The following is a 70,598-nucleotide window of genomic DNA, read 5'->3' as shown; positions in this document are numbered from 1 at the left end:
AGAAGGGATTCATCCAAGGGTGCTGAGGGAGCTGGAGGGAGAGCTCAGCAGAAACCCTCCACCATTTACCATCAGTCCTGGCTCACTAGGGAGGACCCGATGAGTGGAGGTGCTCATGTGATGCCCATCCACAAGAAGGGCCAGAAGGAGGATTGAAACAGGAGCCAGGCCTAGAAGAGTTAACTGAGATATCTTGGCCTGCTGAGAAACCCAATACCTGTTTTGCTGGAAGAACATTTTCGGAGCACTGGTTAATCTCATGTTCTGCTCTGGTCACTGGACCAAAGGCCTTATTATAGAAAGAATAGGAGTAGTACACACACAGTAATAAATTAGGTAACCCAGATGTTTGAATAAGATCTAGAAGGCCCAGAGCCAGGATTTTGCAAGCTTGAAGAATTCAGGTCACCTGACTGAAGAGGTCAAATTGAGGAAGACGTCCATGGCGACCACCAGAGGGATGAAGGCTTGAGGAGAAGCCCCCCACAGTAGAAGACTGGGCATGTCTGGAAAGACTCTGCCCAGAGACCAGCCTGCTTATTAATATGTATAATAAATGAGGTAACCCTGTATCTAAAGCGTATAAAATGGCTTAGTTTTGCACTTTGAAGTTGAGCAACTTTGTACAGCGTGAGTTGGCTTGCTCCCAAGGTTGAATAAACAAATACCTTGCTGCTTAAAGATAAAAGAATGTCTCTGAGCAGTCTTTGGGGCCGATTGTTCGGATTCACTGGTCACGTGCAAACAGGTGAGTGGTCAGTGCCCATCCCTGGCCATGCCCGGCAAGGGATCCCCACAGTCTGTCCCGTTTGCTTCATCCCTCCATTGCCAAGAACTTTTTAGGACAAGGGAACTCTGTGCTCTGGGTTTGGAGGGAGGTCCAGTGCCACTTTCTGGAGTGGGATTGACAAATGATGGGGTCTTGTGTTCTCTGGGGGGCCAGACTCTGGTGAGACTGGTGTGTGTGCACATGAGACTGGTGTGGGTGTGGGTGGGTGTAACCACCAGTGAACATCAAACCGGAGCACCCACTGCCTAGATGAGACCTGGGAACCATCTCCTGGAGGGATCCACATGGGCTGGGTGTCCCTGTAGCTCTGCATCTCCCCCTGAGGTGGCAGAGCACACCAACTGCCCATCCCTGTGTCCCTTTCTCCACTGGCTGTGCTTTGGTTTGGCCCAGAAACCTGCCGAGGTCCCTTCCAGGATGAGTCCCAGTGCACTGCCCTGCACCGTGGGCCTCCCCCTCCTGATCCAGCATCTGTGGGGCAGCAGAGCTGGGTCAGTGCAGGGACAGGGCTGGCTCTGACAGGGGCCATGAAGCCACTGCCAGGAGGTGACAGCAAGGACAGTTTGCAAAGAACAAATTTAGATAGGGTGCCTTTGTTGGAATCAAGGGGGTCATTGTGACACCAGAGAAAGTCAGGGAATCAATGAGCTGTTGTGACACTTCAGGGTCTCCTGGAACCAAAGGAACCCTGGGACAGTTTGGAACCTCATGGACTCAAGGGCCTATTGAGACCCTGCGAAGCTCATGGAAGCAGAGGAATTCTGGGAGAGTGTGGAACTTCCTGGAATCAAAGGGCCATTGTGACACTGGAGGGCCTCATGGATCTGAAGGAAAGCTGGGAGACTGCAGAATCTCCTGGAATCAAGTGGCCTTTTTGCACTGAGGGGCCAGAACTGGACACAGCACTCCAGGTGGGGCCTCAGCAGTGCCCAGCACAGAGGGGCAATCAGTTCTCTGCTCCTGCTGGCCACACTCTTCTCCACAAAGGCCACGATGCCCTTGGCCTTCTTGCCCCCCTGGGCACACTCTGGCTCATATCCAGCCGCTGTCAAGCAGCACCCCCAAGTCCCTTCCTGCTGAGCAGCTCTCCAGCCCCTCTGCCCCCAGCCTGGAGCGTTCCAGGGGGTTGTTGGGACCCAAGGGCAGGGCCTGACACTTGGCCTTATTGATCCAGCCTGTCCAGATCCCTCTGCAGAGCCTTCCTGCCCTCCAGCACATCCACAATCACACCCAACTTCATGGTATCAACCAATGTACTGAGGGGGCACTTGATCCCCTCATCCAGATCAGCAAGAAGGATGTTAAACAGGAGCAGCCCCAGCCCTGAGCCCTTGGGAACCCCACTAGTGACCGGCCCCAGCTGGATTTAGTTCCATCCCCCACCACTCTCTGAGCCATCAACCACTTTGTCACCCAGCAAACAGTTCCCTGGGCAAGCCATGAGCAGCCAGTTTGTGCAGGAGGTGCTGGGGGAGATGGGCTCAAAGGCTTTCCTGAAGTCAGAAGAGACACATCCCCAGCCTTTCCCTCAGCTTCTGAGGGGGTCATTTTGTCAGAGGAGGAGACCAGGTTGGTCAGGCAGGACCTGCCTTTCCCAACCCCACACTGGCTGGGCCTGATCCCCTGGATGTCCTGCCCGTGCCGTGGGATGGTGCACTCGGGTGCATCCCTTCTGGGCCCAGGGCCTTGTGGGGGTGTCACTGGCAGGGCAGGTCACTGAGCATTTCCTGCTGGATTACAGGGGCTTCACTCAGCTCCCCATCACCAGCTTCCAGCCCTGGGCTCTGGGGATCCTGAGGACAAGTGGTTTTAGAAGTACAGACTGAGGCAAAGGAGGCAACAAGTCCCTCAGTCTTTTCCTCCTCCCCTGACACTGGGCTGCCCTCTCCACCCAGCAAGGGATGGAGACTCTCCTGAGCTCTCCTTTTGCTGCCCATGGATTCAGAGACACATTTTTTTGCTGTCTTTAAGTGCAATGGCCAAATTCTGTTCTGGTTTGCCCTTTTCCCTTTGAATTTTCTCCCTACATAACCTCACCACATCCTCGTAGTCCCCCCAAGTTTCCTGCCCCTCCTTCCAGGGGTGATAAACTCTCTTTTTTCCCTGAGTTCCAGCCGAAGTTCTCTGTTTAATCAAGTTGTGCCTTTTGCCCCCTGGTTTGTCTTAGGGCACATGGGCACAGTTCCTGGAGCTTTGAGATTTCCTTCTTAAAGCACCTCCAGCCTTCTTGGACTCCTTTGCCCTTCAGGATTGACTCCCAAGGGACTCCAGCAATCATTCTCCCAAACAGGCCAAAGTCTGCCTGCCGTCAGTCCAAGGTGTCAGTTCTGCTGCCCCCTCCTTCCTCCACCCAGAAAGGAAAACTCCAGCATTTTGGGGTCTCTGTGCCCGACGGCTCCGACCACCACCTCCCCCACCAGTCCCGGAATCATGGAATGGTTTGGCTTGGAAGGGACCTTAAAGAGCATCTCAGTGCGGCTGTGAAGCCGGGGGTGCAGCCAGGGGTGCCCAGGGCTGTGGGGCAGAGCAGGGTCCTGCAGCCCAGGGCGCTGTGCTGGGCAGGGACTCTGCTGCCTGCCAGGGGCAGCTCTCAGCCGGCCCGGGAGCTGCTGCCAGGGCTGGGGGAGAAGGGCTGTGGGCAAGGAGAAATCCCTTGGAGGTGAGGGCAGCATCCTTTGGATGCCGTGCTCTTGCAGGGCCAGACCTGCTCACAGCTCCAGATCCCCACAAGGTATTTTACAGGGAGGATTTGACCAAGCACACAAAGTCAGGGGCTTTGGGGAGGCACTGGGACATAGAAATGGTTCTCTCAGTTTAGGAAGAAGCACTTAAATGCAAAGCCTTTTCCTCTCAGAGATGAAGAATTCAAGGACTCTCAGAATCAGACAGGATCCTGGGCAGTGCTGAGCTGTGGGGGGAAGTCAGAGCCCCACGAAGCCCCTGAAGCTTGAGGGCTTTGAAGGATTACAGAGTGTTAGACCGTTTTCCATGAGAACAGTAAGGCTAACTAGATAGTTCCCATGGTCACAGCCTTGAGATATAAAGAGTACAAGGTCAAAGCAGTCTGGCTGAAGGCAGCTGCTGGATGCCTAAGTGTTTCTGCAAGAATATGTTTATATTCTGTGTGTGAAAGTAGAAGCGAGCGAGCTCAGTAAAGGCTGTGCTCTGTGGATCCCCTGGGAGCAGGGACAGCACAAAGCCTTTCCCACGTGCCTCCCTCACCTGGCTGTGGTCTCCCTGTTTGTCAGCACTGCCATATTTTCCAACTTGAACCCCCCTCCATCTCCTCCCCATCCCTGGATCTGGCCCTGTCAGTTCTGTACTCAGTGGTTCCTCCAGCACTGAACCCCCTCATCTACAGCCTGAGAAACCAGGAGCTCAAGGATGCTCAGAGAGAAATGATGACTGGATGCTTTCCAGGAGCAATCAAGTGCCTGTTTTCTGGGCTGTAGCATTCAGAATGGGTCTCACTAATGGCCCAGCCTTTCTGCTCAGGTTTTTTGTGGAGCTCATGGAGTTGTTCTCACAATAAGTTTCTGTGCAATTAAATATTATTATGCACCACCCTTCTAATTTAGTGTTCACCTTTTGACCCAGAGATGTATAAATGATGAATTGTACTCTCGGAGTATTTACCCATATAAAGGACCCTGCAGTGCCTTCTTTGTCCAAGATCCTTCTTCTTAGCTGTTCCCAAAGGACAGCACACTGCAGGACAGGATGTATTTGCAAAGGGGAAGGGGACAATAATCCCAGCCCAGCAGCACTGCCAGGGAGCAGCAGTGCTTGGTCTTCCCAGAGCTGCTCTCTTGCCCCTTCCACACTGTCCTCCTGAGCCCCTTTCTCCCTGTAAGGCCTGAGTGCTCTCTGAGCACAGTCCTGGGGGGTGGAAGCCCTTGGAGCACAGGCAGGGACAGGCCCTGGGAACTTGTGAAGCAGAGCTGGGCTCCCTTCCAGCATCTCCAGGATGCTGTGGGATCTTCTGAGGGCAGGGCATGGACTGGGGCACTTCTTCTGTCACCTTGCTCCAGGGCTGGAACTCTCCTGCAGTGTCACCATGACACTCCTGCTCTCTGCTTTCCAGGTTCCATTTTCAGATCCAGTCTTCCCCTCCTGTTCACAGGGACATCCTGTGAGTGCTTCAGAGCTGCCATCCTGGGGCAGCTCCTGCCCAGCGTGGGCAGGCACAAGGTCTCTCCAGCTGCTCCTCTCCCCTCCCCAGTGCCACTGTTTTCTGCAGCCTCCTCATCCTTGCCCAGCACAGCCCTCCTGGCACAGTTGGACACAGCCCTTGTTCTACCCCCTCCTCAGGCACCTGCCCAACCCCCTCAGCTCCAGCCTGATGGCCACAAACCTTCAGGGCAGGGAGGCACCAGGGAAATGCTGAGGAAACCTTTCAGCTGCACTCCAATCCAATTGGAGGGGTTGGCCTGGAGGAAGAAATCCCTTCTCATTGTCCAGAACCACCAGGACAACCTGTGTGGTGTCCTGGGCACTCCTCTGGAAGTGTGGGCTATGGAAAAGGTTTTGGTGTCAGGGATATTGAGAAGGCTGGGCAGTGTCACTGGGAGACCTCTCCCAAACCCTTGGAAAGGCCAGAGCCATCCCAGAGCTTCCTGGGGCCTTGGCAAAGGCAGACATGGAAGCAGTCTGCAAACAGGGCAGCAAGGAGGGTTGGCAGAGTTCCAGACTGCTCAGGCTCAGCAGGGAAGGGGAGAGGGCAAGTCCTCCTGCAGCCATTGCCAGGCATGGGAAGGACAAGGCAGGGATTGCAGAACCCCTGTGGGAGGGAATAGAAGGGGATGTTGTGTGCCCAGACTTCAGCAAGGCCTTTGACATGGTCTGCTGTGGTCTCTTAGAGCCAGACTGGACTGCAGAAGTGGAAGATGTGGTGGGTGGGAAGTTGGCTGAATGAAGAGTGTCCAAAAAAATCCATGGTACAAAGTCCTCTTGGCAGCAACTTCCTGATGAAATCCCTCAGTGACCAGCCCTTGAACACCACTGTAGAACATCTTTATTATCTTTCTGTACAATGGGACCAAATGTATTTTCAAGTCCTTTGTGGATGATGCCAAATTTCAGGGAGCCCTTGAGCAACCTGTCCTGGTTTAAAGACACATATTGGGCAGGGAAATCCAATCAAATGAACTCACTCCCCTTTTATTCCCCACTAATACAGGGAGACAAAAATACAAGGAGGTATAAGGAAAAAATAGCAATTTACTGACAAGAAATATAGCAGCAAAACCAACAATACCAACAGAACAGTTCAAAGCAAGAGCCGAGAGAGAAATTGCCTCCTCTCTCCCCCCTGCCCCAACTCCCTTTTGTAAAGACAAAACCAGGGATCAGCAGGTGCCTCCCTTCCCCCTCTTCTCCCTGAATGAACAAAGAACAAAAAACAAAACCAGGGGAAAGAGGGGGCAAAGCAAAATGTGGGAAACTCTCTGGCCTGAGATGAGTTGTGCTGCCCAAGAACACGCTGACTCCAGAGGTGTCCCAGCGGGGCAGAGCCGGCGACTCCGGTCCGTGGGGCAGGGGGGAGGCAGCGGCTCTGCTTGATCCCATGGAGTTCTGGGGAGGCACAGGGGGGGCCAGGAGACTCTTCAGTGTCACTGTGGCCCCTTGGTTCCAAGAGGTTCCACAGTGTGACAATGGTCCCTTCACTCTACAAGGTTACGTCCTCTCACAGGGTCCCCTTGGCTCCAGGAGGCCCCTCAGTGTCACCAAGCCCCCTTGATTTAATGAGCCTGCACTGTGTCCAAATGGCCCCGTGGGACCACAAGGTTTCACAGTGTGCGGGTTTCCACGAGGTTCTGCAGTGTCCAAGGGTCCCTTTGGCTCCATAATGCCTGGTCACAATGGCCTCTGGATTCCATGGGATTCCTCAGGGTCACCATGGCCTCTGGATTCCATGGGATTCCTCAGTGTCACCATGGCCTCTGGATTCCATGGGATTCCTCAGGGTCACCATGGCCTCTGGATTCCATGGGATTCCTCAGGGTCACCATGGCCTCTGGATTCCATGGGATTCCTCAGGGTCACAATGGCCTCTGGATTCCATGGGATTCCTCAGGGTCACCATGGCCTCTGGATTCCATGGGATTCCTCAGGGTCACAGTGGCCTCTGGATTCCATGGGATTCCTCAGGGTCACAATGGCCTCTGGATTCCATGGGATTCCTCAGTGTCACAATGGCCTCTGGATTCCATGGGATTCCTCAGTGTCACAATGGCCTCTGGATTCCATGGGATTCCTCAGGGTCACAATGGTCCCTTCGTCCCACAAGATTCCACAGAGTCCTGGTGCTCCTTTGCATCCCTAAGGCCCTGTAGTGTCACAATGGCACCTTGATCCCATGAGATTCCAATTTGTCCATGGGTTCCTTTGGCTCCAGAGGGCCCTGTAGTGCCAAAATGGCCCCTGCATTCCATGAGTTTCCACAGTGTCCTCTGGTGCATAGGGCCTTCAGTGGCACAATGCCTCCTTGATTTGCACAGTGTCCCAGGGTTCCTTTGTTTCCATGGGGCCCTGCAGTGCCACAATGGCCCCTTGATTCCATGTGTGTCATCACAAAGCTGATCCCACCCAGATGAAAGTTTGGGGGAGATTGGGAGGAACTGGGACAAAAAGGATTGGATATTTCGGGAAGGAAAGAGGGGCTTGGCCAACAGATAGGAAAGATTTTGATGAGGTAAAAACAGGTTTAGGTAATTCTGAGGGTGCTGAAAAACTGACTGTGAAAACAGTCCTGATGGACTTTTACTCTCTTTGTAACCTCAAGCCACACCACTACCCAAAGTGCTGCCCCTCCCATTGAAAGGAATCCACTGCTCTAATCCCAACCTCAACTGGACCTTGAAGGCAAACCCAAAAGCCAGAACTCCAAATTCTTATTTGTCCTCTAATGCCCACCCTAATCCCAAACCTGTATTACCAGTATAAAAAGCCAAGCTTTAATCCTAACCCAGCCCAAAAAGCTCTTCTCCTAATCATGAACCAGACACCACCAGGAGAACAACAAAGCTCCCAAAGTTGTGCCTCATCCCCAGCCTGAGCTCTAAACCCCAAGCCCTGACCATTCAGCACCCCCACAGCCCTTGGGAGCAGGGCAAGGACCTGCAGGGCCCAGAGCAGGCCCAGGGGGTTGGCAGAGGAATGGGAGGTGACCTGGATCTGCTCAGCTCTGCAGTGACCCCCAGGAGAAGGGCCTGGGCTCTGGCAGGGATGTCCTGTGGCACAGGGGCTCAGGATCCAAGTTCAGAAGGCCAAGTGCACATGGCAAGAGCCAGAGCTGGTGCAGAGCCATCAGGGAGGGTCTAGAAATGCTGCTGGGAGGGGGTGGGAAAGCAGGAGGGGTGTGTGCAGCCTGCAAGGCCAGAGCAGCAGCAGGGCCAGGGCAGGACAGCCTGCAGGAGAGATGGCCAAGGGCTCTGGCAGGGTTGCAAGGCCCAAAGGCACCCAGGCCTTTGTCCCCTTGCCTCTGGCAGCTGCCTCTGCCACTCAGGCCACCACAAGCAACTTTCCTGGCAGGTTCTGCACTTGGGTTCTGCCTCGCCCCTCCCTCAGCAGCCTGGCAGGGGTTGCCCAGTTTTGGGCCTTTGTTGTTCCTCCCCCTCCCATCCCAGTGCCCCCCAAACAGCCCTGAGCCAGCCGGGAGGGACAGGATCTGCTGGGCCAGGGCCTGGGGCTCAGCCCTTGGCCTTTGTGCTCCACAAAACCAAGGCAGGCTTTGCTCAGCATTGCAGGGGCCTGCCCAGAGCCTTTGTCTGCCTGCACTCCTGGCCTCCAAGGAGCTGCTCCAAGGAGTCCCTGGGGAGGCTTTGGCAGTGCCTGCCCTCAGTGGGGCCCAGCAATGCTTCAAGGCACTTGCAGTTTGGCTTCTGACTTCTTCAGCAGCTGCTTCAATCTTCTCTCAGCACTTGAGGAGAATGCATGCAGCTCCAAACACATTGTGGGACTCATTAAAACACAGAAAAACAAATTCTTTCCCTTCCTTTAATTGTCTTCAAGTCTTCAAGACATCAACAACTAATTGGAGTTGTTTTGTTGTTTAGCTAAGGAGGAAGATTTTAAAGTTGATGTCAGGAAAAATATATATTTTTTGATGAAAGGGAATGATTTCCACAGAGCCTTGGGATGCCAGAGGGTCAGGGCCCAAAGGATTTGGATCCAAAGATAAGGGGGCAAAAGACATTAGTAGCATTTAATTATTGATCAGTTTAACAATTATCAAGTGATTCAACAGCATTTGCGAATATTTTAGCAGTGACTGAATTAGAGATTCCCAAGAACAACATTCACCCCACAGTCAATTCGCACCCACACCCAGGCAGAGCTGTGTGGACACATCAAGAGCTGGGTGTGGAAAGGTGCCTCTCCCAAATTCTCCTTGTTGTCAGGGAAACACTCCCCCAAATCCCTTTGTGCTTCCCACCAGACAAGGGTCCCAGCTGGAGGAGGGTTTGGTGAGGGGGATCAGAATTGTCCTGGGCATCAGCGCCGCTCTTTGGAGTGTTGCAAACTGGAGGGTTCCCGAGCTGGGAGAGGCTGCCAGAGGTGTCCCACTGAGAGGGAGGTGCTGGGGAGCTGCCAGGGCCTCCCTCAGCCCTGCTGGGTGGGGGCTCACGAGGGGACTGGCTTTAGTCATCTGGTCCAGTCCAGGGGCTCTTCATTGCTCAGCTGGTTTGGCCAAGGCTTGTCAGGAGCTCCTGAGATCACTGACCAGGCCTGAGGACAATGGGGGAGGATGCACCACCACAGGGGCTTCTAAGAAAGATGGGCACAAACTTTGTGTAGGGACATTTCTGAGCACTCTCCAAGGGTTTTGCAGATGAAAACATTGTGCTCCTAGTCTGAGATAGTCCCAGGGATTCATTTTACCAAGGCCTGGAGTGGCAGAACATGGGGCAATGGATTTCAACTGACCTAGGGGAGCTTTATACTGGATAAAATGAAGAAATATTTACCAGTGGGGTTGGCAAGAACTGCAACAGGTTCCAAGAGAAGTGGATGTGCTCTGAGCCTCATGATGGGCAGCCAGAAAGGGGATTTGGGGACTGGGCACGACTTGTCCTGGGATGTCTCGGAAGGAACTAAAGCAAGGGGAGGATCCCAGTGGTCACTGGAGGAATAAGCATGAGAAAACAGAGAGCAAAGAGGCTGAAAAAGCTGGTCCTGTTAAACAGGAGGCTGGTCAAGACACGTCCTTGGCTGTGCCCTGCAAGTGATCCCCACAGCCTGTCCCGTTTTCTTACGAACTCCATGGCCAAGAAGTTTCTGTGGGGAGGGACCTCTCTGCTCCTGGCACAGACTGTGGCCCCAGTTCCAGCCTCTGCAGCGGGAGCCACAACTAGTCAGGTCTTGTGTTCTTTGGGGGCCAGACTCTGCCCAGACTGGGGTGTGTGTGTGTGTGTGTTGGAAGCACAAAAGAGTGAAGGAAATGCAAAGCTAAACACACAGTGTAGCCTGACTTTGTCCCTAAGTGGGGGCTGAGAATTGGACCCAACATGTGCAGGGACAGAGGGAGGGGTTTGTCCCCCTGGCCCTGCCCAGAAGGGACACCTTTCAGGAAGGGTTGTGGCCTTGGCTGTGCTGAGGGTTGCCCCGGGCAATGCAGCTTGGGATTGCAGTGGCACTGTCAGGGCTCTGCAGAGCTCCTGGCAGTTCCTGCATTTGTCCCCAGCAATGCCAGAGAACTGCAGGGGTTGCAGTCAAGCCATTGTGCTCTTTGGGACCCCGACTGGCTCTGCTGAATGGGGCAGGCCTGGAGTTCCCAGACTGTTCCTGCATCCAGGGTCGGGCCTGCAGTGACGTTTGTGCAGCATTCAATTGGCGCAGTGGCAGGATGGCCATGGATCCATTCCTGCACAAACACAATGGTGCTCCGTCCCAGGCAGGGGTAGAATGGGCCCAAGAATTTTGGAAGGATAAGAAGCAGGGAGTTTTGGCCCTGTGGAACCCCATGGAACCAAAGGAACCCTGGGACATGGCAGAACCTCATGGAATCAAGGGGACATTGTGACCCTGCAGCACCTCACGGAACCAAAGGGAGTCTGGGACGTGGCAGGGCCTGATGGAAATGAAGGAACCTCCTGGGAACAAAGGGACCCTGGGCACTGCCAAAAGTCAGGGAGACAAGGGAACCCCAGGACACTGGGGAATCTCCTGGAATCCAGGGGCCATTGGAATCCACTGGGGCCTCCTGGAACCAAAGGGAACATGGGACACTGCGGAACCTCATGGAATCAAAAGGACCCCGGGACTCTGTGGAACGTCAGGGAAACAAGGGGCCAGTGTGACATCCCAGAACCTTTTGGAACCAAAGGGAACCAATGGGACTTTGTGGAATCTCATGGAATCAAGGGGCCATTGTGACACTGGGGAAAATGATGGAATCAGTGGGCCATTGTGGGCACTGCAGTGCACTGCAGGGCCTTCTGGAGCCAAAGAACACTGGGAAACAGTGCAGCCTCATGGAATCAGGGAGCCATTGCCCCACTGCTGAGCCTCAAGGAATAAGGGATCCAATCTTTGCCTCAGATTTTGTCAACAAATTAAATTTAAGGAATTACAGAAGTGGGATTGAACCACTTTTGTCCCACAGGTTTTAATGATTGGCCAAATGAGAATATTGATATAAAATGAATCATTTATTCTTACAAAAGATTGGACAAAAATCTTAATCAGAATTATTTACTAGACAGTATAAAGGCTAAAACTACTGCTAGTACAGTATAAGATAGGATAGTGCACTATATTGAAGCAATTATTGAAACAATTCTATTAAAGCTGGCCAAAAGAAATAATTATTACGTAGAGATCTGATGGAACTCACCCAGACCAACGGTCACTGGGAGATTTCTTTTGCTCAGCCTTGAGGAGTGTCCTTGGAGGGCGTCCCCAGCCAAGGCAGGAATCTCCACACATCTACCCCAAGAAGGGCTGTGTTGGAAGAACCTGCCTGGATGAAAGGGGACTGGACTTCTCTAGTATAAAGGGACTGACTGCTCCTCACAAATGGACAGGCCAGTTCCCAGCTTCTCTGTCCCACCCAACTTCCCAAAGCAGGATGTGTGTTTGCAGTTGGGTGAACCAGGCTGGTTTGAGCATCATCCAACACCAAACCCATTCCCATGGTGGCACCAGTAACTCTCAGATCTCACAGACAGCTTGCAGGAGAGCTGGCACTGTTGGCATTGTCTGATGGCATTTTAGGCCTTATCAGGGCAGGCCCTCCTGCCACCCGGGTCGAGAGGTTGGCTGTGCAAGTCCATCCTGGAGATGCACAGGGAGCCAAGAGTTGGGCTCCTGAGTGACATCCAGCAATGGACAGGGGGATGGGACTGAGCAGATGAAAGTGTCTCGGGTAGAGCTGGACTGGCAACACAAGGGGGAATTATTCCTGGCTCGCTGGGCCCAGGACACCTCAGGGCCTCAGGGAAGAGCTGCAACAGGGCAGGCACAGTTCAGACTGAATACCCTCTTTGCACTGGAAGGCATTTTTTGTTGCACAGGCATTTAAAAGCATTTCCCAGGACAGGATTTCGGGACAGGGGCACAGGCAGGTGTGGGGAATCCCGGCTGGGCCGGGACCCCTGGTATAGAACGAAAACCTGACTGAGAATAAAGGCCTTAGTGCTGACAGCAGGCACCCTGAGAAGAGGAGAAAAACATCCAGAGAACAAGGCCACTGTTCCTGTGAGAACAAGGATACTGTCTCATGGGAACGAGGACTTGTTTTGAACAGAGTGACTGAGAAAAATATAAACATCAAAGGGAAACAGGGACAGGTGCCCAGAAATGTTGTGAGAAAGTAGAACTGAGAAAGTGCAACTCAAATCCACCTATTGGCTGTAGGAATTGTAGTTTGTGTGTTTAAATGGACCTATCTGTGTGGTATACGTGTGCCTGAAGAGCTGTATTTAAGAGGCTGTAAACTGCAGCTCGTGGCTGCTGCTGCTGCTCCGTAGTCCGTCCCAACCAGGACAGGGAGGTCCCAGCCTCACAGGGGTGCCAAAAGGGCTCGGGGGCGGCAGAGCTGGTCCCCAGGTGTGCTCCGCTCTCCGGCTCCTCGTCTCCCTGCACGAGACACTCATTTATCGGCCGAGGAGGATGAGGAAGGGAAGGAAAGCAGCAGGTGGATGCAAAGGGCCGAGCGAGCAGGCGGGTGAGGAGAAAGGCTCCTTTGGGAGAGCGAGACAATTGGGGCAAATTTGGAATTAAAAGCGGAGGGCCAAAAAGCCGCGAGCGGTAATTTGGGACTGCAAGGTCTGCCGTCATCGGGAGCGGGACCGGGCGAGGATGCGGGAAAGGCGGGGAGCGGGACGGGAATAGGCTCGGGGCTGCCGCGGAGGATCCCGCAGGTGCGGGAGGAGCAGCACCTGGGCTGCGGGAGCGCGAACGGGGCAGGGGGAGGGCACCGAGCGCTGCCCCGGGGCCCGGCGGGGCTCCGGCGGGGCATCGAAGGGGCAGCGAAGGGGCAGCGAAGGGGCAGCGAAGGGGCAGCGAAGGGGCACCGAAGGGTTAAGCGCGGCCGCGCCGCCGCCGCTCCGCCGCCCGCCCCCCGCGCACGGCGGGGCCGGGAGTGGGGTCTGCGCGGAGCCCGCCCGGCCCCCGCCGCTGCCGCTCAATGCTGCGGGAACACCGGGAGCACCGCGGGGCTGCGGGAGCCGCGCCGGGCAGGGCAGGGCAGGGCAGGGCAGGGCAGGGCAGGGCAGGGCAGGGCAGGGCAGGGCATGTCCCCCCCGCCCGCACAGGTGAGCGCGGCTCGGCACCGGGAGCAGGCAGGGGGGGTTGGAAAGGGGAAAGAAAATAGGACTAACTAAGGAAATTAGGAAAGGCTGCGGTTCGGGGGAAGGAGAGCGCGGCCGCGCTGCGGGAGCCGGCGGGGATGCGGGGCCGGGCGGACGCGGTGCCTGCCCCGCCGGGCTCCCCGCAGTGCCCCCGCGGCTCCTGGCCGGGCGGAGCTCTGTGCGGGGCTGGGCGCGGGGTCCGCAGAGTCGGCCCGGCCGGGGGTCGCTGCGTTGCCCCCGGGCACGGGGAGCGGGAGCGGCGGGACCGGGAGCATCCTTCGCTCCCTCCATCCCTCCCTCCCTGCACGCGCAGGGATGCTCCCGCCAGGCCCGCACAGACGCGCGCAGAACTTTTTGCTGGCTAACGCGGCTGGAGCTGAAGCTCCTTTCGCCTTCCCCAGGCTGATGCTGCTCCCGTGTCGTGAGCAACAAACTGCAGCGTGTTGTTTTATCGATCCCAGACAGGAATGACTCGCTCTCTAAACTACAACTTAAAGGATGCTGCTTGCATAACAAGTGGGAATAGCTGGGATCTTACATACTAATTATCCGTCACCTTTTAGGCTCAGCAAAAGAGGGTTTGTGGGTTTTTTGCAAGGAGGGTTCGATAAAGCCGCCTGATGTCTTGTAGCCACGTCTTCATTTCCACTGGCTGGATTAATGTGGGCAAAGGATTAAGAGCCAGCATGTTGATGAGGCACCCGGAGGTGCAGGGAAGCAGGGGAACGTTCGGCTGGGGAGAGAAGTCAGTTTTTGTGTTTGTGCTGGCAGATCCTCCCGTTTCCGTGGCTCAGTTCAGGACCTGCATCCCAGCCGATAAATCCCTGAGGTGAGAGCAGGGACTGGTGTAAGGCTCCGGTTCTAACGCTCGTGCTGCTCCCGAGCTCCTTCCCGACACGGTGTCCAGCACGGTGGGCAGAGCTGCCCTCCCACCCGCCGTGGGGCCGGAGGTGCTGTGACCCATCCCAGTGGCATGGTGGCTGGGGGAGCCCCTTCCCCAGTCCCTCTGGCTCCCTGCAGCAGCTCCAGCCCGGCTGTGCAGGTGATGCTCCGGCCGCACCGTGGCCGGTACCGATCGTGGGCAGCGGGGGGGGGGTCTGCACTTGGGGCCAGCCAGGTGGTCCCTCCAGAAGCCTTTTCTGCTGCTTCCCTGGCCGGGACACTGGTTTTTATTCTTTTCTGGACCCGAGGAGCTGCATTTTTACCCCGCCTTTGTAAGTCCCTGAAAACTGCTGAAATGGCTCTGGAATAATCCTTCAAAGTCACCTCCCCTCTTTAATCTAATACCAAAAGGGCTTACTTTACATGGCTAATCCCTCTTTTACTTGCTGTACAGCCTCATTTAGAGGTGTGCCCACTGCTAATTTTCCCCAAGCAGGCTGCTCTAGACAAGGGCTTCCACTGGCGTGCAGCAACCTCTCCCTCCTGTGCTGAACTCTGGGCAGAGCTGAATCCCTCTGACAAGATTTTACTTCATTTCAGGACGGGTCAAGTGAAGGAACCCTTCTCAGGAAGCCACAGCAGACACTGTTTAGTGTGTATTTGTAAATCCCACTTCTTGGGAGGCTCCCAGGGTCTCCTGGCCCAGGTGCCCATAGCCTGGAGGCAGCACTTGTGTGGTGAGGGCTGCAGGGAGCCAGGGGGTGCCCGCAGGGAGCTGGAGTTGAATGATCCCGGCTAAACTCTGGGGAGCTGGAAGTTCTGCCATCCATCCCTTCTGCAGTGAGCTGAGCTCTCTGTAGCCCATCCAGCGCTCCCAGAATTTTCAGCCTGTGCTGTTGTGCAGGTGACAGGACGTGTGTTGGGAATGTGACTGACAGCGGGAGAGCAGCTCACCTTTGCCAGCAGCCTGGTGGCAAAGGGGATGGGATGATGCAACCTTCAACCCCTGACTTTCCATGGGGTAACAGTGGTGTCTGGAGCTCCTCAGCCTCTCACCTGAGCTCACCAGGGGTGTCCGAGGAGGGCAAGTGTGTCTTCGGTGTGGTGGGAGGAGGCGAGTGGTGACGTGTCCTGTTCCCTGAGCCACAGGACACCTTTGGCTGTGGTGTGGCACAAGCCCTCTGGGGTGGGTGGTCTGTGAGACCGCAGCCACCCTTCCCTGGGGTGACCTGAGTTGTATTTCCAGCGTTAATCCCTCCAGGGTTTGATTCCTGCTGATTTTCAGCCCTTGGCTGAGGAGCGTTGTTGGAGAGGGAGGAACAGCAGCACTGGCAGACACCAAACAGCTGGTGAGAGAGCCCTCCTTGGTTCTCAAACTTGCACCTCCTCATGCAGGAAAGTGTTTCTTGTTGCTATCCAAGTCTTTTTTTATTCGGATTCCCATTTCTTTGATTTCAAATTCACTCCCGTGTTACCCCATCAGGGACATCCAGAAAGCAGGGCTGAGCTCATGAAAAATTTCTACCCCAGATGCAAAACTTCAGAATAATTTTGTAGATATTCTGGTGCCACGTGATTTATTTCCCTTGGGTTAAGGAGTTGGCTTGGTCTGACAGTTCTGTGTAGTTAACGGAATTTAAAACACTCTTTAAAAATCAGAGGTGAAGCCAAGGCAGAGTGAAGGAAGGCTATTAACCATCAGGTAACTCAATTGCCTTTTTATTTGCCCTCGTGGTCTTTGTGAGTTCTGTTTGCTGGGCCATGCTGGAGATGGCTGATCCCCATCAGGGGCAGGGGTGGGCACAGCCCTGGTACTGTGCAGGCCCTGCCAGGGAAGATGCTACTCCTTGGAAATCCTCTGCTGGGTTTGAAAGTCCCTAAATCCTGCCAGGTCTCTTTTTAGGTGTGTTAGATTAGAGCGAGTGTGGGGTTTCTTCCCCCTGTGGCCTGCAATGCCCCCCTGACCCCCCTGTGGCAGCAGTTGGCAGCCTCCCTTTGCTGCTGCTGCTGCCCTGGTGTTCAGCGCCGCGGTTCCCCAGAGGACGAGCCTCCCTTTGCAGAGGATTTGGCGCGGGGGGAGGCGGAGCGGCGGCGAAGAGCGGCGAGGAGCGGCTGAAGGAGATGGAGGCCGAGATGGCGCCGTGAGGGGCGGGGGGAAGGGGCGGGGCTTTGTAGCCATGGCAACGGGGGCGGGGCCGGGGGGGCTGCGGGGAGGGGAGGTGTGCCATGGGAACGGGGGCGGGGCTTGGGGTGGCCATGGCAACGGGGGCGGGGCCTGGGTGGGGGGTGGTGGTGGGGGGGGAGCCTGAGGGTGGCCATGGCAACGGGGGAGGGGCTTGGGGGGTGGGTGGAGCCTAAGGGTGGCCATGGCAACGGGGGAGGGGCTTGGGGGTGGTGGGTGGAGCCTGAGGGTGACCATGGCAACAGAGGCGGGGTCGCTCTGGTGGGTGGGGCTTAGAGGCAGGAGGAGCTTTGGGGTGTTAATGATTGTGGGCGGGGCTTGGAGGTTGATGGCCATAGTGGGTGGGACTTGGGGCAGTGGGCGGGGTTTAAGGGTGTCCATGGCAATGGGGTGGGGTTTGGGGCAGTGGGAGGAGTTTGGGTTCCTATGGCAACAGGGGTGGGGTCTAAGGGGTTGGGGTGGGCGGGGCTTGTTTTCCCCGTGGCCATGTGGGCGGGGCCAGGGCCTTGGTGATGGGGGTGTTACTGGGAGGGCCCTGGGTGTTACTGGGGGCACTGGGAGGGTACTGGGGGGTCACTGAGTTGTCACTGGGAGCACTGGAAGGGTGCTGGGGGGTCACTGGGATGTCACTGGTGTCACTGGGGGGGTGTCACCGGTGCCCCTCCCCCCCAGGTTCGAGCAGGAGGTTTTGGGGGCTCCAGGCCCCGCCCCCGGGGACCCGCTGACCCCGCCCCTCATCCTGTGGCCAATCATCGCCACCAACACCTACCAGCAGGTGACCTTTGACCCCCCTAAAATGATCCCTGACCCCCCCAATGTCCCCCCAATGTCCCCAATGTCCCCCCAATGTCCCCTAATGTCCCCCAATGTCCCCCAATGTCTCCCAATGTCCCCCAATATCCCCAATGTCCCCCCAATGTCCCCCAATATCCCCCAATGTCCCCCCAATGTCCCTCCAATGTCCCCCAATATCCCCAATGTCCCCCCAATGTCCCCCAATGTCTCCCAATGTCCCCCAATGTCCCCCCAATCCCCCCCAATGTCCCCCAATGTCCCCAATCTCCCCCCAATGTCCCCAATGTCCCCCCAGTATCCCCCAATGTCCCCCAATGTCCCCCAATATCCCCCAATGTCCCCCCAGTGTCCCCCCCTTTGGAAATGTTTGGCACCATCCAAACACAGGTACAACTCACAGCTGTCCCTCCTCACGTCCCTCGCAGGTCAGCAGCGACATCCTTGGAGGAGCCTCAGGATTGCTCCCTGCAGTGATCCCTGCTCCAGCCTTGGAATACAGAGCAAAAACCCAGGGAATGCTCCGTGCCTGCAGCTCTCCCGCTCTGGGCTGTGCCACCTCCACACAGCTTCTCCTGGGAAGTTCTCTGCAGCCCAGCACAGGAGGATTCAGCTCTGCTCGCGGCCCTCTGCTCGTGGAGTCGTCGAGAAGCAGCTGCAACAATTCCCCGAGTCCCATTCCCGCGTTTGGGGACGTTTCCTTGGAGCTCGCTTTGTTCTGTGACATGTTCCAAACCTCCTCAAATGCCCCCGAAAACTCCCCCAGGACCCCCCAAACCCTCCTGTGACCCCCCAAAATCTAGCAGAGACCCCAATTTTTGTAAGTTCCCTCACCTAGTGCCTTTAGGGTTGTCGCCAACAGTCCATTACACCTTTCTACTTTTCCTGCAGCAGGTGCATGATATGGAATGTGATATACCCATTCAGTACCATGCTCCTGTGCCCAAGTGGCTAATGGGCTGTTCTGGAAATGAGTCCCGTTGTCTGACTCAATCCAGCAGGCACTCTCTGAGCTCCCTCTGGAGCTGCTCCCGGGACTCCTTGAGCTCCCTCTGGAGCTGCTCCCGGGACTCCTTGAGCAAAACTCAAGAACTACCAGCAAAAAACAGGGATGGTTTGGTTCAGTGCTGAATGACATGGGTGTAAACGGCAGGTCTGAGATGAAGAAGTTTTTTTTCCAGTTTAGCCCCCTCACCCCTTGCCATTTTGGGCAAGACACGTGGCAGCGGCAGCCAATCAGCGCTGAGCACACACAAATCTTTATTAATTTATTTTTTTAAAAAACAAGACAAGGGCGGAGCGAAGGGCGGAGCGAAGGGCGGGGCTTGTTCTCAGTTCCGGTTGGGGTCCGGTGTGCCGATCACGTGGTCTTTCACTGGGGGGGGATGGGGGCGGGTGAGACCCCCCAAAACCAACCTCAAGACCCCCCAAACCCCCCGTGACCCTCCAAAACTCCTCCAGTGACCCCCATGCCCCCTCAAATGCTCCCGTGACCCCCCAAATTCCCTCTGCGAACTCCCCAAACCCCCCAGAGTCCCACCCAAAACTCCCCCCGGACCCCCTCAAGCCCCTCTGTGACCTCAAACCTCTCCCCAGACCCCCCAAGCCCCCTCTGTCACCCCCCAAATTCCCTCTGGGACCCTCCAAACCCCTTCAAATGCCCCCGAGGATCGCCCCAAACTCCCCCAGTGACCCCCAAACCCCCTCAAATCCCCCCCAACCGCCCCACAGACCCTCAAACCCCCCCCCAACTCCAACTTAAATTCCATCCCAAATCGCCCCAAAACTCCCCCAAACCCCTTCAAATCCCCCCCAAACCCCCTCCTGGACCCCTCAAACTCCCCTAACCCCCCCAAACCCCTCTGTGAGCCCCCAGGACCCCCAAAAATTTTTGAGGGGCAAAAATGACATTTTTGAGGGGGAAAACCGGGATTTTTGAGGGGAAAAAACAAAATTTTTGAGGGGAAAAAGGGCCATTTTTGAGAGGAGGAAAAAAGGGATTTTTGAGGGAAAAAATGACACTTTTGAAGGCAAAAAAGGGATTTTTGAGGGGAAAAAGGGCATTTTTGGGTTCAACCCTTTTCACCTCATCGGGCTGGCTGACAATGAATGTGGCGTTGTGCGGGGAGAAGTGCAGGTGGTTCAGGCCCTGCTGCCGCTCCGACTCCTCCGGCAGCACGGGCCGCACGCGGCAGAACAGGGGGATGTTGTCCTGGAAAACGGGGAAAAAAATGGGATTTAGGGATTTTGGGTAAGTTTAGGGGGTGTTCCCCTCATAAAATGCCCCCCTCTGCCCCAGGCCCACTTTGGGCTCCTGAATCTCACTGTGGAGGCGGCGTCACTCCATCTCCAGATGGTGGATCCGTTCGTCCTGCTGATCCAGGACACATTTTTGTGATCTCTGTACCTCCTGGAGCGCGGCCATCTGGTGCTGCTGCAGGCGGAGATGATCTTCGACCCGCCTCTGGTGAGCCTGGGGAGGAATGGGGGGAAATGGCACCAAAAGGGAAAAAAACGGCAGAATTGTGGCAAAATTCCCAAGGTTTTCCCGACTTTTCCCAAATTTTGAGGTGCCACGAAGCGGATTTTGACACCAAAATGGCAGCACTGGTAAAAAAGTGCCATTTTTTCCCGATTTTTGCGGCACCTCCTGAGGGATTTTGATGCCAAAAGCAGCACAATTGGTGAAAATTCCAAATTTTTTTCTCGGTTTTTCAGCATCCTCGGAGGGATTTTTGGTCGAAAAATCATGAAATTGGTAAAAATTCCCATTTTTTGAGAATGTTGAGGTGCCCCCCCCAAGGGATTTCGGGTGGAAAGTTCCCTTTTTTTCTTCTTTTCCCAAATTCTGCGGCGCTCCCTGAGAGATTTCAATGCCAAAAAACTCAAAATCGGTGCAAACCCCCATTTTCCCACCTTTTTTTTTGGCATCACTGGTGGATTTCGGGCACAAAAGCGCCAGACCTGGTGTAAATTCCCCATTTTTTCCAATCTTTCCCCATTTTTGGGATGGGCTTTTGATGCCAAAAAGAAAACCGAAATCGGAGCAAATCCCCGATTTTTTTCCCATTTTCCCCAAATTCTGAGGTGTTTTCGGTTCAAAAACCAGCAACACTGGTGCGAATTCCCATTCCTTGCCTTTTTTCCTTGACTCTTCCCATGTTTCCGGGCCCCCCATGAGGAATTTTGGGCTCAAAAGACCGGGAATTGCCGCCACCCTCAGATTTTCCCGCCTTTTGTTTTCCTCCGCTTTGGCGCCCCCTGGCGGATTTCGCCCCACAGAGCACCCAAACGGCTCCGGATTCCCCCGGTTTTTTCCCCGTAAGTTTTTGGGAATTCCAGGCCCCCCGCAAACCTCTGATTTCTCGGAGATGTTGGAGAGCTCTTCCTGCGGAGCTGTGGCGTGGCTCTGCCGCTGCTCCTCCTCCCGCAGACGCCGCTCCAGCTCCGACTGCAGGGAGCTGCGGGAAAGTCCCAGAATTTCTCCCTGAATCCCCCCCAAATTCCCATCAAACCTCTTCCCAAACCACCCCCCAAAAGTCCCAAGCCCCCCGGAATTCCCAGCTCCCCCTTAGAATTCCGAAATTCTTCCCAAATCCTCCCTCTGATCCCCCAAATGCCCTGAATTTTCTTGAATTTCCCCCTGAATTTTCCTGAATTTCCCCCTGAATTCCCACCAAATCCCCACCAAATCCCTTCCCAAACCCCCCTCAGAATTCCCAAATCCTCCCTCTGACCCCCCAAATGCCTGGAATTTCCCCCTGAATCCCCCCAGATTCCCTGAATTTCCCCCCAAATTCCCTGGGTGTCTCTGAATTTCCACCCGAATGCCCCCAAATCCCCTGAATTTCCCCCCAAATTTCCCTCTGAATCCCCCAAACTCCCAAATTGGAATTCCCAAACCTCGAGGGGCTTGGGGGATTTGAAGGCAATTTGGAGGGAATTGATGCCATTTTGGAGGGGGCTTTGTGGGGAATTGGGGAATTTGTCGAAGGGTTTTGGGGAATTTCTGTGGGGATCCTTGAGAGAATCTCAGAAAATTCCCATGTTGAGGGATTTGGAGGAAATCTTTGGAATTTGGGGCGATTTGGGGAAATTTTGGAGAAGTTGGAGGGAATTGGGGAATTTTTGGAAGGCTTTTGGGGGAAATTCTGTGGGATCTTGAGGGGTTTGGGGTTGACTTGCGTGGACTTGAGGTCAATTTTTGTGGATTTTCAGAAGGTTTTGAGGGATTCTTGATGGAATTTGAGGGGGTTTGGGTGGATTTCAGGGGAATTTTGGTGGTTCCCTCACCCCACTCGGAGGCAGCTTTCCCACAGCTCCGGCTGGAGGGGGATTTTCAGTGGATCTCTGCCAGATTTGGAGTGGGTTTGGAAGGATTTTCGCTCCATTTCAATGGATTTCAGCTCAGTTCTGAAGGATTTCCTGGCATTTGGTTGGATTTCAGGGGGATTTGGAAGGATTTGGATGGATTTGAAAGGATTTTCGCTCCATTTCAATGGATTTCAGCTCAGTTCTGAAGGATTTCCCGGCATTTGGTTGGATTTCAGGGGGATTCTAAAGGATTTGGATGGATTTGGAAGGATTTTTGCTCCATTTCAATGGATTTCAGCTCAGTTCTGAAGGATTTCCTGGAATTTTGAGTGGATTTCAGGGGGATTTGGAAGGACTTGGATGGATTTTGATGGCGTTTTTTATGGGATTTGGGCGGATTTTGCTGGATTTGGGGCAGTTTCGGGGGATGTTTCGGTGCTTTGCTCCCCATACTCTGGAGCTCAGGTCGCTTTCCCGTCGTTCGCGCTCCCTGAGCTCTCTGTGCAGAGTCTCCCGGGACTCCTTGATTTTCCTCTGGAGCTGCTCCCGGGACTCCTTGAACTCCCTCTGGAGCTGCTCCCGCCACTCCTTGAGCTCCAGATTTGGTGAACAATCCACTCTGGTTCCTCAAGCACGCTTCAATTTTGTGGGACAAATCCCATGCCCATCCCAGGACACACTCACCACTCTCTGGATCAGTTCAGCTCCTGGTTCCAGCCTGTTTTCCTCCAGGCCTTTGCTCAGCTCTTGCAGCTCTTCCAGCCTCTTCTGCAGGGCCTGGAGTTCCAGCATAGCCAACTCCTTTTTCCTCAGTAAGTCTCTCTCCTCTTCCACTAAGGATTGAACAACGATATTCAATGAAACAATCAATCCTGGGTTTCTCAGTGTGGTCCTGACAAGCTGCTTGCTTTTCATCGCAGGGAGGTGTGCAAGTTTCGAGCTGGCTTCCCACCAAGTCCCCGAAACTCGACAACAAGGACCTGCTTCCCAGAGAGGGAAGAGAAAAAAAAAACGACTTAAGCAGCCAAAGCTATAGCAAAAATATATATATATATTTTACATATGAGACAGATATATACAATGAGAATACTATGCACCACAACTCCAGAAATCCCAAACAGCTCCCCAAAAAGGGAAGAGGGAGAAGGGAAAAGGACAAAAAGGGACAAAGACCAACCAAGTCAACCAGCCAACTGCAGGTAAATTAGCAAAATCTCACCACTTCCCTTTGAACAGGCAGGATGGCTGGACACGGCCCAGCGCTCTCCCCTCACGCATGGCAGATAACAGCAGTCGCTGTGGGCCTCAGCTCCAGATAAGCCAGACCGAGACAGGGACCCACCGTTCTCGAACCTCGCCGGGAAGGAAGAGCGCGAGGTCCCTCCTGCTGGCTTTATTTATACCTCAAGTTACGCAAAGGAATAGCATGGAATACTTCCGTGATCACCTTCCTAGTTCCTTCCTGGTTACAAGCTGGTCTCCAGGAAGGCCTGAGTGAAACCATCCCATTCTCCACCCCTTATTCCATACTATTTCTTTACGTAACACCTGTATATTGTGTCCATCTCTATCCCGCGCGTATACATATACATATATACATATAGTCCATGTTTATTTCGAGGCTGTCGTCTGTTGTTGGAGATCAGCACCACCAGCAGCTCGATTAGGATTCTTGGCCCTTTCGTGGCAATCACAGTTCTGGTTTAGGGCTGGCTCATTGGTTTGGGCTGGCTCATCATGGGACATCCTTGGATACCGGGATCACTTTGTTCGGGTCTTTTCCGTCTGGTGCCTGGTCTCCTGTAAAACACAACTTAGGGCACAGAATTAGTTTTTCCCCAGAGCTAGGTTTCCTTGAGGCACACATTGGATCTCTCCATCCTTCCTCATAACCATCCAGGGATTTCCGGGCCCTTGAGCAAAAACAATCCCACGACTGGGTTTGTCTTGGCCTGAGGGAGGAGTGATCCAAAGGGCCTTACCTAACATACCTTTTAGATGGATGGCTGGAACTTTGTCTCCATCTCCAGTGTGGAGGGATTGTGCTTGGGCAGGACCAGCTGGGTTGACAGAGCCTCTAGTGTTGACTAGCCAGGTGGCCTTGGCTAAGTTCTTATCCCAATTTTTGTAAGTTCCCTCACCTAGTGCCTTTAGGGTTGTCGCCAACAGTCCATTACACCTTTCTACTTTTCCTGCAGCAGGTGCATGATATGGAATGTGATATACCCATTCAATCCCATGCTCCTGTGCCCAAGTGGCTAATGGGCTGTTCTGGAAATGAGTCCCGTTGTCTGACTCAATCCTCTCTGGAGTGCCATGTCTCCACAGGACCTGCTTCTCCAGACCTAGAATGGTGTTTCGGGCTGTTGCATGCGGTACCGAATATGTTTCCAACCATCCTGTGGTTGCTTCCACCATGGGAAGCACACAGCGTTTACCTTGGCCGGTCTGTGGCAACATGATATAGTCAACCTGCCAGGCCTCCCCATATTTATACTTCTCCCAGCGTCCACCATACCACAGGGGCTTCAACCTTTTTACCTGCTTAATAGCAGCACAGGTTTCACAGTCACGGATAACTCGAGAGATGATACCCATGGCTAAATCCACCCCTCGGTCTCGTGCCCATCTATGAGGGGCATCTCGGCCCTGATGACCTGAAGCATCATGGGCCCATGGAGCTAGGAACAATTCTCCCTTCTGCTGCCAGTCTAGGTCTGCTTGTGATACCTTGACCTGTGCAGCTCGGTCTGCCTGTATGTTATTAGCATGTTCCTCATTAGCTCGTTTCTTGGGCACGTGGGCATCTACATGGCGGACTCTCACGTTCAGTTTCTTCACTCTGGCAGCGATGTCTTGCCACGGATCAGCAGCCCAGATGGGTTTTCCTCTACGCTTCCAATTCATCTCTTTCCACCAGTCTAGCCACCCCCACAGGGCATTGGCTCTCACCTACGAACCGGTGTACAGGTAGAGCCTTGGCCATCCTTCTCTCTCTGCGATATCCAGGGCCAATTGGACTGCTTTGAGTTCCGCAAACTGACTCGATTCGCCTTTACCTTCAGTGGCTTCCGCCACTCGTTGGGTGGGACTCCAAACGGCTGCTTTCCACTTCCAGCTCCTCCCTACAATACGGCAGGAGCCATCGGTGAAAAGGGCATAGCGTGTCTCTTCATCTGGCAGCTGATCAAATGGCAGAGCTTCTTCAGCTCGGCTTACTGGTTCTCCTTCTTCTTCTGCCAGACTGAAGTTCCCACCTTCAGGCCAATTGGTTATGATTTCCAAGATGCCAGGGCGATTCGAGTTCCCGATTCGGACACGTTGCGTAATCAAAGCCATCCACTTGCTCCACGTGGCATCGGTGGCATGATGCGTAGGGGGCACCTTCCCTTTGAACATCCAGCTCCAGACTGGTAATCGGGGTGCCAGGAAGAGCTGTGCTTCGGTACCAATTACCTCTGAAGCTGCTCGTGTGCCTTCCTACGCCGCTAAGATTTCCTTTTCCACAGGGGTGGAATTGGCCTCACAACCTCTGTAGCTTCGGCTCCAGAAACCCAGTGGTCGCCCTCGCGTCTCACCAGGCACCTTTGGCCAGAGGCTCCAGGAGGGACCTTTATCTCCAGCTGCAGTGTAGAGTACATTCTTTACATCTGGGCCCGTCCTGACTGGTCCAAGAGCAATTTCTTGCTTGATCTGCTGAAAGCTTGTTGTTGCTCAGGACCCCACTGGAAATTGTTCTTTTTACGGGTCACAAAGTAAAGAGGGCTCTCAATCTGACTGTACTCTGGGATGTGCATCCTCCAGAAGCCTGTGGCTCCCGGAAAAGCTTGGGTCTCTTTCTTGTTTGAGGGTGGAGCCATGGCTACAATCTTGTTGATGACGTCTGTTGGTATCTGGCGTCGTCCATCTTGCCATTTCACCCCTAGGAACTGGATCTCTCGGGCAGGTCCCTTGACTTTGCTCTTCTTGATGGCAAAAGCGGCCTCGAGGAGAATCTGGATGATCTTCTGTCCTTTCTTGAAAACTTCTTCAGCTGTGTCCCCCCATCCAATGATGTCACCGATGTACTGGATGTGTTCGGGAGCCTCACCCTTCTCTAGTGTGGCCTGGATCGGTCCATGACAGATGGTTGGACTGTGTTTCCAGCCCTGGGGCAGGGGGATCAGGCCCAGCCAGTGTGGGGTTGGGAAAGGCAGGTCCTGCCTGACCAGCCTGGTCTCCTCCTCTGACAAAATGAGCCCGTCAGTAGCTGAGGGAAAGGCTGGGGATGTGTCTGTTCTGACTTCAGGAAAGCCTTTGAGCCCATCTCCCCCTTTTCCACTCCAGCTCCGTCTCTCCTACATTGGGGGGGGCAGGGGAAAGACAAACTCTCTTAAATTCCTAACCTAGAAGAGAATGTCTGATGGTTGCCATGAGAACTGACATGGGCAATGCCAATGTATGCTGGTTGCCATGGTAACTGACCATAGCAACCAGAATGTTTGCTGTTTGCCATGGTAACCGCCCGTAGCAACACAAGTGTGTGATGGTTGCCATGGTAACTGACCGTAGCCAGGTGACTGTATGGTGGTTGCCATGGTAACCGACTGAACCAGTTGGAAGTATGATGTTTGCCATGGTAACTGAGCGTAACAATGGGAATGTATGATAGTTGCCATGGTAACTGAATGTAACAATGGGAATGTATGATAGTTGCCATGGTAACTGACCGTAGGTACGCGACTGTATTGTGGTTGCCATGGTAACTGACCGTAGTAATGGGACTAAACGATGGTTGCCATGGTAACTGACTATGGCAATGGGAATGTATGATGGTTGCCATGGTAACTGACCATAGCAGTGGGATATATAATGGTTGCCATGGTAACTGACCGTAGCAATGGAAAAATGTGATGGTTGCCATGGTAACTGACCGTAACAAATGGGACTGTATGGTGGTTGCCATGGTAACCGACCATGGCGATGGGAATGTATGATGGTTGCCACGGTAACCGACCATGACAATGGGAATGTGTGAGGGTTCCCATGGTAACTGACTGTAGAAACGGGAATGTATGCTGGTTGTCATGGTAACTGACCGTAGCAACGTGACTGTATGATGGTTGCCATGGTAAGTGACCATCACAATGGGAATGGATGATGGTTGCCATGGTAACTGACTGTAGTAATGGGAATGTGTGGTGATTGCCATGGTAACCGACCATTGAAATGGGAAGGTGTGATGGTTGCCATGGTAACTGACTGCACCGGTGGGAATGTACGATGGTTGCCATGGTATCCGACTGTAGCAACAGGAATGTATGATGGTTGTCATGGTAACCAACCATAGGAATGGGAATGTATGAGAGTTGCCATGGTAGCAGTGGGAAGTATCATAGTTACCATGGTAACCAAATGTAGCAGTGAGAATTTGTGATGGTTGCCATGGTAACTGACTAGAGCAATGGTAATGTGGGATGATTGCCATGGTAACTGGCCATAGCAGTGGGAGGTATGAGGGTTGCCATGGTTACTGACTGGACCAATGGTAATGTAGGATGGTTGCCATGGTAACTGACCATAGCAATGGGAGTGTATGATGGTTGCCATGGTAACCAACCCCAGCAATCTCTCCTAGTTGCAGGGGCCGGGACCAGTTTATCACTGGGGGGTGCCACCATAACTGTGTATTTTACACCCTCGGGGTCATTTCTGAGGGACTCCTAAGAATGGATCCTTTGCAGCAGCTGCCCAGGGCCCACCTGACACCTCAGCCTACAAGCTGGCCATGAAAGAACTGTGCAAGGAGTGTTCCTTTGCCTTCACACCCAGGACTCTGCTCTCAGAACTCCCCTCCGGGGAGGCATTAGCACCTTCACCCCCAGCCTGAGGGGTCATCTCTGCCAATGGGTCGCCTTGGACTGGCAGAACAGGCAGCTGCAACACCCAGACCATCACACACTCCAGAAATACCCCGTGACTCACAGAGTTCAATCGCCCATTGTCAAACTCCCTGCCCTGCGGGAGGTGCTGCACATCCCCACCTGAACCTGAGCACATTTACTCTTGGGCTTTGGGCACTTCTGCTACCACTCGTGGCATGGAGAGGAGGAGCAGAACTCCAGCAGGACTGGGATTGGAACTCTCCACAGGACTGCCATCATTACCTCAACACAACTGCCACCATCATCTGCACCAACAGCTTTTCCTTTCCTTTTCCTTTGCACCCTGGGGGCCACGTGGTGCTCAGCACTGTTCTCTTCTTGTCCCAGGCTGCTGGCTTATACAGCTATTTGTGTGGGTTAGAACCAGTTTTCTCAGTACCATTGTATTTCTTGTCATCTTCTTAGGAAATTGTGAGTCTGACTTGTAATCCCTCGGGTGGGTTCATTTCTCCCTCCGGTTTACTTTTAACCCAGCACACGACGGGAGCGTAGGATGGTTGCCATGGTAACTGACCGTGGCAAGGGGGCTCAGTGCCGTTGCCCACGGCTTCCACTTCTGCAAATTGGCTTCACTCCCCTTCTGCTGCAGCAGCCTCAGCCACTCGTCGGGGGGGCCCCACACAGCAGCTTCCCACCTCCGTGAGGTTCTGCAGCAGCCCAGAGTCCCTTTGGCCCTACAAGGTCCTGCAGTGTCCCCATGGCCCCTTGATTCCGGGAGGCTCCACAGTGTCCCAGGGTCTCCCTGCTTCCAGGAGTTTCCCCAGTGTCCCAGGTTTCCTTTGGTTCCATGAGACCCAGATGTGAAGCAGTGGCCCCTCGATTCCACGAGGCTTTGCAGTGTCCCGAGGGCTCCTTTCTGCCCTCAGGTTCTGCACAGTCTCAGGGTTCCTCTGCTTTCAGGAGGTTCCGCAGTGTCCCGACGGCCCCTCGATTCCAGGACCATCCCAAACGTCCCAGCCTTCCTTTGCTTCTAGGAAGCCCTGCATGTCCAAATGGCCCCTTGATGCCATGAGTTTTCACAGGGTCCCCATTTGCCCTTGCTTCCAAGAGGACCTGCACTGCCACAACGGTCCCTTGATTCCATGAGGTTCCAGTCTCCCAGGGCTTCTTCATCTCCGTGAGACTCCGCAGGGTCACAACGGTCCCTTGATTCTGTCAGATTCCACAGTATCCCAGGATTCCTTTGCTTCCCTGGGCCCTGCACAGTCACAATGGACTGTTGATTCCATCAGGTTCCACGGTGTCAAAACGGCCCCTTGATTCTGGGAGGTTCCACAGCATCCCAAGATTCCTTTGGATCCACAAGGCCCAGCAGGGTCACAATGGCCCCTTGATTCCATGAGGTTCTCCAGTGGCACAATGGCCCTTTGTTTCTATGAGGTTCCACAGTGTCCAAGGATTCCTTTGGTTCCATGAAGCCCTGCAGTGTCACAATGGGTTGTTGATTCCGTGACATTCTGCAGGGTCACAAAGGCCACTTGGTTCCACGAGTTTCCTCAGTGTCCCAGGCTTCCCTTGGTTCCATCAGGTCCTGCAGGGTCACAGGCACCCCTTGCTCCCACGTGGTTTCCCAGTGTCCCAGGTTTCATTTTATTCCAGGAGGCCCTGCAATGGCACAATGGCCACACAATTCCATGGGGTTCCCCAGTGTCCCAATGGTCCATTGATTCCATGAAGTTCCAAAATGTCCCAGGGTTCCTTTGGTTCCATGAGGTCCCCCGTGTCACACTGGCCACTTGATTCCAGGAGACTCTGCAGTCTCCCAGCTTTCCTTCAGATCCATGAGGCCCTCCAGTGTCACAATGGCCCTTTGATTCCAGGAAGTTCCACACTCTCCCAGAATTCCTCTGCTTCCATGAGCTTTGCAGGGTCTCAGTAGGCCCTTGACTCCATGAGGTTCCAAACTGTCCCAGGTTTCCTTTGGTTCCAGGAGACCCTGAAGTGTCACAACAGCTCATTGATTCCCTGACTTTCTCTGGTGTCACAATGGCCCCCTTGATTCCAACAAAGGCACCCTATCTAAATTTGTTCTTTGCAAACTGTCCTTGCTGTCACCTCCTGGCATGGCCAGGCATGGGCACTGACCACTCACCTGTTTGCATGTGACCAGTGAATCCGAACAATCGGCCCCAAAGACTGCTCAGAGACATTCTTTTATCTTTAAGCAGCAAGGTATTTGTTTATTCAACCTTGGGAGCAAGCCAGCTCGTGCTGGACAAACTTGCTCAACTTCAAAGTGCAAAACTAAGCGAATTTATATGCTTTAGATACAGGGTTACCTCATTTATTATACATATTAATAAGCAGGCTGGTCTCTGGGCAGAGTCTTTCCAGACATGCCCAGTCTTCTACTGTGGGGGGCTTCTCCTCAAGCCTTCATCCCTCTGGTGGTCGCCATGGACGTCTTCCTCAATTTGACCTCTTCAGTCAGGTGACCTGAATTCTTCAAGCTTGCAAAATCCTGGCTCTGGGCCTTCTAGATCTTATTCAAACATCTGGGTTACCTAATTTATTACTGTGTGTGTACTACTCCTATTCTTTCTATAATAAGGCCTTTGGTCCAGTGACAGGAGATTTGGTCCAGAACAGAACAGGAGATTAACCAGTGCTCCGAAAATGTTCTTCCAGCAAAACAGGTATTGGGTTTCTCAGCAGGCCAAGATATCTCAGTTAACTCTTCTAGGCCTGGCTCCTGTTTCAATCCTCCTTCTGGCCCTTCTTGTGGATGGGCATCACATGAGCACCTCCACTCATCAGGTCCTCCCTAGTGAGCCAGGACTGATGGTAAATGGTGGAGGGTTTCTGCTGAGCTCTCCCTCCAGCTCCCTCAGCACCCTTGGATGAATCCCTTCTGGTCCCATAGACTTGGGAGTGTCTCAGTGGCTCAGCAGATCACCAGCTGCTTCCTCCTGGATTACAGAGGGTCCATTCTGCTCCCTGTCCTTGTCTACCAGCTCAGGGGTGTGCTGGTTTAAAAGTTAACCAGCAGGGGGAATGAACCCAACTCAAAGGAGAGATTATAAGTCAGAATAACAATTTATTAAAATAATACAGTAAGTACAATAATACAAACAAACAATTGGTCTCAACCCACAAAAACCCAAATGTGTAACCCAGTACCCTGGGGCCTGAACAAAGTGGTGTTCCTTGGGCCCTGTTTGAGTCCAAAGTAAAGGGAGAGGGGAAGAACCTGCTGGTGGGAGAGCTGCTGCAGTCTGGCCAGAACTGGTGATCGCAGTCCAGTGGTGGTCTAAGTCTGGTTGAGAGCGATGAGCTGCAGCCTTCCTCTGGATCCCACGAGTGGGTTGAAAAATGTTCCAAAACTCCAAGATTATATATCCTCCAGTTCAGGCAGGAATGCTTGGTACTCCCCTCAGGGTGGGGAGTTCACAAAGGGTGTGAGGACAGAAACATCCTTCTATCTCACAGGCCTCTTAACACCTAGTTTATAGCCTGAGGAGTCAGGCTCTATGGGTAGAGGGTGCGAATAGTCTATTGACAACAATAGTCTAGTTTCTGGGAAATGACATGGAAGGCTATAGAATACAGTTTTGGGTTACACCCACCATGATGAACTGATCTCAGCTGTCCTAACTAGGACATTATCCACCCCTTATTCTATGCCATCCATGTCATGCCCAAATTAACCCCCTTTAAAAACTATATCCCTTTAAAACTATATACATCTATCTATCTATATATATATATATATATATACAATGAAACATTACAGACCATTCTCACTCAAAATTAGGTCCCCTTGTGGTACACAACGTGTCTCCCCATCTTTTTGCATTACCCACCACGTGGAACCAGGTCCCTGAGCAAAAACAATCCCTCGGATGGGTTTGCCTTTGCTTGAGGTGGGACTAATCCAAACAGTCTTCCCTAACATTCCTCTCATATGTACCACGGGGACTTTATCTCCATCTACAGTATGCAAAAGTTCTGATTGGGCAGGGCCAGCTCGATTGATGGAACCTCGGGTGTTGACCAACCAGGTGGCCTTTGCTAAGTGCAGCTCCCAGTGTTTGAGTCTCCCCACACAGTGCCTTCAGGGTGGTTTTCAGCAGTCCGTTGCACCGCTCAACTTTTCCAGCAGCTGGTGCATGGTAGGGGATATGATACACCCACTCAATGCCGTGCTCTTTGGCCCAGGTGTCTACAAGGCCATTCTTGAAATGGGTCCCATTATCAGACTCAATTCTCTCCGGGGTGCCGTGTCGCCACAGGACTTGTTTTTCAAGGCCCAGGATGGTATTCCGGGCAGTGGCATGAGGCACGGGGTATGTCTCCAACCATCCAGTGCTTCCTTCTACCATGGTCAGTACGTAGTGCTTGCCTTGGCGGGTTTTGGGGAGCGTGATGTAGTCAACTTGCCAGGCTTCCCCATACCTGTACTTTGACCACCGTCCACCATACCATAGAGGCTTCACCCGCTTGGCCTGCTTGATGGCAGCACATGTCTCACAGTCATGGATGACCTGTGAGACAACGTCCTTGGTTAAGTCCACCCCTCGGTCACGAGCCCATCTGTATGTTGCATCTCTCCCCTGGTGACCGGAGGCGTCATGGGCCCATCGAGCCAGAAATAATTCTCCTTTGTGCTGCCAATCCAGATCTACCTGAGAGACTTTAATCCTGGCAGCTTGGTCCGCCTGCTCGTTGTTATGATGCTCCTCATTAGCCCGTTTCTTGCCTACATGAGCGTCTACGTGACGGACCTTCACACTCAGCTTCTCTACCCGGCCAGCGATGTCCTGCCACATCTCCGCCGCCCAGATGGGTTTCCCTTGGCGCTGCCAGTTGGCCTTTTTCCATCGCTCCAGCCATCCCCACAGAGCATTGGCCACCATCCATGAGTCAGTGTAGAGATAGAGTCTTGGCCACTTCTCTCGTTCAGCTATATCCAAAGCCAACTGAACGGCTTTAAGCTCTGCAAACTGACTTGACCCACCTTGTCCTTCAGTCGCTTCTGCAACTCGCCGTGTGGGACTCCATACAGCTGCCTTCCATTTTCGGTTTGTCCCTACAATGCGGCAGGAGCCATCCGTGAAGAGCACATATCGCCTTTCATCTGCGGGTAGCTTGTCATATGGTGGGGCCTCCTCAGCACGTGTCACCTTCTCCTCCTCTTCTTCAGAGGATAGTCCGAAACTCTCACCTTCGGGCCAATTGGTGATAATTTCCAGAATCCCAGGGCGATTAGGATTCCCTATCCGGGTTCGCTGCGTGATCAGAGCCATCCACTTACTCCATGTGGCATCGGTGGCATGATGTGTGGAAGGAACTCTTCCCTTGAACATCCAGCCCAGCACTGGTAGTCGGGGTGCCAGGAGGAGCTGCGCTTCGGTGCCGATTACTTCTGAGGCAGCTCGAACTCCTTCATAGGCAGCCAGGATCTCTTTCTCAGTTGGTGTATAGCTGGCTTCAGATCCTTTGTATCCCCGACTCCAGAATCCCAGCGGTCGTCCTCGGGTCTCCCCAGGCACTTTCTGCCAGAGGCTCCAAGAAGGACCATTCTCCCCAGCTGCGGTGTAGAGCACGTTCTTCACGTCCCGTCCTGTCCTTACTGGCCCAAGGGCTACCGCATGGGCAATCTCCTGTTTAATTTGTTCAAAGGCTTGTTGTTGTTCGGGGCCCCACTGGAAATCATTTTTCTTCCGTGTCACAAGGTAGAGAGGGCTTACAATCTGACTATACTCGGGGATATGCATCCTCCAAAAGCCCACAGCGCCTAGGAAAGCCTGTGTTTCCTTCTTGCTGGTTGGTGGGGACATGGCTGCTATTTTGTTAATCACCTCCATTGGAATTAGGCGGCGTCCATCTTGCCACTTCACTCCTAGGAACTGAATTTCCTGAGCAGGTCCCTTGACCTTACTCCGTTTAATGGCAAAACCGGCTCTTAGGAGAATCTGGATTATCTTCTCTCCTTTCTCGAAGACTTCGCCCGCTGTGTTCCCCCATACAATGATGTCATCAATGTACTGTAGGTGCTCTGGAGCCTCACCCTTTTCCAGTGCAGTCTGGATCAGTCCGTGGCAAATGCTGGGACTGTGTTTCCACCCCTGAGGCAGTCGATTCCAGGTGTACTGCACACCTCTCCAAGTGAAAGCAAATTGTGGTCTGCACTCCGCTGCCAAAGGAATGGAGAAAAAGGCATTGGCTATGTCAATGGTGGCATACCACTTGGCTTCCTTGGACTCCAACTCGTACTGGAGCTCCAGCATGTCCGGCACAGCAGCACTCAGGGGTGGTGTGACTTCATTGAGCCCACGGTAATCCACCGTCAGCCTCCACTCTCCGCTGGACTTACGCACTGGCCATATAGGGCTATTAAAGGGTGAGCGAGTCTTGCTGACCACCCCCTGGGTCTCCAGTTCACGGATCATTCTATGTATAGGGGTCACAGAGTCTCGGTCGGTGCGGTATTGCCGACGGTGCACTGTTGCTGTGGCTATCGGTACCAATTGTTCTTCAACCTTCAGCAGTCCCACAGCAGAGGGGTCCTCTGAGAGACCAGGCAAGGTGTTCAACTGTCTAATTTCCTCCGTCTCCACAGCAGCTATGCCAAAAGCCCAACGAAGTCCTTTTGGGTCTTTGAAATACCCACTCCTCAGGTAATCTATGCCAAGGATACACGGGGCCTCTGGACCAGTCACGATGGGGTGTCTGTGCCATTCCTTCCCAGTCAGGCTCACTTCAGCTTCCAGTACAGTCAGCTGTTGGGATCCCCCTGTCACCCCAGAAATGGAGATGGATTCTGCCCCTACGTATCTTGATGGCATTAATGTACATTGTGCGCCAGTGTCCACTAAAGCCTTATATCTTTGTGGCTCTGATGTGCCAGGCCACCGAATCCACACAGTCCAATAGACTCGATTGTCCCTCTCCTCTACCTGGCCAGAGGCAGGGCACCCCTAGTCCTGGTCATGGTACTCATTGTGCTCTTCTTGTGGGTATGACCTGGAGGTCCCTTCAAGAGGATCATTCCTGTACCGTCTGGAGTCTTGCCCACGAGAGACTGGAGCAACGTTTACCCTTGAAGAGTTCTTTATGGTATTTGTTCCTCTTTTCAGTTCACGTACCCGGGCTGCTAAGGAAGAGGTGGGTTTCCCATCCCACTTCCTCATATCTTCTCCATGCTCACGGAGGTAAAACCATAGATCGCCACGTGGAGTGTACCTTCTCTCCTTAGCTGGGGGGCGCTGGCTCCTGATAGCAGAGACTCTTGTTTGCCCTGGTGAGATATGGGAAATCCCTTCCTTAATTTCTTCTCTTAGCTTCTGGTGTCCCTCTTCAATTTTCTCTTCCAGGCTTCGGACGTGTTCAGCCAGTTTGGTTTCCACAGATGAGACGTGGGCTCGTAATGGGGCGGTGACAGTGTCTTCATAAATCCTGAGTTTGCTAACCAATGCTCCCACCTTGTCCTCTCCCTCCCTCCATTGCAGCGTTGCTAAGTAGCGGGAATACATTTCTGGCCCGAGTCGTGCAAACTTTAACCACATTTGGGAGGTGCACTGTACGCCATCTGGACTCTTAGGGAATCTTTCATCCTCTGAAAAGATTATCTCCAGTACAGCTAACTCCCTTAAGCACCGGATACCTTGTTCCATCGTGTTCCACTGTCCTTGCTGTACGTGGAGGTCCTCCTTGCAAAGGTATCTCTCCCTCACACTGGACAACAGTCGCCGCCAGAGGCTGAGAGTTTCCTGCCTCCTTCCAATCCCCTGATCAATGACTACATCTCGAGACAGGGATCCCAGCTGTCTGGCTTCACTCCCATCTAGGATCGTATCGTTAGCTGCGGCATCCCAGATTCGGAGCAGCCAGGTCAGAATGGACTCGTTCGCCTGTCGTGTGAACTCTCTCCGGAGCTCACGTAGCTCACCCAGGGATAGGGACCGAGTGATTATTTCTGGCTCTGTCTCCTCCGGTGGATGTGAAGGTCCCGCCTCTTCGTCATCATTTGCTATGCGAACTGATTTAGTCTTTGATTTCCTTTTCTGGACAGGGGCGACTGCTATTGGTTTTGCTTGTTCTTCTGGCTCCTCGATGGTTTGTGTGGACACGGTGCTGGTTGGTTCATTTCTTTCTCCCTCTGACTCAGCTGTGGTTTGGGTGGACGTGGTGTCTGCGGATTTGCTCCTTCTCTCCTCCCCCTGACAGTGCTGTACAATGTCAAGTAGTGCCCGGTAGGCAGTGGCCAGGGCCCAGCAGGTTGCTGTGAGTTGACCATCTCTGGAGCTGCCAGAGCATTTTTCCTTCACCAGTCTTATCATGCTAACAGGATCCTGCAGTTGTTCAGGGGTGAATTTCCAGATCATTGGAGGAGAAAACTTTTCCAAATACTGGCTGATGTCCTCCCACTTCCCGTGCCACTCAGCATTATCTGCTCCCAGGGCAGGTGTCCAAACTGCCTCCCTAAAAGGCACTTTTCTGACCCTAAACATGGTGTACACAGTACAGAGCAGACAGAGCAACACTAACAATAACATTATGCTGTCCTTAACATCAAAAGGGAACTCAATATTTTCAAAAACTGTTGTAGCAGGTCTGAAGGGGAAGAAGGAGGTGAGAGGCTGGAAACCATCCACCCCTGTTCCCCCAAAAAGCTGGGTACGATTTTTAATGAGGCCCCAGAAGTAGTAACCCAAACCAGGACAGGCAAACAGGACTGAATACACATTTACAATGAAACTCATTGCTTCTGATGTTAGAATGACATAAACATAATATACTAATAAAACAATTTGGATCCCTCTCCCTGGTCTTAAAGAGAGCATCAAAACAGGCAAATAATACCCCATCTGTGGAAATATGAACAGGCTCAAATACAACATCCATGTGAGTGCATCAGACAACATGGTGATCAGGGAGTTTCTATATTCAAATAGACAAATGCTTAAAATGAAATTGTGATTCTGACTTCTCTCTCTCTGCCCCACGTTGGGCGCCAAAAATGTGCTGGTTTAAAAGTTAACCAGCAGGGGGAATGAACCCAACTCAAAGGAGAGATTATAAGTCAGAATAACAATTTATTAAAATAATACAGTAAGTACAATAATACAAACAAACAATTGGTCTCAACCCACAAAAACCCAAATGTGTAACCCAGTACCCTGGGGCCTGAACAAAGTGGTGTTCCTTGGGCCCTGTTTGAGTCCAAAGTAAAGGGAGAGAGGAAGAACCTGCTGGTGGGAGAGCTGCTGCAGTCTGGCCAGAACTGGTGATCGCAGTCCAGTGACGGTCTAAGTCTGGTTGAGAGCGATGAGATGCAGCCGTCCTCTGGATCCCACGAGTGGGTTGAAAAATGTTCCAAAACTCCAAGATTATATATCCTCCAGTTCAGGCAGGAATGCTTGGTACTCCCCTCAGGGCGGGGAGTTCACAAAGGGTGTGAGGACAGAAACATCCTTCTATCTCACAGGCCTCTTAACACCTAGTTTATAGCCTGAGGAGTCAGGCTCTATGGGTAGAGGGTGCGAATAGTCTATTGACAACAATAGTCTAGTTTCTGGGAAATGACATGGAAGGCTATAGAATACAGTTTTAGGTTACACCCACCATGATGAACTGATCTCAGCTGTCCTAACTAGGACAAGGGGGCTGGTTGTCCTGAGGATAACAGGCCTTTCTGTGAAAGACTGAGGCAAAGAAGGCATTAAATGCCTTGGCCTTTTCCTCATCCTTGGTGACAGTGTTCCCCCCGGTGTCCAATAAAGGATGGAGATTTTCCTGTGCCCTCCTTTTGTTGATGATGTATTATATAAACCCTTTTTATTACCCTTTACAGAAGTAGCCAGATTGAGTTCTAGCTGAGCTTTTACCTTTCTAATTTTCTCTCTACATGGCCTAACAACATCCTTGTACTCTTCCTGAGCTGCCTGCCCCTTCTTCCAAAGGTCATAAACCCTTTTTATTCCCCCAGTCCCAGAAAAGTTCCCTGCTCAGCCAGGCCAGTCGTCTTCCCTGCTGGCTCATCTTGCAGCACACATGGACAGGCTGCTCCTGGGCCTTCAAGATTTCCTTCTTAGAGTATGTCCAGCCTCCCTGGACCTCTTTGTTATTAAGGACTGTTTTCCAGGACACTGTCTCAACCATTTCAGTGTCCTGAACAGGCCAAAGTCCACCCTCCAGAAGTCTAAGGTAGAAGTTTTATTGACCCCTTCCTTACTTTTTGATCCCTTAGAAGCTGGACCGGGATGGCCAGACAGAATGCAGAGGGGGTGACCTTGGCCCCCCCGCTGCTGCTGCTTACCCAGTTGGATGAACAAGATGATAACCATAGCTGTTGTTTCTTTATTTACTTTTATTTCAATTTTGACATTTGTTCCTTGCATAATTATCTGCATTCAAAATTTGTTCTTAAGGAGTGTCTCAGCTAATATCATCATAGAAAACAAGAAGGGGGTGATGCGGGGAGCATGGAGGAGGAAAGGGAGAAGTTTGCGAGGTGGAGAAGGCAGCTGCGAGAGACCAGAGCTGAAGAGGCGACAGAGGAGGACGTGGATTCTGGGCATTCAGTGTCCAGTTATGAAGACTGAGACTGTTTTACAGACTAGGACTGAACAGGATTGTTAACAAAAGTTACGAATGTATTGTAGCTCAGTTTATGCCAAATGTTTTCACAGTTTTCTCCTCATGTTTATTACCTATTTTCTGACTGTCTGCAATCTGCTGCATTGCAGATGTTTTCCTTATTGACTCCTATTTCTCCCTTATTCCCTCCTTTCCCTTCTGACTGGTCCATGTCCCTGCCTGTCCTATGCTCCTCCCTGGTTTCTGGAACCTTCTCCTGCCGCCCTATAAATAGGGGTGGCACACCCTAATAAGGCTGCAATAGCTTTGAGCTACCACTCTGCACGAACCCCCGGCTGTCGCGGCTTCTCTCCCCTGCGACTGTGACAGATGGTGCCCAACTAGCGGGGCACAGTGGTGGTTCTCTTACTCTAAGGGAACTCCTCTGCCTGCGCAGGGCACAGGCACCCTTGGAAGACAGGTGTTGCCCCGGCCTCAGGAGGAACATGCTAATTCTACACTTGTGCTGTGCACATTAACTACAAACAGAAGCAGGAAAGAAGACAGGTAATGCGAGTGTAGTAAACATGTCACAGAAAAATCAGGATTGCAACTGAACACTTCATTCTCCAGGTGAAATGGTTCCCCCACTGCTGTACATCCCAGATTCTTCACACACGCAAAATGTTAAAACACTTAAAATCCAGGATTCCCAGGACTCTGCCTGAGATTTTGTGTAGAGCCCGCTGGGTAATTCAGCTCTGCTCTGGGTTGCACTTTGGCTGCTGTTGCTTTCACTTGTTTGAAACCAGGCAGTGGATGGATCTGCCCTGGCACAGCAGGAACCAGCTCACAGGAGGGAGAAAAGCCCTAACAATTATCTCAGTCTTCCGGCAGCACGAGTACTTCCCAACACAGCAAGCCCAGGGAGTGCAGGGGGTGGGGGGCCAAGCTCAAGAGAAATGTAATGAGAGCCAGACTTTAATTTTGTTGATCAATGCTTCACCAGCTCAGGAGTTGTCTGTGCATCTGTATCATGGCCTCGTCTTCTGATGCACTTTCTATCAGCACACCTGCAAAAGATTAAAGAGCCAAGAGGAAGTGAAAATTAAACACACACAGGAATTGGGTAGAGATCCAGCTACATCTGACTTGGTAGGTTCTGAAAGCTGTGTTTTCAGATGTCTCGTGCCCTGTACAGAATCACAGAAACACAGACAAGGAGAGGTTGCAAGGGACCTCCAGAGATCACCTGGTCCAACCCAGATGGGACACCTGGAGCTGGGTGGTCAGAACCTCCTCCAGGGGATTTTGAATATCTCCAAGGATATCTCCACAATCTCTCTAGGAACTGCCCATTGCCTCCCATCCTGTCACTCAGCACCACCCAGAAGAGCCTGGCTCCATCCTCCTGACCCTTCAAACACTTGTGTCCACTGATGACATCCCCTCTCAGACTTCTCTTCTCCAGACTAAACAGGCCCAGCTCCCTCAGCCTCTCCAGCCCCTGATCATCTCTGCAGCCTCAGCTGGACCCGCTGCAGGAGCTCCATGTTTCCCTTGTACTGAGGAACCCAGCACTGGACACAGCACTCCAGATGGGCCTCACCAGGGCTGCTCCTCCCTTGGCCTGCTGGCAAAGCTCTTCTGAAGGCAGCCCAGGCAGCCTTGGGCCTTCTTGGCCATTGCTGACCCTTGGCCAGCTCTCTGTCCACCAGAACCCCCAGGGCCTTCTCTGCACAGCTACTTGCCAGAGGGTCAGCCCTGAGCCTGGACTGGTGCCTGCCCTTCTTCCTGACCAGGTTCCTTGAATTGCTTGGATGGGTTGAGTGCAGCAGGGCTGGGGAAAGAGCCCAGGCCCTGTGAGCCTTCCTGAGGCCTTGGCAAAGGCCTGGGGGGCAGGATGGGGGGTAGGGATCATCCCCCTCCACGTCTGCAGACAGCATCCGTGGGCCATGGGAGACAACCCTCTGTCATGAGGAAGGTGAGTGCGTGGGAGGACTGGCAGTGGACACCTTTAGCACCCATCGGGTCAGAGCTGTCCTCACTGCCCTCAAAGACAAGGGAGAGAAGAGGGGCCTTGACCCCCTGCAGGGAACACTTCAGCATGGAGCTGTTTCAGTGTCACGGATCACAAAAGCTGTTTGTTCCCCGTGGGCAGAGGCCCAGACAAGTGGCCTTTAGTCACGGGATGGATTGTGGTGGTGATTCCCAGGACTGAAGGCAGCTTCTCTGGGCCTCTCCCCATGTCAGGGCCATCCTTCTCCATCCCCTTTGAGGAGCTGTGCAGGACGAACTCACAGGGTGGTTTGCCTGTAGAGCAGGTTTGGCATCCAGAGAGATGGAAGTGCTTGGGAATGGCCCTGCTCACCTTGTTCCATCTCCATTTTTGCTCCGAGGAGCTGAAGGATGTGCTGTTTGGACCCCTGCCTCCCGTAGAATTCCTGTTCCAGAGTTCCAATTCTTTGGCAGAGCTGCTGAAATTTCTTGTCCATCTTGGATTCCTGGGCCCTCGCCATTTTCTTCATTTTCCTGTCTGTGAAGGCAGAACAATGATCCTGGGTCACTGACTGTGATGGCTTTGCACAGTTACTGGTGGATTGAGATTGTAAACAAGTCACTCCCCTTTTGTTTCAACCTCTCCCTACTCCTCTCCAATAATGAAGGGACATAATATAATATGTCCTCTCCATATAATGAAGAGATAAAAGTACAAAAATAACAATTTAAAAAGGAAATAGCAGGAACTCCAAAGAACCAAGGGAAAATGGTTTAAGCTGAAAAGGCAGAAATCGTTTCCTAGTCCCCCTACCCCGGGACAGAAAAGACCCAAATGGCAGCTACCACATGGTTGCCACAAGCAAAGCCAAAACATTGGGAGACTCCCCTGCCATCTGGACCATGCAGGGGAAAAGAAACAAATTAAACCAAACCATAGCAAACAGGTTCTCAAAGACCCACCCTCCAGGATGAGGGGATGGGGTGAATATTCATCACAAAGCTCCACGCCCTGGCTTTGGAACCATAACACTGATGCTTCCTCCTTGAGAGGCAGACCAGCTCTCTGACACAAGGATGCCCAAAGGCTCTGATTTAAGCTCCCTGCCAGAGGCTCATCTTCTTAGAACTCTCCTCTGGGTGTATATTTTCCTTCCTCACTCCCCCTCAGAAATCCTCAGCTCACAGGAATTCAATTTTGTGATGGAGGTACAATCTGGAAATGGTTTTCCCGTTGCCCTCTGTCCTTTAGCAGGGAGGGAACAAGAAACTCGAAGCACATTTTCCTCCCTTTTCAGCCTCTCATTGATGCTTTCTGTAGCTCAATTAAATATGGCTTCAGCTTTGAAAAGAGGGCCACAGGCTTCATCCTAAGGCCACAGTGCCCTGAGCCATCAGGAAGTCAAGGGGTTGCCCTGGACTGTTCTGGGCTGCTCACTGCCAGAGATTTGCTCCTGCAGCAAGAACAGGACCCCCAGGCAGGTGAGGCCCATCTTGTCTCCCCTTTCCCTGCCCGGGGTGCAACAGGCTGTGCCCCAACACACACTGTGTCCTGCCTGAGCCAGGCCCAGGAGCACCATCTGGGGCTCAGCAGGCCCACTGGGGTGTCTGTGCCCCAGCTGACTCCTTCCCTTCCCAGCACCAGCTCTTCAGGGAGAGCTGTTCTGCACAGGCCCCTGTGCTCAGAGACACCTGCAGTGCTCATGGAGCTGGGTCTCCTTGTGGATCTTCAACAGGAAGACAAGGTTGGGATCACATGTGCCCCAAGACGGCCCCAGGAGTGGGGAGTGGGAGAAGGGGAGTGGGGAAAGGGAGAGAGACGCTGACAGGACTGCAAGGGGGGAACCTTAACAAGGATCAGGGGATCAGAGAACTCACAGCACACACTCTCTGCAGAGATGAGGGAGACAAGTGTGGCCATGACCACCTGCAGAGAACACTTCAGCATGGAGCTGTTTCAGGGTCAGGCAGCACAAAAGCTGTGCCCCATGTCAGGGCCGTCCTTCTCCAGCCCCTTTGAGGAGCTGTGCAGGACGAGCTCTCAGAGTGGTTTGCCTGTAGAGCAGCTTTGGTGTTCAGAGAGATGGAAGTGCTTGGGAGTGGGCCTGCTCACCTAGTTCCTTGTTCAGGTCTTCTCTGAGCAGCTGAATATCCTGCTTTGTGGATGCCAGCCCTTCCTGGAAATCTTCACGCATAGCTTTCATTTCTTTGCAGAGCTGCACAATGGTCTCCTCCATCACAGATCCCTGAGCCTTTGGGGGATTTTCCTCCTCTGTCTTTCCTGTGAAAAAATAGACAGGTTTCAGTGAGAGACTGACATTGTCCCCTTGAAGGAGAGACCACCCATCTGCCCTGGGGATGCTCAAATCCTCTGTTTTCAAGTCTCTTCTTCAGGGTCTCTCCTTAGGCCTTCCTGCAGGTTGTCTTTTCAACTTCACTCTCCTCCTGAGAAATACTCACTTCAGAGGAATTAAACCTTGCACTCAAGGTGCAACCTGGAAATGGACTTTTTTGCCTTATTTCTTCATGCAGGGAGGGAACAAGAAACTCAGACTCAGGTCCCTCATGTCCAGCCTGTTTACTGATTTGTTTGCTCCACACTTCTTTTTCTTTAGAGAATCCTTCCTAATTCAGCAGCCTTGGAAAAGAACTCATCCCTGAAAAACAGGACTGGGGAATTCCCAAGCTGATGCACTGTGGGCACCATTAGTGATCTCTTCCCCAGCTTTCAAATCCTTTCCCACCAGGAATTTGCTCCGGGAAGGAGCCTTGGTTTCTCTCCTGGAGCTCCAATCTTCCTTGGGACATGGAGACTTTTCTGTTCCAGCTTTTGTCTCTGGAAAGGAGTCTCAGCACCACTGTGAGCCCTCAGAACCATGGGCTTGGAGCTCCTGTGCTGCTGGGGAGGAGCACTGACAGGAAGCCCCCTGCCCCCTCACTCCCCAAGGGCCTGGCCCCGGGGGAGAGCCCAGGCCCTGCTGATTTCCAGGTGTTCCTTGAGGGAAGAACATTGCCCTGCCCCATGCCAGCTGCAAAGAGCAGGGACAGACAAAGAGCTGCCTTAGAACCTGGGCAGGATGGGAGCCAGCAGAGCCCAGGCTGTGCTGGGCAAAGCCACTGCCGGGGCAGCTCTGCACCCTGGGGGCCTGGACACCTGCACGGGGGTGGGAAATACAGCAAAGCACTTCTGGAGGCCCTTGGAAGTGGGAATTTATGGACAGATGGGACTATTTGGCCTCACTGTGCTGGGCCCTCATGCACAACAGGCCTTTGTCTCTTCTCTTTGTTCGGCAGGGTTTAGTTTCCAGGTAGCCTGGGCAAGTCCTGGCCCTCACCTGCACACAAAGGCTTCTCCCTTTTGGGCCTGGAGGAAAGCCCAGGAGGAGATTCCTCCTTTAGTGGTCAAGGGAAGGAGAGGAAATCCCAGAAGTGCTGTGTTATGCCTTTCAATCCTTACCAATTGCCAGGGATACCCTCTGCTAGAGCAGGACGTGTCTCTGGTCAGAGAGGGACGTCCCTCTGACCAAAGTCACCCCACCCCAAAGGCCTCCTGCTGTGCACTGAAGGGGTTCTGCAGGTAACGTGCTCGGGGGAGAGACTTTGACTGGCTTTGCTTCTCTCAAGGATAACCCCTCACATCCCAGAGGTTCCCAAGGATGAGCACAGACAAGAGGAATGGGATCAGCACTCACTTCCTCGCTCGAATGCCTCGTCTGTGAGTTTCTCAAGCAGCTTCCAACCAACTGTAGCAGCTGGGCATCAGGGTCACATGGAAATAAAACAAAGACAAAAAGGCATTTAACAAGGACTTTTCCCTGAGGAACTCCTGGAATGCATTGAGCAGGTTCTGGGGCAGAACACAGCACCCAGCTGGCCCTGGAACCACAAGGTCCTGTGCACCAGAGCCCGACAGCAGCGCTGGGGGGGCTCTGACCTTCGAGGCCACTCAGGCTCTCCTGGCCAAGAACCTGCCTCGGCTGCCACAGCATTCGGGCACCACACAGGTGCCTCAGCACAGTCCCACCAGAACAGAGACACCCCAAAGTGTGAGACACTCCTCCTCCACACTGCACGAGTGGAGAGGGACCTCCCAGGGCCCTTCATTGTCCCTTGGCCTTTTCATTTGGGCCTGTCTTCTCAAAGACTTTCAGATGACCACAGGCAAGAGGAATGGGATCCAGCACACCTACTTATCAACCCAAATACATCTCTTAGGACACTCTGCCACCAGCTCTCCATTTCTGCCCACTGGGTTCACATGGAAAGAAAAAGGAAAAAAGGAAACTTCACTAGGACTTTTCCCTCCAGATTTCAAGAATGCATGAAGGAGCTTTTTGGGGACACACATATCCCTTATACTGCTCAAACCTCTGATATACTTGGGGTTTTTAGATGACTTATTTCCCCTTCTATTACTGTCAAAACAGAAGAAACACAGCTCTTACCAGCTCCTTCCAGGAATCCCATGCCTCTTCTGTCCCAGGTCCTTTTCTCAGGGTTCATTCTGCAATGCAAGGGAAAAGGGGAGCAAAATCTATGGGGTGGGCACAGGACTAGAGAAGAGGAGGCAGTTGAGAAGATCTGGGGGGCAGCCAAGAGAGACAGGAGGCTGTGAACTGCCAAGCCTTTGCCTTCCCTGGGTTTGCTGGAACAAGGGCTGAGCCCTGCTGCTCCCCTATGATCCACCCCAGGGCCTTTGCTGGGCTTTGTGAGAGCCAGGGACGAGCCTGCCTGGTGTGAATTTAGGAGGAGAATAACATTGATGACCCAGCCGAGTCTCGGCTGTGCCTCAGTCGTGCTCACCCCAAGTCAAGGACCTTTCAGTTGCCCATGATCTGCCCGGGAGGAGCTGCACAAGAAACCAGGAGGGAGCACGGCCAGGACAGGTGACCTGAATGGGCCAGAGGGATATTCCAGAGCCCAGAACGTCATGCCCAGTACATGAACTGGGGGAGTTGACTGGGAGGTGCCTCCCGGGGATGGGCTGGGCATCGGTCAGTGGGTGCTGAGCAGTTCCCTTGTGCATCACTGGTTTTTCATGGCATTTATCCCTCTCAGTACTTTTCTTTTTCATTCCTGTTATTGCTGTTACTATTGTTGTTATTACTGTTATTATATTTTACTTTATTTCAATTATTAAACTGTTCTTATCTCAACCCACCAGTTTTACCTCCTCCTGATTCTCCTCTCCCATCACAGGGGTGGGGATGATGGGAGGGAGCAGCTCTGTGCTCCTTAGTTGTTGGATGGGCTTAAACCACAGCGGTCCTTTTTGGTGCCCAATGTGTGCTCCACCAGCACTCAGGCACAGCCTTCCAAACCATTCCACAGTGCCATGAAAACCCCTCACTCCCAGAGCTCCTACCTCCCACCCAGCTCTTGGGCTGCTCCAGAGTATTTGGTCACAGAAGCTGCTGTGACCAAGGACACCCTCTGCCAGGAGCTGCCCTGCCGAGGCTCCCCGGGCATGTCACGGCCCAGGACCTTCACCTGGAGAAGAGAAAAATGGGAAGAGCTGCAGGAAAACCACGAAGCTCCAGAGCTGAGAGCTCAAAGGGCTGGGCAGGGTCTTCTCCTGCCCCCACCCCCTTAGAGATGAGCTCCAAAATCCAGGCCCTGGTGTGGGAAACTCCCCTATGGTGCTCCAGAGGAGACTTGGGAGTGGAAAGAGGAGGGTTGGTGTGTGATACTAGGAGCACTGGGGGGAGCCAGAGAGCCATACTGGGAGCACTGGGGGGGAAATGAGAGCGCTGGGGGGGACCAGTGAGCGATACTGGGAGCTCTGGGGCTGCACTGGAATTTTTAGCCCCTGAATCCCATGATCTGATGGCAAACAGGCCATGTGGCTTAAGTTAGGGGGATTCAAGGCTCTGGAACATGAATTTTGGGAGCTGCAAGGCTCAGAAAGACAAATTTGGGGAGCTCTGGGGCTCAGAAAGAATGATTTAGGGGGCTTTGGGGCTGAGAAACTGATTTGAGGGACTTTGGGGCTCCGGAACACTGATTTCAGGAGCTTCTGGGCCTAAAAAGCCCTTATTGAGGGATCTTTTAAGCTCAGAATCAGCAATGTAGGGAGTATTTAGGCTCAGAAACCCCCATTTAGAAACATTTTTTGGTCCAGAACACCAATTTAGGGAGCTTTGGAGCTGAGAAACACTCTTTTGGGAGATTCTGGGCTCAGGAATATCCATTCAAAGAATTTTTGGGCTTCCAAAAAAACTTGTTTAGAGAGGGTCTTGTTCAGGAACCCTGATTTAGGAAGCTTTGGGCCTGGGAAACACACATTTAGGGAGCTTTTAGGGTCAGAGCCAGTGATTTAACGAGCTTTTGCTGTTCAAAGCATTGATTTTGGGAGCATCTGGACCAGAAGGACCAATTCAGGGAGCTTTGGGGCTCCCAAACCCCCTCTATTGGGTTCATGTGGCCAGGTTTTGGTAGCGGGGGGGCTCCAGGGGTGGGTTCTGTGAGCAGCTGCCAGAAGCTTCCCCATGTCCGGCACCGCCAATTCCAGTGGCTCCATCTGTGGTGCAGAAGGAATTAGAGCCAGAGGAGAGCAGAGTGAGAACAGAGGAACAGCTCTGCAGACCCCCAGGGCAGTGCAGAAGGAGGGGCAGGAGGTGCTCCAGGCACCAGGGCTGAGATTCCCCTGCAGCCCAAGGAGGAGCCCACGCCAGAGCAGGGGATGCCCCAAAAGGAGGATGTGGTCCTGTGGGAAGCCTGTGTTGGAGCAGAGTCCCTGCAGGGGCCTGGGGATCCCTGGAGAGAGGAGCCCACGCTGGAAGAGGTTTTCCTGGAAAGACCTGTGGCCCTGTGGGGTGATGCCAAATTTTGCCCCAAAGAAGGCGCAGAGGAACTGCTCAGAGACAGAGTTTTCAGTCTATAAGCAGGAGGTATTTATTTTTCACGGCCGGGAAGCAACCAGGTCGCCCTGGGCAAACTGCTTCAACTCGAGAAACACACAATCCGACTTTTATACACCTTTTACTAAGCAATTACATCATATATTATGAATATTCATTACATTGCAACATCTGCTTTTAATATTCATAACAGGTGGAGTTGAGGCGGAGTTATAGGCGTGGTCCTTAATTTTGGGGAGAACTTCGGTGGGAGTTCCGGTCTTTCTTCATCATGAACCTCATGTCCTTTTCATCATCATCCTCCTAAACTTTTGAACCTTTCCTAATTTGGGTAGCTTCCTTATGAATTTGGCAGGGAGTTTTGGTATTTGGCACTAATACCTAATTTCTTGGTTTGTCCCTCTCTTTATCTCTTTGGTTTCCTCTCCATATGCCTTTTTTGTGTGCTAGCATTTTCTGTTCATGTTTATGTTCTTCTGTGTCAGGGTGTCCTGTACCTCAGTGAATTTATTGTCTCCGCTTTCCTAATACTGAATTCTATGTGCTTTGCTAAAGCTTGCATCTATATTTTGTGCTTAACTCTTTATATTGCTTAAATTCGCTTTTCAGGTGTTACCTGGCTTCATTTCCCCCCTTTTCTCAGAACTTACGAATTCCTTCGTCAAGTTCTAATCCTAAAGGGCGCTGATATGCTTTTATCATTGCCCAAATCATTTGGGTTCTCTTGACCATGGACCTCAACTTACACCACAGGCATATGTTCATGAGGGTTAACAAGAACATGCCTATAGCTATAATCAATATGGGGTGTACCAGGTAGTGAAAGACTTGAGTTGCTGTTGGAGAGTACCCTGTGAAAATGTCCCACCAGTGATGTTGACCTACTTGTGCAACTTTCGTCAAGATATTCTTTATACCCTTTGAATTATGCTCGACTTGCCACAACATGCGTTGGGTCGTTTGATTCACTCTTTGAACTAACTTTCTTACTTCAGGATGCACAAGCATTTCTTTGAGAAACTTAGTATCCATGCCTATCTGTAGTTTGGGTACCTCATGATACAAGGTGTAATCAGCTTCGATTAACTGTTGTGTGGTTATGGGTGCGGTATAGTTAAAGTCACAACCTACAATTTTTGTGAAGTTTCATATACAAAAGTTAGCATCACTATTCAAACGGGCTCAACTTCTCCTTTGATCGAGGTTTGACCCTCAATCTAATCAGAGCAATAGGCAGAGCTTGATACCATTGTAAGTTGGTTTCTTGACATATTTTAGCAATTTGTTGTTTGATAAGATGATTCATCTTTTCTACTTGCCCACTAGCTTGTGGCCTGTAGGGCGTATGTAATTGCCATTTAATCTGCAATGCTTTGCTTATTGCTCTCACAACTTTTGCACAGAAATGCGAACCTCTGTCTGAGGATATACTCCTTGGTATCCCAAACCGCGGTATAATTTCGTTTAACAAAACTTTAGTTACTTCTCTCTCTTTGTTTGTTCTACAGGGAAACGCTTCAGGCCACCCAGAAAAGGTATCAGTTAGTACCAATAAGTACCTATACCCCCCTTTTCTTGGGAGTTCAGAGAAATCAATTTGCCATATTTCACCTGGGAATTTGCCTCGATTTATTGCTCCTTGATGTACCTTGGTCCCTGTATTTGGATTATTCTTCAGGCATCGTTCGCATTGGGTTGTAACTTGTTTTACAGTAGTGAATAATTTTGGCCCTGCTATTCTAGTTTGCAAATACTGATAAAGCGGGTCTAAGCTCCAATGCGTTTTCTCATGTTCTGTTTTTACAAATTGCCACATTAATTTCTCTGGTATTATTAATTGTCCTGTTTCTAATTGACCCCATCCATTGTCTAATAATTTGCCTTTGTTCTTTTGAATCCACCTATGATCTGAGTCCTGATAATTTGGTTGGAAGTTGGTATCTAGCTCTTCTGGTATTAGAGCTGTTATAACCACTTCCTCGGTTCTTGCCGCAGCTAATTTAGCTTCTGCGTCAGCTTTCCTATTTCCTATCTCTGGAACAGTGTTACCTTTTAGGTGTCCTTTACAATGCATTATGGCCACTTGTGCTGGGAGTTGGACTGCTTCTAACAATCGTAGAATTTCTTCTGCGTGTTTGACTGTTTTCCCTTGGGCGGTTAGCAGTCCCCTTTCTTTCCAAATTGCTCCATGAGCGTGTACAACAGAGAAGGCATACTTAGAGTCTGTCCAGATGTTAATTCGTATGCCTTCTGCCAATTCCAGAGCTCGGGTAAGAGCTATTAATTCCGCCTTTTGGGCTGAGGTCCCTGCAGGTAAAGGATTTGATTCGATTACCTCTTCCGTTGTGGTTACTGCATAGCCCGCCATCCTTACTCCTTGCTTCACGAAGCTACTGCCGTCCGAGAACCAGTTGTCTACATCTTCAAATGGCTCTTCTTTGAGATCCGGGTGACTGGAGTAGACTGCTTCGATGTTTTCCAGGCAGTCATGCTCAATTGGTTCTGCTGACATTCTTCCTTCTAGAAATGAGGCTGGATTCACAACGTTAGTTACTTGAATGGTTATGTCGTCTGACTCAGCTAGGATTGCTTGGTACTTTAAGAATCTGGAAGGTGACAACCAATGGCCACCCTTCTGTTCTAGTACTGCGGACACAGTGTGGGACACTAACACAGTCATTTTCTGGCCCATCGTAAGTTTTCTGGCCTCTTCTATGTTTATGATCACTGTGACCACTGCTTTCAGACAGCTGGGCCACCCTTTGCTCACTTCATCCAGTTGTTTGGAGAAATAAGCCATGGCTCTTTTGTGTGGTCCCAATTGTTGTGCCAAGACTCCTAAAGCCATTCCTTGCCGTTCATGAGAGAACAGCTAAAATGATTTTGTTACATCGGGCAGGCCCAAGGCTGGGGCTTTTATGAGTTCTTGTTTCAGTCTCTTAAAAGCTCCCTCTGCTTCGGGAGTCCAGACTAGGACACTCTTAGACTCTTTCAACAAATCATATAGTGGTTTAGCGAGTATCCCGTATTGATAAATCCATAAACGGCACCAACCTGTCATCCCTAGAAAGGCTCGTAGATCTCTCGCTATTTCAGGTTTAGGCATTTGGCAGATGGCTTCTTTTCTTGTTGTTCCTAGGGATCGTTGTCCTCTGGAAATTTCATATCCCAGGTACACCACTTTTTCTTGCGCCAACTGCGCTTTCTGTTGAGAGACTCGATATCCACTTAAACTCAAGAAATTCAACAGAGAAATAGGCCATTTAACACACTCTTCTTCTGATTCAGTTGCTATTAATAGATCATCTACGTATTGCAGAAGAGTGCCATCCCCCTGTGGCCTTTCACTGTTTTTGTAGCCTTGAGGTAACACTGTCCAGGTTAATTGGGTCTTTCTCCCTTTACTCACAAATTCCCATTCAAAGGCAAAAATCTTTTGGCTTTCTGGGGCTAAGGGAAGGCAAAAGAATGCATCTTTTAGATCTAACACTGTGAACCAAATTAAATTGTCCTTTAGCTTGGTCAGGAGGGTATAAGGGTTTGCCACCACTGGGTGTAGAGTTTTTGTTATTGCATTTACAGCTCTCAAATCTTGGACCAATCTATAGGTTCCACCAGGTTTCTTAATTGGTAAGATTGGTGTATTATAATCTGATTCACATTCCACTAATAGTCCTAATTCCAGGAATTTCCCAATTATGGGTTCGACCCCTTTCCTGTCTTCTAATCTCAGGGGATACTGCTTCCTCACTACTGGTCTTGCTCCAGGTATAAGTTCGATAACAATAGGTGTTGCCTGTCTTGATTTCCCAGGTACATCAGTAGCCCATACCAACGGGTATGCCTCGCTCATAATCTGCTCAATACTCCGGCTTTCAGGTTTCGGCTCTATGTAACTGATTGTCAAGCTTAGGGCTGTAATCAGTTGTTCTTCATTTACCTGGAATTCCAGTTTGTCTTTGTTGAATTTTATTACAGCTCCTAAATTTTCCAATAAATCTCTACCTAGTAGAGGTTTTGGAGAATTTGGTAAGTACAAAAACTGATGGATCCCCATTTGCTTTCCAATTTTGTATTTAATAGGTTTTAGGAAATAAGCTTTTTCTGGTTGGCCTGTTGCTCCTACAACTTGTACAAATTCATCGCTCTTGGGTACCAATTCTTGATTTAAAACTGAAAATGTTGCCCCTGTGTCTATCAGAAAATCTAATTCTTTTTCACCTTCCCCTAGCTCCATTTTAACCAGTGGGTCTGCTAGGGAACGACTCACCGGTCCCCTTCAGTCACTGCTCTGATGTGCAACAGCAGTGTTTGCAAGCCTCTCTCCCAACTGGGGGCAGTCTCGTTTCCAATGGCCTATCTGAAAGCAATTGGAACATTGGTCTGGTCCTACCCTGATGGGTTGAGGTCCAAATCCTCCCCTCCCTCTCGTAGGGTAACCTCGACCCCTCCCCCTTACATTTGTGTCTGGGTATTTTGTATTTTGGGCTGCCACTGCTACTGCTACGATCTGAGCAACTCTTTTATCTTCTCTCTTTTTCTCTTCTTTTTCTCTGTTGTTGTATACTTCCCAGGCCTCATTCATCAATGTCTCTAGATCTCTATTTGCTGGATGTTTAAGTTTTTGTAATTTCCTTTTAATGTCGGGAGTACACTGCCCCATTACCAATCCTAGTAGCTGTTGTCTCCCTTCTTCTGATGCTGGGTCTAGGGGTGTATATTGTCTCATGGCGGTCCTGAGTCTATCCAGAAATTCTGAGGGACTTTCATCCTTTCCCTGTCTAACATCATACAAGGCTACCCAGTTAATGGCTTTAGGTATTGCTTTCCGCAGACCTAATGCTATTAGCTTCCTATATTGCACCAGTTTCCCATAAGAATCGGGGTTGTTTGGATCCCACTCCGGATTTCTACTTGGAAATACAACTTCTAACTCTTCAGGTAACATGCTGGCATGATCTCTCCCCGTTTTTAATACTAGTTCCTTTTCCGTTTCTGTTAATTCTGATAGCATTACTTCTATATCACTCCAGTCAATGTCTAGGTTCTTTGCAATTAACTCGAACCTCTTAGCTACCCCTTCTGGATTTTTCCTAAAATTCCGGGCTTCTTCTCTCCAGCTGTTCAAATCACTCGTCGTAAATGGCACCTTTACTCGTCCCTGGCCTCCTGCAATAGGCATTATCTGTCGGAGGGGAGCTATTGTATGACTTCCCCCGATCCTTTCTCTTGCCTCTTTTCGTGCTACAGATCTAGTATAGTGTAGGTGACTAGTTCCTTCCCCAGGGTCTTCTTCTTGGACCCCGGTATCTATTCTATTCTTTCTTTTTTTCTTTTCTCTTTCCCCGTTTCGGTTCCTCGTCTTCACTCCCTGTTCCTGCCCAGTCATCTTCTGCCAACCCTCTAGCATGATTCACACAGTCCAGCCGCCTCTCTCTCTGAGTTTGGAGGAGATGCTGTCGGCGTTCAGCCTGCCCGGGGCTGCGCTCCTCATTTTCCTCTATCTCTCTGGTATCCCTTTTATCGTCTATTTGAATCACTATGTTTAATCTTTGTTAGTTGTTTTCCTTTTCCCCTTGAGTTATAATGTCACTATCTTCTTTACTACATCTTGTCTTGGGGAAATCACCCTTCTTTTCATTGCCCCCTGGTCTCAATGGGCTACTTTCGCCCTCATAATCAGCTCTTGGTGTGCTACTCTCCACTCTATAGATGCTATCTTCTCTTCTTGGTGTACTGCTATCTCTATTTCTGTCGTCTTTTGGTTTAGGCGGACTACTCTCTTCCCCGTGACCCTCCGGTCTTATCAGGCTACTTTTTTCCCTATCGACCTCTAATCTAGGTGGACTGCTTTCTTCTCTGTAACTTTCTGATCCCTGTGGACTACTCAGTCCCTGCGAGCTGCTTTCTCCTTGGGGGCTCTCCAATTTTGATGGGCTACTTTCTTCCCAACTGTCTTTTGATTTTTGAGAACTATATCCGGTCCTAAATCTTCCTAGCTCTAGTGAAATATCTCCTAATAGGCTAGTGTCTCTTTCACCTTCTCTCCGCTTTGGTCGTGGTATCCCGTATCCTGGAGCATATGGTTGATACTCCCATAGACTTATTCTACTTTCTTCTTCACTGTCCCTTCTTTTTAATTTAAGACACTGTTGTCCGATACTACAAGCATCACAACAGCGTTCTTTTGGTTTCAAATTTTTCTTATCCTTTTCCAAAGCTAAAACCAAGGGGTCCTGCGGTGCAACATTTACTCCGCATTCTCTTTGCCACTCAGGCTTATTCCTGAGCGTGAAAAACATATCGCAATAAATCACTTCATCCCACTTGCCCAGTCGACGGAGGAACAACATAAGTTGTAAAATAGTGTTGTAATTTATTGTCCCTTCAGGTGGCCATTTTTCATCATCATCTAGTTTATACAGAGGCCACCATTGCGTGCAGTACTTTAAGAGTGTCTTTTTGCTTATGTTTCCTCCTGGGGCTCCCCCTAGATCTCTCCAGTGTTTTAAGATGCATCCTAGAGGGGTTTTCATATTTATGTCTTTACTTTGCTGGGTTCCCATTATTATCGTAAGGTTTAAGTTATGTAGCGATTGATAAGGTTTTACGGGAGACAGAGGGGTTTACCAGGCAAACCTATAGGGTGTCTTACCAGATTTTCTTATTATTCGAGCGTCAGTGATATACCAACTGACCTGGGGATCGTGTTCCCAGACTGGTGCCCAATCAAGAAAATTCTCTATCACTAGAGGATCGTATCCTAACCTGTCACTTTCTTTTTCTAATTTTGCTATGAATTCTCTTATGTGATACTCTATTACATCAAGCAATTCTTGTCTCTGGATTCGTGCTTCTGTATCCAACCGGGCTAGGCTTCCATCAATGTGTTCTAGCTGAGTAGCTTTCGGTATGTCAGTGAACTGTACTTTGAACCGCAATACTCTCCTTATTCTATTCCACCGTCTCAAGGTATTTCTCACTTTATCCCAACACTTCATGTACGCAATTTCCAGCCGCTTCGTCCGTTTCTGGCCTGGCTCCTCACGGAGAACAGGAACCGCAGAGCAGGACTCCCACTCGCTTCGCAGCAATGCCGCGTCTCACTCACTCACACACTCACACACTTGCACGCTCAATAAAAAAGCTTTCCTACCTTCTGGTTTCTATCTGAGCAATCTACGTCACCAAACAAAGCTGCGAGAGGGCGCCGCAGACCGTGAAATATGGGTTTGCTGTTGGCTGTCCGATCTTATGTTATCACAAAATCACAGGATGTTGCTGCAAACTATAAAACACACTTCTCACAGAAAATGCAACCAAGATGTTACAAATACTTGTCTATGAGTGTGGCGGCAATAAAATCTCACCCACTTAGTTTCTGCCAAATCTTGATTTGACCAACAGCGTATACAGTGGAAGGTAAGGGTACGATTGGGCGCTATTTCTTGTGTTCCTCTTGGACCCAAAATATATTTACCACAATTGTTACACAAAGCTCTAACATACAGTGAGCAATAACAGAAAGGACAGATTTTAATCCTAGGATTTATACGTGCCGGCAAAAGCTTATTCACTCTTATAGAACTGAGATTGCAATCATTTCCCATATAGAGTTAAAAGACGTTTCAAGGATTATACTGTATATGAAAACACAACATCTAATTTTTCAACGGACAAACAAACCGCTGTAAACAATAAAATCGTAAATGAGAGTCTCTCAGTACCTAAATAGCTTATTTTAGTTTCGTTTTACTCGTTAACAAAAACCAGAACAGTCTGCAAGAGAAACCGCATTCCAAGAATTCTTTGCTGGTACAAGGAGTTCCCTGGGTCCTAAAGCTCCTAGAAACACTCAAGCAGCTTCGGAAGAATTAAAAATGGTTAACTCTCTGATTCGAGCACAGTTTCCAATGCATTACCAGACAATATCTTGCACGAAACAAAAATGATCAGGGGAAATTAGAGCAAGAACATTTGCAAACAGGACACAGAAACATAAAGGGTGAACACAGCATTACAAAGAAAAGACAATTTTACACTGCAGTGTCGGGACTCTAACCCGATCAGGGACTCTAACCCTTTCTTGGCAGGACTCTAACCTGCTATCTTTGCAGGACTCTAACCCGCAACTTTCAATACCTGGGACTCTAACCCAGCTTTAGGGCTAATGCTGAGGCGTCCCTCCAGCTCCCTTTTGGGCGATAGCGTCCTATCCCCACCAATAAAGCGCTTTTACCTAAAATATAAAAGATCAAATACCTCTTAATTTGGAGCAGGAGATTCTTGTCCACCGTTGCGCAGGTCCAAGGGGTCCGGGAGACTCTGCCAACAAAAATTCAGTCGGGGGGCCCTGAGAGCGTCCCGGCCCCTTGGGTCCTGGCTCAGGAAGACCCCCCTCTCCTGCCTGGCTCGCCAAAATTGATGCCAAATTTTGCCCCAAAGAAGGCGCAGAGGAACTGCTCAGAGACAGAGTTTTCAGTCTGTAAGCAGGAGGTATTTATTTTTCACGGCCGGGAAGCAGCCAGGTCGCCCTGGGCAAACTACTTCAACTCGAGAAACACACAATCCGACTTTTATACACCTTTTACTAAGCAATTACATCATATATTATGAATATTCATTACATTGCAACATCTGCTTTTAATATTCATAACAGGTGGAGTTGAGGCGGAGTTATAGGCGTGGTCCTTAATTTTGGGGAGAACTTCGGTGGGAGTTCCGGTCTTTCTTCATCATGAACCTCATGTCCTTTTCATCGTCATCCTCCTAAACTTTTGAACCTTTCCTAATTTGGGTAGCTTCCTTATGAATTTGGCAGGGAGTTTTGGTATTTGGCACTAATACCTAATTTCTTGGCTTGTCCCTCTCTTTATCTCTTTGGTTTCCTCTCCATATGCCTTTTTTGTGTGCTAGCATTTTCTGTTCATGTTTATGTTCTTCTGTGTCAGGGTGTCCTGTACCTCAGTGAATTTATTGTCTCCGCTTTCCTAATACTGAATTCTATGTGCTTTGCTAAAGCTTGCATCTACATTTTGTGCTTAACTCTTTATATTGCTTAAATTCGCTTTTCAGGTGTTACCTGGCTTCAGGGGGACCCACCTTGGAGCAGGGAAGGGACTTTGACTCCTCTCTGAGCAGCAGCAGGATCAGCCTGTGATGTTTGGGATTACATTCCAGTCTCCCTGAACCACTGAGGAGGAGGAGGGAGGGTCTGGGATGGAGGGGGCTTGGGGGGAAGATTTTTGTAAGATTTCTTTTACCTCTCATTATCCTGCTCTGATTTTGTTGGTAATAAATTCAATTAATTTCCACAATTCCAGTCTGGTTTGCCCATGATGTAATCAGAGAGGGATCTCTCTCTGTCCTTATCTCAACCCATGAAGCTTTTGCTGTATTTTCTCTCCCCTGTCCAGGTGTGGAGGGCAGTGATAAAGTGGCTTTGGTGGGTGCCTGGCACCCAGTCAGAGTCAACTCACTACACACCCATCTGGGGAGCTTTTGGGCTGAGTGACAGCGATTTAGGGAGCTCCTGCATTCAGAAATACCCATTTTGGGATCTTTGAGGCTCAGAAAAAAAGGTGTAGGGAACTTCTGGGCTCAAAACCAGCAACTTCTGCTTTTTTAGGGGCTCAGAACCCCACCCCTCAGGAGCTTTTGGTCTCAGATACTGCAAGTTTGGGAGCTTTTGATCTCAGAAGCAGTGATTTAGGGAGCTTTGGGGCTCAGAACCATCCATTTAGGGAGATTTTGGTGTCTCAAACACTGATTTAGGGAGATTCGGGGTTGAAAAACACCAATTTCGGGAGCATTTGGCTCAAAACCACTCATTTAGGGAACTTTTGGCCTCAGAAAGTCTCATTTAGGGAGCTTTTGAGCTCACCCAATTCCAATTTAGGGAACTCTTGGTCTCAGAAACAAGTATTTATGGATCTTTTGGGGCCTGAAGCAGCAATTCAAGTAGCATGTAGGTTCAGAAAGAGGGATTTAGGGAGCCCTGGTGCTCCAAACCACCAATTTAGTGAACCTTGGGCCTAAGAAACCCCAATTTGGGGAGCTTGAGGCTCAGAAAACCGGAGTACCAGTATCCTGGTATCAGGAGCTTTGGGTCAGGGAGAGCGATTTGGGGATATTTTCAGCTCAGAAAGAGCGAATGAAAGAGCCTTTGGGCTCCAAAAGACCAAGTGAAGCAGATTTTGGGCTCAGTAGCCCCCATTTAGGCAGCTTTGGAGCTCCAAACCAGCGATTTGGGAAGCTTTTGGGCTCAGAAACACTAATTTCGGGAGCAGAAGTAGCCCCACGGGGGGAAGGGTGGGAGTGAGGGGCTGCACTTACCTGGAAGAAGGTCGGGACGAAGCGGCTCCGCAGGGAGCACCGCGGGGCTCCTGACGCTTATATTCCTCCTGCCCTACCCCACTCCTACAGGACCTACCCCTGCCCTTTATCCCCTGGCACCTCAGTTCTCGGGTGTACACCAGTTTCTCGGAAATCCCTGGAAACCAAAAGCGAAAATGCTCCGAGCAGGGGGCGGCTCCTGGGGCGGGAGAGGAACAGCAGAGCCCCGGGGTCCCTGCTGGGGCGAGGGGGCACAGCCAGTGGCCCCTGCCTGCTCCTGGGGCCTCCCGGGGCACCAGGAATGGCACTGGGGGGGAACTGAGAGCACTGGGAGCCAACCCCATGGTCTGATGGCAAATGGGGCGTGTGGCACGAGTTAGGGGGTTCGGGGCTCTGGAACCCCAATTTCAGGAACTTCGTGGCTTAGACACTCCTCTTTTGGAGGTTTGGGGTAATAACAGCGATTTCAGGAGATCTGAGGTCGAGAAAGAGCAATCTGGGGGACCTTGGGGCTCCAGAATACCAATTTCAGGAGCTTTTGGGCTCAGAAATTCACATTTAGAGAGCTCTGAGTCTCAGAAACACCAATTAAGCAAGCTTTGGACCGAAGAAAAAACAACCCCCAAACCAAACAATAAAACAATTTATAGATGTTTTGAGCCAAGAAAGAACAATTTAGGGAGAGTTTTGGCTCAGAAACACCCATTTAGGGATATTTTGGGGTCTAAAAAACTGCTTTAGGGAGCTTTAGGGCTGAGAAACACTCATTTTGTGAAGATTTAGACTCAGAAATATCAAACTGAGGAGTGTTTGGACATCCAAAAAACCTGTTTAGAGAGGGTTTTGCTCACAATGGCTGAAATATAAGTATGGGGAGGCCTGGCAGATTGTCTGTATCCCACTGCCCCAAACCCCTCAGCAATGCCATGTGCTTGCAATGGGGGAACCAACACTGGATGGCTGGAAACATCTCCTGTGTCCCAAGGCACTGCCTGGAACACTGTCCTGGGCCTGGAGAAGCAAGTTTTAATGGTGACATGAAACCCCTGAAAGAACTGAATCAGACAGTGGAACTCATTTCTGAACCAGCCTCAGAGACACTTGGGCCAAAGAACCTGGCCCTGAGCGGGTGAATCACATCCCCTGTCATGCACCAGCCTCTGGGGAGATCCCAGGATGCAAGGGACAGGTGAAGAGGACACTGAGGGCAAAGGCTGGTGGGCCTGCAAACACGGGGTTACACATTTACCAAAGGTTCCTCAACAGCAGAGGATCTGCCAGTCGGGCTGGCCCTGCCCAGTCAGCATATTTACGTGCTGTGGAAGGGGACAAAGTTCCTGCAGTGCACATGAAAAACATGCTGGGGAAATGTGGTGGGTTTCTGTGGCTGGGTTTGGTAGCACTGGGGGGGGTTACAGGGGTGGCTTCTCTTAGAAGCTACCAGAAGCTTCCCCTGTCCTGTGGAACCAACACCAGCTGGCTCCAGGACGGACTCCCTGCTGCTGGCCAAGACCAAGCCAACGAGGAGTGACAGTAACACCCCTGGGATAACATATTTAAGAACAGAAGGCTGTGGGACAGAAAGAATTCCAGTCAGGGAAGAGCAGAGTGAGAACATGGGAACAACAAAGTAGACCCCAAGGTCAGGGCAGGAGGGGCAGGAGGAGCTCCAGGTGCTGGAGCTGAGGCCCTGCAGCCCGTGGGGCAGAGCAGGGTGGGGCAGCTGTGCCCCTGTGCCCATGGGGGAGCATCGGGGTGCAGAGACCCCCCTGCAGCCCCTGGGGGAGAATTGGGGTGCAGAGACCCCCCTGCAGCCCCTGGGGGAGAATTGGGGTGCAGAGACCCCCCTGCAGCTCATGGGGGAGAATTGGGGTGCAGAGACCCCCCTGCAGCCCCTGGGGGAGAATTGGGGTGCAGAGACCCCCCTGCAGCTCATGGGGGAGAATTGGGGTGCAGAGACCCCCCTGCAGCCCCTGGGGGACCATCGGGGTGCAGAGACCCCCCTGCAGCTCATGGGGGAGAATTGGGGTGCAGAGACCCCCCTGCAGCCCGTGGGGGACCATCGGGGTGCAGAGACCCCCCTGCAGCTCATGGGGGAGAATTGGGGTGCAGAGACCCCCCTGCAGCCCCTGGGGGAGAATTGGGGTGCAGAGACCCCCCTGCAGCCCCTGGAGAAGCCCACTCCAGAGCAGGTGGATGCCCAAAGGAGGCTGTGACCCCGTGGCAGGTCCAGGATGGAGCAGGGTCCTGGCAGGGACCTGCAGCCCGTGGAGAGGGAAGCCCAGGCTGGAGCAGGTTTTTCCTGGGTAGGACTCGTGGCCCCTGTGGGGGACCCACGCCGGGACAGCTCATCCATGAGGGACTGACCCCATGGAGGAGTGACCCACGGGACAGCAGGTTGGGAAGAGCTGCTGCCCGAGGGGTGGACTCACGCTGGAGAGGTCCATCAAGGACTGTCTCCCGTGGGAGGGACCCCAGGGCAGCAGGGGAAGGACTCCAACTCCTCTCTCTGAGCGGCAGCAGAAACAACAACTGACTGCAACCCCCATTCCCGTCCCCCTGCACTGCTGGGAGGGAGGAGGGAGAACATGGAGGGAAGGAGGGGTGGGGGGAAGGTGTTTTTAAGACTGTTTTATTTCTCACTCTTTGGTTCTTATCCTGTTAGCAATAAATTTAAGTAATATCCTCACTTTGAGTCTGTTCTGCCCATTGCAGGTAATCAGCAACTGACCTCTCCCAGCTCTTATCTCAGCTCATGAATCCTTGGCTGTGTTTTCCTCTCCTCTGTCCAGTTGCAGAGGGAGAGTGAGAGAGTGGCTTTAGTGGGTACCTGGCATCCGGCCAGGGTCGACCCGCTCCAGGAGAACAGTCTGGGTTATTCCTGCCTCAGGCAAAGGCAAACCCACCCGTGGGATTGATGTTGCTCAAGGACACGAGTGCACTTGGTGGCTGATGTGGGAGAGTGGGAATTCCTGTGTGTGCCTTAAGGGGATTTGATTTGGGGTGAAAATAGCCAATGAATTAAATCTGATGTTAAGAACTAACCAACACTTCTGTGGTGGCTACGTGTGCATCACCTGAGCACCTCCCAGCATCGACCTCAACCACAAGTGTTCCGGGGATCTGAGCCTTGACTTCCCTCGGAAGGAAGGAGGAACTTTGATTAAGCTGAACAACAATTGAACAGTGGAGTCAGAACTGACTCCAATGTGCCACACGCAACAATCCAACACCTCCCACACAGCTTTCCTGTTCCCAGGGATGGAGGCCAAAGTCATGGACTGAATGAATTCAACAAACAATTTTTGTGGACATTTTATGACCATTTGACAGAGGTGTTCCACACACTATGGGAATGATGTCTGTATTTATATCTACCAAATAGATAAATAGGAAATGTGATGGGGAATTGGGAAGTGTGAGAATTGGCATGACATGATTGGTAGGGAGTAAGGGGTGGATATTGTCCTGTTTTCAGCTGGGAAGGAGTTAATTTAGTCTCAGTAGCCATTACAGTGCCAGTTGTTGGATTTGGAATGAGAATACTGTTGATAACACACTCATGTTTGGGGTTTTACTGAGTCATGATAATCCTAAGTCAAGGAATTTGGTTTTGGTTTTGTTTTATGTCCCCTGCTCTGCCAGTGAGAAGGTTCCCAAAAGAAAAAAGCTGGGAGGCAGCAGAGCCAGGACAGGTGACCTGAAATGGCCAAAGGAATATTCCACACCATTAGACATCATGCCCAGTATATGAACTGGGGCAGTTACCTGGGATGGGGGGCTGATCTGGGCTTGGGAAGGGGGGCCTGGCATCAGTCAGGGGGTGGTGAACGATTGCATTGTGCATTGTTTGGTACTTTTTTCCTTTCCATTTAATCATCATTACTCTGATTATTCACTATATTATTATATTTTACTTTGTTCTCAATTATTAAACTGTTCTTATCTCCACCTGCAAGTTTTTCCCTTGATTCCTCTCCCCACCCCACCGGGGGTGGGGGGGCTGTGAGCGAAGGGCTGGGTGGTGAATAGTTGCCAGGGGGGCTTAAACCAGGACAAAGAGCTACAGAGTGAGGCTGCAGGAAGGGGGCCCATGGCACCGTCCACAGCCAGGCCTCCAGGTATAATCCTGGAGGGCCTGATCTGTGGCCTGGTTTTCTGGACCCCCTGCTCAAGGTGCCCCAGGGCCATTGTCACACACCAGGCCCTGGAAACCACTGTTCCCAGCACTGGTCTGTCAGCCACCTCTGAGAGGTGGTTTGTTCCTTCACAGAGGGACATCAAGTGACGGGGCCAGAACTCCAAGAGGTCCCAAGACTTTGTCCCCTCGGGCACAGCCTGGTCTGTGCCACCACGGGCTGGGAGGACACACGTTGTGCTGAGGCCCTGGGGCCTCGTGGCCTCCTGGCACAGCCCGGCAAGGCTGGGCACTGTCACCCCCTTGTCCTTCCCTCAGCGTCACCCCCATCCCAGTGCCCTGGCAGAGCCCTGAGCAAGGTGAGAGGGACAGGATCTGCCTTCCCCGGGCTGGGGATCAGGGCTGGACCTTTCTGCTGCCTCCAGCCGAGCCAGGCTGTGCTCAGCACCTGAGCTGCTGCCCAGAGCCTTTGCCTCCCTGCACTCACGGCCTCCAAGGATCTGCTGGAGAGTCCCTGGGGAGGCTTTGTCAGGAATGGCCCTCGGGGGGCTCCTTAATGCTTCAAGAGACCGCAGGATTTTCAAAGTACTTTTCATTTTCCTTTCCACACTGAATCTCTGAGAGGTTTGTGCAATCATCTGCAATTATCTGCTTTAACCAGTCCCCTGAGAGCCTGTGTCAGTAGTGACACTCACTGGGGCTCATTAATTCTTTCAAGGAGTTCAGTTTTTAGGGGGACTTTGGGTTTTGCTTTTGATACTGAGAGGTTTGTGCAATCGTGGCCCCCAGTTATCTCCTCCAAGGGGGTCCATGAGGAGCCTGTTTTGGGAATGGTCCTCAGTTGCACCCATTAATGCTCTGAGATACTTTCAGTTTCTCTTTGACCCTTGGAAAGGTTTGTGCAATCTCCTCTCAGTCCCTGAGGTTCAAAGGCTCAGCACCAAGTACACCACGGGGCTCATTGAGATAAACCAGGTCCTAATAAACCATGGAACTTCTGTGATTGTCCTCTAATCTAGGAGGGTTACTTAAGGAGGTTGCCTATGTAGTTATGGAGAAAGTTCAAAGAGCTTCTAACAAATATGCATTCCTACTTTAAAGGGTGTACTTTATTACTTTTCTCTTTGGAGAAGAAATGATTGCAGCGTTCTCGAACTGATCTTGATCCAGAGTCTCTCCTAAGGAGGTCTGGACTATTTGGAGAACTGTCCCTTGAGGTCTGACACAGTGTGGACAACCTTGCTCCACATCTCCCCAACCCCATCATGTCTCTCATCAGTCTCGTGGGTCCTGCTCTGCTCACAGAACCGGCTGCACACAGCACAGAGGGGTTTTCCTTCTTTCTTTGCAGCAATCTGAAAGCCCCAAGTTTCACCTTTGGTAACAGACACTCCTCAGCTGTGAGCCAATCCCCGCTGCCACCAATGGGGTTCAGCTCCCCCAGGGCAAACCCGTGCGAGAAACGTTTTAGACGAACAGGAACACAAATAAAGAGTTGGCACTGGGGGGGCACTTAGGGATCCTGGGGGGTACTTGTGGGTCAGTTTGGGGTACGGGAAGCATTTTGGGACACTTGGGCGTCCAGGGGGGCACTTGGAGGTCGGGGGAGGGAATTTGAGGGCACTTGGGGGTCTGGGGACACTTGGAGGAACTGGGGGCATTTATCGGGGCTCTGGGTGCGGGGCATGACGGGAGTTGTAGGCACGGGTACAATGGGCTCTATGGGGCCGCAGGGCATGACGGGAGCTGAAGTCCCAGAAGTGGCTCTAAGGGGCACTTCGGGGTCCGAGGGGCCATTTATGGGTCCGAGGGGCCACTTTGGGGTTCTCGGGGCGCACTTGAGGGCACCTCAGGGGTCGGGGAGCCTGTGGGAGGCACTTGGGGGTCTGCAAACACAGTTGTAACGGGGCTCAATGGGGCGCGGAGCATGACGGGAGTTGCAGTCCCTGCCTTGACTTTCTCGGGGCTCTGTCACCCCCTTGTCCTTCCCTCAGCGTCACCCCCATCCCAGTGCCCTGGCAGAGCCCTGAGCAAGGCGTGAGGGACAGGATCTGCCTTCCCCGGGCTGGGGGTCAGGGCTGGGCGCGTTGCTGGGGGTCCCAAGCAGGGGTCAGGAGACCCATCGGGGTGTGAGGGGGCTCTCAGGGATCCCGGACGGCGCCGATAACGGGTCTGTACGGGCCGCGGAGCATCATGGGAAGTGCAGGCGCGGCTGTGATTGGCTCGTGCCGCGGGGCACGATGGGAGCTGTAGTCCCAGAGTGGTTTAACGGCTCTGGAACAGACTGATACCCGCTAGAGCAGAACTTCTTCCTGAAAGCCAATGTGGTTTCAGAGCCAACAGGGGGACCACAGACATGGGGTTTGTTCTCAGACAACTGCAAGAGAAGTGCAGGGAACAGAACAAAGGTCTCTCTGGAACCTTTGTTGAGCTCACCAGGGCTTTCAATACTGTGAGCAGAAAAGGTCTGTGGGAGATTTTGGAATGTTTAGGTTGTCCCCCCAAGTTCCTTAAAATAATCATCTACTCCACGAGGATCAGCACGGCCAAGTCAGATATGGTGATGCACTCTCTGAGCCCTTTCTAATATCCAATGGTGTGAAACAAGGCTGCGTTCTTGCACCAACCCTATTCACAATCTTTTTCAGCAGGATGCTCCAAAGGGCCACAGCAGACCTTGATGAAGAAGGTGGGATCTACATCCCATATCGTACCCATGGAAGCCTTTTCAACCTAAGGCGACTGAAGGCCCACACTAAGACCTTAAACCATCTTGTCCGGGAGCTGCTTTACGCTGACGCCGCCGCCCTCGTGGCTCACACAGTGGCAGCTCTGCAGCGTTTAACATCCTGCTGTGCTGAGGCTGCTGAGCTCTTTGGGCTGGGCGTCAGCTTGAAGAAGACACAAGTTCTCTATCAACCTGCACCTCAGGAAGGCTTCCATCACCCCCACATCACCATTGGCCAATCAGAGCTCAAATCAGTCCAGCAGTTTAATTACCTGGGTGGCCTCATCTCCTCGGGCGGTGAGATTGACAGAGAGACAGACAACAGGTTAGCAAAGGCATCGAGAGCTTTCGGAAGGCTCCATCAAAGAGTTTGGCGAAATAAACACCTGAAGAAAAGTACCAAGATCAGTGTTTACAGAGCCATAGTGCTGTCTGCTCTCTCATATGGGTCCGAATCGTGGGTCATCCACCGCCACCACCTGCGTCTCCTTGAACGCTTCCATCAACGCTGTCTCCGCACAATCCTAAACATCCCCTGGTCAGATGATGTGACCAATACGTCTGTTCTAGAACAGGCAATAGTCCCATGTATTGAGGCCATGTTGCTGAGAACACAGCTGAGCTGGGCAGGGCACGTCTCCAGGATGAAGAACCAACCACCGCCTCCCGAAGGTCCTGCTTTATGGTGAACTTGCCACCGGCTGCTGCAAGAGAGGAGCCCCGAAGAGGAGATACAAGGACTGCCTGAAACAACATCTCAGCCTTGGCCATATTGATCACCATAAGTGTTTTACTCTGGCCTCCAATCGGGATGTCTGGAGACACACCATCTATAACGCTGCTGCTTCCTTTGAGAGCGCAGCAGGATCACCATCGAAGAGAAAAGACAGCGCAGAAAGAATCGTGTCTTGCCGACCCCATCCAAGGAGTCTCTGCTGTACCTTTTGCAACCCATCTTGTCTATCTCGCATTGGCCTCTTTAGCCACCGGTGTGCTTGTAGCAAATGTGGGGAGAGCCCTTCCCAAATCTTCGTTGGCGAAGCCCGGCCATGCTGATGGTGATAAAGTGGTCTGTGAGTTTGGTGAGTGTGCATGCTTTATGGAGCTATCTTCATGCACCCAGCACACTGAATGAAGTCATGTGGGCTTTCTAACCCAAAAAACTGGTTGGAGAGTTTGTTTCCCAGTTTTTGGTGCCAGAACTTGATGGAACCCAAGGGACCCTGTGACACTGTGGGGGCTCAGGGAACCAAAGGGACCCTGTGACACTGTGGGGACTCATGGAACCAAAGGGACCCTGTGACACTGTGGGGGCTCAGGGAACCAAAGGGACCCTGTGACACTGTGGGGGCTCAGGGAACCAAAGGGACCCTGTGACACTGTGGGGGCCTCGTGGTGCCCAGGGCTGAGGAATCCCGTGGGTGCAGGTGGCTCAGGGAGCAGCTGCAGTTGGAGCTGTGGGATGAGCTCTGGGTAAGTGGCCTCAGACAAAAGGCCCTGAGCTGCCAGCCTTGTTGCAGCCAAGGGAGAGGACACTTGGAGACAGGGCAGGAGCCCAGGACTCAGCAGGAAGAGGCAGACCTTTTTGTGCTTGTGCCTCAGTTTGATGAAACTGAAGTGTTTTGCTAAGGAGGATGAGTTAAAAGGAAAACCAAGTTCTTCCCTCTAAGCAATTGTAAATCCAAAATTAAGAGGCTCCAGTTGAGGAAGTATGGAGAAAGAAAAAATAACAGCCCTTTTTGAAAGGATATATGTGTGTTGGCAGAACAACAAAAGAACAGAAAACCAACAAAACAGTAATCCTGTACCCAAAAATCCCCCTCAAAAAGTAAACAGTTCAATAATCTCTGCCTTTTGGTGCAATTCTAACCATGGCCAGCAGGGGGCGCTGTTGGATCTCTGGAGGGGGCGGGGCCTGCAGTGCTGGTGTTGGCCAGCAGGGGGCACTGTTGGATCTGTGCAGGGGGCGGGGCCTGCAGTGCTTGATGTTGACCAGCAGGGGGCACTGTTGGATCCCTGGGGGGCGGGGTCTGCAGTGCTGGTGTTGGCCAGCAGGGGGCACTGTTGGATCTCTGGGGGCGGGGCCTGCAGTGCTGGTGTTGGCCAGCAGGGGGCGCTGTTGGATCCCGGGGGGGCGGGGCCTGCAGTGCTGGTGTTGGCCAGCAGGGGGCACTGTTGGATCTCTGGGGGCGGGGCCTGCAGTGCTGGTGTTGGCCAGCAGGGGGCACTGTTGGATCCCTGGGGGCGGGGCCTGCAGTGCTGGTGTTGACCAGCAGGGGACACTGTTGGATCTGTGCAGGGGGCGGGGCCTGCAGTGCTGGTGTTGGTCAGCAGGGGGCGCTGTTGGATCCCTGGGGGCGGGGCCTGCAGTGCTGGTGTTGGCCAGCAGGGGGCGCTGTTGGATCTGTGGAGGGGGCGGGGCCTGCAGTGCTGGTGTTGGCCAGCAGGGGGCACTGTTGGATCCCTGGGGGGCGGGGCCTGCAGTGCTGGTGTTGGCCAGCAGGGGGCACTGTTGGATCCCTGGGGGGCGGGGCCTGCAGTGCTGGTGTTGGCCAGCAGGGGGCACTGTTGGATCCCTGGGGGCGGGGCCTGCAGTGCTGGTGTTGGCCAGCAGGGGGCACTGTTGGATCTGTGCAGGGGGCGGGGCCTGCAGTGCTTGTGTTGGCCAGCAGGGGGCGCTGTTGGATCTCTGGGGGCGGGGCCTGCAGTGCTGGTGTTGGCCAGCAGGGGGCGCTGTCAGAAGATGAAAATGGCGGCTTCCCCCCTCCGAGAAGGGGAAGGAAAAGGGGAAAAAGAGGGAGGGCTGTTCCTACGAAACTCACCCTGCCTGCGGCTGGCCCTGGCTGGGATTTCCCCCCTTCCGTCGCTGGACACACGCTGCTGCCAACACAGGAGTGGAGGAGGGAGAGGGCGACCTCCTCCCCCAAAGGTTCCCCTGCAGATGGGTCAGGTCACTCCAATAAAATCAGAGCAGATCTGAGCTGGGGGCAGAACAGGCCACAGGCAAACCGGGGCCAGAAAACAGCCAGGTGACCAGGCCGGAAACAAAGTGAACTTCGGACCCCTCCTACACACCTTGCCTGAGTCAGGGCACAAGTAAAGTGCCTCCTGTTTAGGAGGAGAGAAAAAAAATAACTCATCACCCCTCCCCACAGTCTGCGGAGGGCCATCAGCTGGGAATGTGGATCTGCCAGCTAGTTCCTTTGGGGGGGTCAGTGACCCCGGGCAAACACCTTCCCCCTCCCTCCTTCAACATCTTTCTTTTACAGCCATGCAGGGGAAAGAAAAATTCCCTGCTTGGTTTTTTAGAACACGTAAGCCTATGACAGCTTGTAGTGTGAGGGAATAAAAGCCCATGGGGTTCTTTGTTGGAGATCCCTCCTTGGAGGCACCAGCTCAGGCTGTTTCTGTGTTCCTGCACCAGGGATAAATTGTTTTCCTGTTTTTAAGACATCAGAGACTCTTCCATGGGAAAGCTGGGGTGGAAGCAGTGAGGAAACCTGGTCTGACTGTGAGAGTGGGGGTGTGGGGAGTCACAGGGGATCCATTGGGTCACTGGAGCTGCTGCTGCTGGGAAGGGGTCTGAGGGTCAGCAGTGCCAGTCTGGGCTGGTGGGAGAGTGACAGCCAGGGAGTCTTGGGAATGGTGAGCCTGGGAAGTTCCCTTAAGAGTGTGAGGGGGATCTGGTGTGCAGAGACCCCCAGGAGCCCCCTGAGCCGCTCTGCTCATGGTGGGGGTGCGGCCAGAGAGGCACCGGGTGTGCAGGGGCTGGAGAGGGGAGGGGACAGGGACACGGGGACACAGATGGACATGGGGACACACAGGGACATGGGAACACACATGGACATGGGGACACACATGGACGTGGGAACACACACATGGACATGGGAACACACACATGGATGTGGGAACACACATGGACATGGGGACACACATGGACATGGGAACACACCTGGACATGGGAACACACCTGGACATGGGGACACACATGGACATGGGAACACACACATGGACACGGAGACACACACATGGACGTGGGAACACACATGGACATGGGAAGACACACATGGACATGGGAACTCACATGGACATGGGGACACACATGGACGTGGGAACACACATGGACATGGGGACACACATGGACATGGGAACACACACATGGACATGGGAACACACATGGACGTGGGAACACACACATGGACATGGGAAGACACAAATGGACATGGGAAGACACAAATGGACACAGAGAGCATTTGCTTTGCATCAGGGGTTTATTGATCATTCCAAGGAAATTCCCAGGGCACCCAGGGGATCAGGGGGGTCCTCCAGAGATGATCATCTCCTCATGCCACTGGAGGGAGACAGGACATGGGTGTCACCACCACTTCCAGTCCTGAAAGACAGAGCCCAAAATGGGACCCCTGGTGTCCACCGGCACATGAGAGGGGCCTTGTCCTGACCCTCTCTCTGCAGGGACCTGGGGCAGAAGAAGGGAATTGGAACCCTGGATATACCTGGGACAGGACTTGGCTCCCAAGATCCATGGGGCCCCCAGAGCCTCTCACCCTGGATGCCCTGAAGTCTCCCAGAGCCCCTCCCTGCCCTCACGGTGACCCTGAGGGTCTGCAGAGCCCCCTGAGTGCAAGGAAATGCTTGGAGGCAGCTCTGTCCAGCTCACCTGGACATGGATCAGGGACAGCCCACTTCGTGTCCCTCTGCTTTCCCCAAGCTCTGCCCACCCTGCAGGGCTCAGGAATCCCCCACGACCCCCTCCAGGACCCTTTGTGGGGAAGAGGACCCTCCACTATTTCTCACCTGGACAGGCAGCTCCACCTGGTCAGCCACGGGGGGCTGGGAAGAAAGGCAGGGTTAGAGATACACTGGGGTGTACTGGGGCATACTGGGGCACACTGGGATGCCCTGGAGCCCTGTGGCCATGACAGGGGAGGGTCTGGGAACAGCAGAACTTGGGATACCCACCTCAGACCTCTTTGCTTGACTGGCTTTGATCTCTCCCTGTGGAGAGACCGTGAGGTGTCACTGGGCTGCCCCTAATTCCAGTAAGGGATTGGAGGGCATCCTAAGGCGTTAAACTGGGCGAAACTGGGGACCCCGACAGATGGGGACAGGGGTGTCAAAGGGACTGGACTGTGGGGGATGCAGGTGAGGAGGAAGGAATTCCAGTGGAGGGGACACGGGTAGCAGGGGAAGGCAGAAGTGGCAGGGAACAAAAATCAAGGAATTGGATGGGGTGTCAAGGAGGGGGATTTGGGGACACCACTGTCCCGGGCAATGGGAAAGGGAAAGGACTGGGGGAAAAGCAGGGAGGAAATGGATGGGAAATGATGTCCTGAGTGTATACTGGGGTGCACTGGGATGGATGGGATTACAGTGGGGGCCCGGAGAAAGAGGCCTCCCCAGGAAACACTGGGGTGCACTGGGCTGCCTTGGACGGTCGTGGCCATGAGAGAGGAGGGTCTGGGCCCAGAACAACTCCTGGCACCCACCTGGCCATTCGTCTCTCCCCTGATGATGCCTCCCTGTGGAGAGACAGTGAGAGGTCACTGGTCACTGGGGTGTCCCCAGTCTCAGTAAGGGATGGGGGGACCAAACTGCCCCCCAGTTCCCACACTGCATGTCCCCCAACTCCAGGACTTACCAGGGTGCAGGAACCCCAACCTGTGTTGATGATGGTCTGGGGAAAGAGAGCAAAGGGTTGATCAGGATTGGCCATTGTGGGCCTGTGGGGGGACACAGGTGTCCCCACCCCACCCCGCCCATGGATACCCCCTCATATGAGAAGGAAAATCTGCAGGAACCATGGAGATGCTCATGGATGGTGAAAGGGAGATGCCAAGACAAGCGTTTTCCTGCTCACCACCAGGATCCAGTCCTGCACCAGAGCCGAAGTCAGGGCGACGAGACCCGACCCTGAGCCCATCCCTGAACCCATCCCTGAAGTGATCCTGCTGGGAAGGGGGACCCATCCAGGCATCTGCTGGGGGGCTCAGCAGGATGGTGAAGAGCAGGGCCACGCTGAGCACAGCGACCTTCATCTTCCTCTGGGCCTGGGCAGCGCTGGCTGAGGCTGCACAAGGGCAGGAGCACATTTATCCCTGCCGGGACTCCTCCCTGCCCCCTCCCCGAGAGCCCCCGGGGCAATGCCCGGCTGGGCACAGCCCCCAGCCCTGGCCACAAGCCCAGCCCTGGCACAGAGTCCATCCCGCCTGCGGCACCCATCCAGCCACCTTCCCCGGCATCCCTCCAGCTTCCTGCACGGGGCAGCTGCCCCTGGAAGGGCCCAGGCCCCTAGGGGTGCCAGGGGGGTGGGCAGGGAGCT

General features: G+C 52.3%; 1 protein-coding gene across 1 annotated transcript; it reads right to left on the bottom strand.

The window, feature by feature from the left end:
• Positions 1 to 44,035: 44,035 nt before the first annotated feature.
• LOC127461329 (uncharacterized) lies at positions 44,036 to 70,314 on the bottom strand. The gene is made up of 6 exons (XM_051769008.1): positions 70,137 to 70,314; positions 57,393 to 57,549; positions 56,160 to 56,286; positions 45,563 to 45,687; positions 44,643 to 44,701; positions 44,036 to 44,445 (listed from the first exon to the last, which is right to left on the bottom strand). The coding sequence occupies exons 1-6, from the start codon at positions 70,312 to 70,314 to the stop codon at positions 44,384 to 44,386; spliced, it is 708 nt and encodes a 235-aa protein (XP_051624968.1). The 3' UTR covers positions 44,036 to 44,383.
• Between the last annotated feature and the right edge of the window lie 284 nt (positions 70,315 to 70,598).

The sequence above is a fragment of the Manacus candei genome, unplaced genomic scaffold (assembly GCF_025592945.1).
Source record: "Manacus candei isolate 608988 ecotype Guabito, Panama unplaced genomic scaffold, ASM2559294v1 h1tg000099l, whole genome shotgun sequence".
In the NCBI taxonomy this organism is placed as follows: domain Eukaryota; kingdom Metazoa; phylum Chordata; class Aves; order Passeriformes; family Pipridae; genus Manacus; species Manacus candei.
This window is presented reverse-complemented; position numbering and strand designations above follow the sequence as displayed.

What these genes read in the sequence shown, in the direction of transcription:
- LOC127461329 (XM_051769008.1), bottom strand. Translation starts at nt 70,314, where the DNA reads ATGAAGGTCGCTGTGCTCAGCGTGGCCCTGCTCTTCACCATCCTGCTG. An exon ending in TCGTCCCGACCTTCTTCCAG is followed by an intron (nt 56,287 to 57,392) that starts GTAAGTGCAGCC and finishes CTTCCCCCCAAG; the next exon opens with CCCCCTCCATCCCAGACCCT. An exon ending in AGTCCCTTCCCTGCTCCAAG is followed by an intron (nt 45,688 to 56,159) that starts GTGGGTCCCCCT and finishes TCTCTTCTCCAG; the next exon opens with GTGAAGGTCCTGGGCCGTGA.